A 60,948-nucleotide genomic window follows, 5' to 3' on the forward strand; every position below is an offset into this window, starting at 1 on the left:
CGAAGAGGAAACAACAAAATCACTGAACATAAACACAGGTCATGTGGAGACGACCCACCTCCCTACCACAACTCAGACTGCACTGTTAATCAGCCCCGGATTTACTATATTTCCAAACTGGGGCTATATTAGGTAGTGGCGCCCAGCCACACTTCTGTAGCCATACTACTCACAAGCGACTCAACTGCGCATGCGCAAGAGCTCACCCGCAACTGCTCATATGAATCTAATTCAAACAGTTGTCACATCTCACTCGTCGGAGACAATTTGTTGTTATGAAGCATTGCATAGTCTTCCTAAAGCCTTTGACACACTTTGCTGCTGGCAGACGCTTGTATGAGCACTGTGTTTTGTTGTTCTATACGGCGCATTTCCTTTGCAACTTAAGTTTTATTTTCGTTTTCTTTTTTCTCTCGTTCATGTTTTGTTGCTGCAGTAGTGGGATACAGTAATATCCTTTGTTACAGTATTGGTTCTTAAAAGCAAAAATCACAAAAATTTAACTGAAAACTAAAAAAGTTGCAGAAGTTACCACGATGATACATTTGCCTCAGTAGTAAGCACTCTGGATATGCTATCTACAAATAGTCTGATGCTCAATCATTACAACAGCTCCGAATTCTTACTGAGCCAATGAATGGTTAATAAAATTTTCAATGATCAAGCAACTTATAAGATCAATTAAAACTGTCCCCTAAATAGAATGGAATGAGACAAAATTAAACAGGACACAACAGAACGTCAGCGTCAAGTATTGCTGAGAAGAAAGTGTAGACATTGGAAAGGGACACTGGCACTGCTTGGTAACATTGCAAAATTAACCTAATCTCTCCACACTCACTCATATTTCTGTAGTGGATTTTGTGCCTTCTTAAACTTTATTGATTGACACGAAATGTATTCCCAGTTGTGAATGCAAACAACTATCAACTGTGTGCAGGAATGATGACAATGAAAATTTGTACCAGACTGGAACTCAAATGCGGATTTCCCACTTTATGCGAGCAGTCACCTTAATTGCTTTTGATATCCACAGATGACTCACCGTCAGACCCAGACTTCCATATGTCGTCATTCCTGCATCACAACCTGTACTTGAACCCACATTATGTAATTTCTGTACAGGGAAGGACATTTTAATTGAAAGTTGCTACCATTGATTAATTTGTTTTGTGAGAGACTGTGAAGGTTGCAGGAAGACTCTTAAAACTTTTCCCAACAAGTTTGAAAGCAAAACATATTGTATTGAAGTTTTGTAACACCTAGACAAATTAAATGCTTACACTGTGCTTTGATAAAAACTTGAATAGGTTAAACAATTTTCATTATAAATAACATTCTTCAATGGTGAAAGTCAGTCAGGAGAACAACACACTTTTCATGACATTATTTTACACCTGGGAAGGAGACGGAGATGCAGGGGTGGGGGTGGGGGTGGGGGTGGGGGTGGGAGAAGATGTCGGGAGAGGGTAAAATGAAACATGATATGTAAACGGGGTATGATACATAGAAATGTTTGGATGACTCTTTCCCTATTCCCCCCCCCCCCCCCCCCCAACTGTGTGGGGGTTTTACCATACCTTCATCATGAACGTTCATCATGAATTTTACTTTCAGTATTAATGAACTTTCTCATTGCTAGTGTCTAAGTTCTGATACAGTATTCTGACATTTTGTATGTGGGATGGCATCTGATAAGTACAAGGGTAGATGTGATATCCCCACACCCTGTATGGAGGTGAAACAGCTAAAATAATTCACTGTAAGATATTCTACGACATTTGGACAAGTTCGGTTCCTGGATTGCTAGCAGTCTGGTATCAGATATGTGAAAATTAGTTTTGCCAATATTTTGTTCGATAAAATGAAAAAGGACACTTCTGTCGCTTGGCAGATGCTGATACAAAGTCAGTATAAGTAGAGAGATCTGTATTCTACATAATCTTGTTATTTACTAGGATATATCCATAATAATCTAGATGCAGTGCAATGAGCATTTACAATTTCAGAAGAGTCACCTTTGTGGCAAAAGCGTTATGTCCTCTTTAAAGAGGGCAGCATGAGGGAGTCAACTGAACCTCCTTACACCAGATGTCACCTTTATCTCTCGATGTAATGATGATGTGCTGTATGACATCACATACGCAGAAGTGCACGGAACACTGACAATATTTCTTTTGTGCCTGCATAATTGTTTCAGATGTAAGTTATGGTGACACCGATTTATAGCATAGCCCGAGGCCCAGATTGTGCGGGAAGGTGGCAGTTGAGTTATGTTGTTAGCAAAATGTTATACAAGGCTTCAGTTAATCTGTATAAGGACACATAACTCAATTGTGACACCAACATAACCAGGCACCAACAATCTTTGGATCAGGTATCAAGAATTATAAATACAGTAAAACAATATAATATTTATTTATTTATTTATTTATTATGAAAATTAATAGACAGTTTTATTCTATATGAATTTTGTAATTGACATTTGAATTCATGTACACACCTGAGTGAAAACGAATTACAGAATGAGTGAATATTAATTTCAAAGGAAAGGGGGAAGTAAATAAAACACAGGTCAGAGCATCCCCAACTTGCGCCATTCCTCCTTCAGCTTCGGCAGCTGCAGGCCTTCCCAGTGGCACACCGGCATCTTGGCGAAGAACCTGCGGAAGAAGAGGCCGATGACTTCACTTAACATTCCATCAATGACAAACTGGTTTGTGAGAGATAGTGCACTCTGATAGGGTGCAGGTGCATATCTGCTGGGGCCTTTTTCAGGGTACCATCCAAGCGTTTACCTTGACCGTGGTGTACACGCAGACAACAAATAAAATCCCTGGATTTTTCCCAGATTTACTAGTTAAAAATACATTTTTTCCTCATGCAAAAATACACTTTTCCCCTGGTGCAAAAACACTTTTACTCGGGTAAAAGTAAATTTTTATTTTTCCCTATTACTACTTTCTCTTGGAGCTATAAAACTTATCAAGCCCTTGAATGTTGAAGGTTTTATATGCCAGTACAGAATTTTCCAGTACTTTGGGAAAAGAAATCCACCAAAAAACAACACGTTTTGGAAAGATATTTGATATGCGGCAACATTTACACTGCATATTCTTGTATTACAAAAGTATTAACACACATTCCACCAAACACAGCACGGTAGCTTCAAAGTAGAGTAATCAAGATTAAGATGCCAATCATATAGCTGATGTCACATGATATCGCCAGCCAATAACAGCAGATATTCAGAGCACAAGATAAGTTACCATATTTACTCGAATCTAAGCCGCACTTTTTTTCCGGTTTTTGTAATCCAAAAAAACGCCTGCGGCTTAGAATCGAGTGCAAAGCAAACGGAAGTTCTGAAAAATGTTGGTAGGTGCCGCCACAACTAACTTCTGCCATCGAATATATGTAGCGCTACACCGGTATGCTTTGTAGGCACAAAGATAAATATTTGCGCCAAAACCTCTGCGTCAGTAAATAAATTTAAAAAAAAAAGGTGGAAGACGAGCTTTTTTTTTTCTCCGCCCCGAGTTTCGACCACTGCATTTTCATACATTATCCAACGAAGTAAATACAAATTCCGTATTGTTCATCTTCGAATGTAGCAGAATTTCAATGTACTACGAAAATCCGACTGGCAAGACTGTTTGATATGTTTGTCAATATGGCCAACTCTACGTTCTGAATTTTTTCCTACCTGTGAGAAGAGATGGTTGCTAATGGGAACCTGATGAAATGTGAATCACATGCAGTATTCTCTTCACCATACGAATATTACGAATATACACATTTTGCCATGTATTCTTTCGTGTTTGCTGCTATCTCATTTAAATGCTGTCTGCCTAATTAACTATGAAACTAGAGTGAATCAACAGCAAACGCGGAAGAATATACATATCGTGTCATTTTTATATTCGTATTATTCTTATGCCTAATAGTGATACAGTCAGAAATGAAGCAAGGCAACTGACTAGATTTTTAAATTTAAGATGACTCTAATTTCTGTGCAGAATTTGATGTACTAAAGAAGCGGCCGCAAAGATTTTCAAACGGAGAAAAATTTTCGCCTAACTCTCGTTCAGAACATGTTCTATCATACACAGTGTATTATTTGGTTCTTGTTGATCATTATCAAAGAAAGCAGCAGCATAAGTAACAACAAATAGTAGTCTCTTGCCATTGTTTCGCTAATGAGACGATTCCTCTCTTTCTTTTAATTGTAAGCGGCGTTAGCGCGCACAAAAGCAAGCCGTGCCGCGAGCGGCGACAGGCCGTAAACACGCACTGTCAGAATGCGACAAACAATGCATGACACAGTACAGTAATGCATTTTCAGCTTAGAGTGACGTAAACACATATAACAAAGAAAATGGCACTTATCAGATCAAAGGAAAATAAGCAATCGATTCAAACCAGACAAAGCACGTGAAAAAGGAAGGGTACCCGTATAAATATGGACGGACCGCCTGACGCAAGCAATGGCTCAATGGCTACCTGGTGAAGCTTAACTGCTAAGCTTACGACTCGAACCAAACTACTGTAGCTGTATCGTCATTCGTTCGACCTAAATTGTGTCTCATATTACAATGGACCAACATTGTTTCGATTTAGAGTTGCAGCCTAAAACTTTTGTCTCCCCTTGAATTTCGAGTCTCAAATTTCACGTGCAGCTTAGATTCGGGAATTTTTTTTCCCATGGTTTCGAGTCTCATTTTTCAGGTGCAGCTTAGATTCGAGTGCGGCTTAGATTCGAGTAAATACGGTATGTAGTCAGCCAATAGCAACATCACTGATAAGTAGTGCACCGAAAATTTCGTGGGTTACCTGGCTGAATGTGTGTTCCATCAAGCACTTATTTTTCCACATAGAATCCAATTATTTGTGAAACTGCTCAAGAACTCCCTTCACATTTTTTGAAGGATAATTGAAAGAACTAATGTAAATATCCTCCCCCCAAAGAACCATGGACCTTGCCGTTGGTGGGGAGGCTTGCGCGCCTCAGCGATACAGATAGCCGTGCCGTAGGTGCAACCACAACGGAGGGGTATCTGTTGAGAGGCCAGACAAACATGTGGTTCCTGAAGAGGGGCAGCAGCCTTTTCAGTAGTTGCAGGGGCAACAGCATGGATGATTGACTGATCTGGCCTTCTAACACTAACCAAAACGGCCTTGTTGTGCTGGTACTGTGAACGGCTGAAAGCAAGGGGAAACTACAGCTGTAATTTTTCCCGAGGGTACGCAGCTTTACTGTATGGTTAAATGATGATGGCGTCCTCTTGGGTAAAATATTCTGGAGGTAAAATAGTCCCCCATTTGGATCTCCGGGTGGGGACTACTCAGGAGGACGTCGTCATCAGGAGAAAGAAAACTGGCGTTCTACAGATCAGAGCGTGGAATGTCAGATCCCTTAATTGGGCAGGTAGGTTAGAAAATTTAAAAAGGGAAATGGATAGGTTAAAGTTAGATACAGTGGGAATTAGTGAAGTTCGGTGGCAGGAGGAACAAGACTTTTGGTCAGGTGAAAATAGGGTTATAAATAAAAAATCAAATAGGGGTAATGCAGGAGTCGGTTTAATAATTAATAAAAAAAATAGGAGTGCGGGTAAGCTACTACAAACAGCATAGTGAACGCATTATTGTGGCCAAGATAGACACGAAGCCCACACCTATAACAGTAGTACAAGTTTATAGGCCAGATAGCTCTGCAGATGAAGAAGAAATTGAAGAAATGTATGATGAAAGAAAAGAAATTATTCAGATAGTGAAGGGAGATGAAAATTTAATAGTCTTGGGTGACTGGAATTCGGTAGTAGGGAAAGGGAGAGAAGGAAACGTAGTAGGTGAATGTGGATTGGGAAGAAGAACTGAAAGAGGAAGCCGCCTGATAGAATTTTGTACAGAGCACAACTTAATCATAGCTAACACTTGGTTCAAGAATCATAAAAGAAGGTTGTATACATGGAAGAAGAAGCCTGGAGATACTGACAGGTTTCAGATAGATTATATAATGGTAAGACAGAGATTTAGAAACCAGGTTTTAAATTGCACGACATTTCCAGGGACAGATGTGTACTCTGACCACAATCTATTGGTTATGAACTGTAGATTAAAACTGAAGAAACTGCAAAAAGGTGGGAATTTAAGGAGATGGGACCTGGATAAACTGAAAGTACCAGAGGTTGTACAGAGTTTCAGGGAGAGCATAAGGGAACAATTGACAGGAATGAGGCAAAGAAATACAGTAGAAGAAGAATGGGTAGCTTTGAGAGATGAAGGAGCGAAGGCAGCAGAGGATCGAGTAGGTAAAAAGATGAGGGCTAGTAGAAATCCTTGGGTAACAGAAGAAATATTGAATTTAATTGATGAAAGGAGAAAATATAAAAATGCAGTAAATGAAGCAGGCAAAAAGGAATACAAACGTCTCAAAAATGAGATCAACAAGAAGTGCAAAATGGCTAAGCAGGGATGGCTAGAGGACAAATGTAAGGATGTAGAGGCTTATCTCACTAGGGGCAAGATAGATACTGCCTACAGGAAAATTAAAGAGACCTTTGGAGAAAAGAGAACCACTTTTATGAATATCAAGAGCTCAGATGAAAACCCAGTTCTAAGCAAAGAAGGGAAAGCAGAAAGGTGGAAGGAGTATATAGAGGGTCTATACAAGGGCAATGTACTTGAGGACAATATTATGGAAATGGAAGAGGATGTAGATGAAGATGAAATGGGAGATATGATACTGCGTGAAGAGTTTGACAGAGCACTGAAACAAGGCCCCAGGAGTAGACAACATTCCATTAGAACTACTGATGGCCTTGGGAGAGCCAGTCCTGACAAAACTCTACCATCTGATGATGTATGAGACAAGCGAAATACCCTCAGACTTCAAGATGAATATAATAATTCCAATCCCAAAGAAAGCAGGTGCTGACAACTGTGAAAATTACCGTACGATCAGTTTAATAAGTCACGGATGCAAAATACTAACGTGAATTCCTTACAGATGAATGGAAAAACTGGTAGAAGCCGACATTGGGGAAGATCAGTTTGGATTCCGTAGAAATATTGGAACACGTGAGGCAATACTGACCCTACGACTTATCTTAGAAGCTAGATTCAGGAAAGGCAAACCTACGTTTCTAGCATTTGTAGACTTAGAGAAAGCTTTTGACAATGTTGACTGCAATACTCTCTTTCATATTCTGAAGGTGGCAGGGGTAAAATACAGGGAGCGAAAGGCTATTTGCAATTTGTACAGAAAGCAGATGGCAGTCACAAGAGTTGAGGGGCATGAAAGGGAAGCAGTGGTTGGGAAGGGAGTGAGACAGGGTTGTAGCCTATCCCCGATGTTATTCAATCTGTATATTGAGCAAACAGTAAAGGAACCAAAAGAAAAATTCGGAGTAGGTATTAAAATCCATGGAGAAGAAATAAAACTTTGAGGTTCGCCAATGACATTGTGATTCTGTCAGAGACAGCAAAGGACTTGGAAGAGCAGTTGAACGGAATGGACAGTGTCATGAAAGGAGGGTATAAGATGAACATTAACAAAAGCAGAATGAGGATAATGGAATGTAGTTGACTTAAGTCGGGTGATGCTGAGGGAATCAGATTAGGAAATGAGACACTTAAAGTAGTAAAGGAGTTTTGCTATTTGGGGAGCAAAATAACTGATGATGGTCGAAGTAGAGAGGATATAAAATGTAGACTGGCAATGGCAAGGAAAGCGTTTCTGAAGAAGAGAAATTTATTAATATCGAGTATAGATTCAAGTGTCAGGAGGTCGTTTCTGAAAGTATTTGTATGGAGTGTGGCCATGTATGAAAGTGAAACATTGACTATAAATAGTTTGAACTAGATGAGAATAGAAGCTTTCGAAATGTGGTGCTACAGAAGAATGCTGAAGATTAGATGGGTAGATCACATAACTAATGAGGAAGTATTAAATAGGATTGTGGAGAAGAGAAGTTTGTGGCACAACTTGACTAGAAGAAGGGCTCGGTTGGTAGGACATGTTCTGAGACATCAAGGGATCACCAATTTAGTATTGGAGGGCAGGGTGGAGGGTAAAAATCGTAGATGGAGACCAAGAGGTGAATACACTAAACAGATTCAGAAGGATGTAGGTTGAAGTAGGTACTGGGTGATGAAGAAGTTTGCACAGGATGGAGTAGCATGGAGAGATGCATCAAAACAGTCTCAGGACTGAAGACCACAACAACAACAATGTAAATATGAAAAACTAACTTTGAATCTTGGTCTTCTTTAGCCTGCATAACCCTTTAGGATATATCGAACACAAATGTACCTGTAAAATTTTAAGTAATGATATAAATCGATGGTCTTTTCAGCCTGAAATTTTTCTAAGTGTTAAGTTTTGAATTAACGCTCCGTAAGTTAGGAAATTCATTGCACATTCTCACGTGCAACATAATTCATCTTACATAAAAGGAAATTTACTCTGTAAGTAACGCTTCTCAAACCACTGCTCACAATATTTTCGTGCTACCTGTTAGCAATGTAAACAGTTGTGACTTCATAGTCATCAAAATGAGGAAGAAGCATCAAAAGCAGTTTGTTGTTTGCTGTGCTGCAGAGTCTTTGACACATTTCGCTCTCGGCAGATTCTTGGGTGTGCACTGTGTTGTGTTGTTGTAAGTGGCACATTTTCTTCGCCACTGAAGTTTTTATATTGGTGGTGTTATTTTATTTATGTCTTATTGCAGCAGAATTATTCTGCAGTAGTAGGCTAGACAAATTCTTTGTTAGAGTATCAGTGCTTACCAGTCAAAATTATAAAAATTTAACTGAAAACTAAAATATGAAAAATTCCCAGAATTCCAAAAATTTCCGCATATTTTCCTAATTTCTCACGGATGAAAAAATTCCTGGAGTTTCCCCAGATTTCCTGGTTGTCTCCGGACATATACAACCTGCCTTATTGATTTACAGACCACAAAAAACCTAAATCTGTAAAAAATTTAAATCAAGCCTTTTGTGAAATCTGGTGGTCAATTCCTGATTACACAGGGGTATCCAGATGTACAAACAACAGGTGGAAGAACTTAGCCACTTTGAAAGTATGTCTGAAAACGATTTCTAATGTGACTTAAAGTGTGTAAGGCCTTAACTTTCAATGTAAAAACCATTAAAAAATTGGGGGTTGCTCAATAGCAATGAAGAGCTGAATGTTGAGAGTTATTGGGGGAGACAGGAGAACAAGCAAGTGTTTCAATGAAAAGTGTGGACTGGAAGCTGTAACTGTGACCATAGTGGTGATTACAGGACACTCAGCCAAGTGAAGGGGTGCTGGGTGGACCAAGGAAGCTCTCTGCCGAATTACGAAAAAACGATAAAACACTGAGATGGAATATGCGATGCCAGAAAACAAGATTTGGCCTGCAATGCCTCAGTCTGGACAGAGCAGAAACAGTGTTCAATATGCAGCAGACGTGGCTTACTTCTGCTGGATGTCACGCAGCACCTCTTTCTCCGCGGGAGTCAGCCCATCGCGCAGGATCTGCAGGTTGGACTGCAGCTCTCGCACACTGTTGACACCGACGAGGTGCGTCGCCTGCCCCTCACGCGTCAAGGCGTGGTGCACCGCCAGCCGTGCGAGCTCCACTCCCCTCTCCTGTGTCAGTGAAACAGAACTGGTCAGAATGGTGTATTCGATCCTATATTTAGTGCAGGACCTGATACGTAAGTATTTCTCAAATATGCAGCTTGTCTTTTCAGTGTCAGGCATTTCTGTATGATTTTGAGTAGCTAATTGACACTTTTGGTTACAAACTTTTAAGATTTTGCTTTTCATAATCAGTACTGTTAATAACGTGTGGGGCACATATATATAATGTAAATTTCGAAATTTTTCTTAAATTCCTACTTTCATGTAAACAGGGAAAGTGATTATGAATTCAATAAAATATTAAATATGAGCAAGTATTAAAGGCTTTAAAAAGTGAACAACAACAACAACAACAACAACAACAATGTATGCGTCAAAAGTTTAGTGCAAATCTTTAAACTTGACAACAGTTCAGCAACTTGTGTATCCCTGACCTACCCCAGATATTACAGATAGAGGACCTACAGTTCAACATATGGAATCCAAATTGCATGTCATTTCTGGCACTCTGAAGGCCAATTTAAAGGCAGACTGAAAAATACGTGGTCCAACTGGGATTTGATACTGCACATTATTAGTTTCTGGACACATGCTTAATCAATAGCCCACTGGGTTCTAGTTTCAAAAAGTGTAAAATGTATTACGTTGAATTTGACAAAAGTCACAGACGAGAAAAAATATTTTTATGTTAGTAAACTGAAAATACGTAAAATATAATAATTGTAATGATGTTACACAAAAATGTTACATGAATAAAGAAGTTTTCTCTGAAATTATCTGCATGTAATTAAATGAAAAATAGTTACTGTTCGGAAATTATAAATATGTGCCTGACAGAAGCTGCAAGTTCTGATCTTGTCTTGTTGGTTGTTGTCTTTATCTGGGCTTGCCTTTTCCATTTGCCTTTTTTGTGACTTTGGACTGAAATGATGATGACTGACAGCAAATTTTGGTCTGGCACGTTAAAACGGGAAATCAAAATTATTTAGTGTCATTTTTTACACATTAGAAAATAGGTCATCAGATTTCGTTGCCTATGCTAAGTATTTCAGTGCAATAAAAATTACCTAGTGGCATTAATTATTCCCAAAGTCATAAATTTATGAATGACGTAATAACCATCTCAGTTGCAATTATTGTGTTAACCTTTTATTCATCATGAGAACAGTAAAGCTGTAACTAATTTATGCATGAAGTCATATTGGTATAAAGGTGAATTTTTTCACTCAGGTTTGGAAAGCTGCTATGCAGTTACATTTGTAGGAAATAACTTCCACAAGAGGCTATACAAGTCTTAACCTGCTTCACTTTACTGGCAAACACATTCTGCAGATTTCATTGTGATGTGCTTCTCTCATATGCCGTCATGTCAGTTTTTTAAGAGACAAAGTGTGCATTGGCGATTTTGATCCTCTATAAACTTTGCAGCTCCCCAAAGAAAAAAGTCTGGTGGAGTAAGGTCGGGTCAGCGAGGAGCCATATGTTTTTTGAGATGACATGTTCCTCAAAAAATTTTCCTAGAAGACATACAGTGTTGTTAGCTTGCAGGCAGTAGTGCCATCTTGCAGTCTATTGTCTGCCTTTAGCTGCCCAATGAAATCATGGCTCATTTAACGATAATGTTCACTGTTCACAGTTTCTTCAAAACTAAAGGCCGACTAATTTTTCATCCGGATACTGCTACCCTCACTCCAATTTTCTGGTAACGCAATGGCATTTTAAGCACAGTATGAGGCACCTCCATTGACTATGATCGTGTGTCTCATGTGTTAATATGAGCAATCAGGTGGAACTAGGTGTCGTCTGTAAAGAAGCTTATGTCAAGAATATCAATGGTTTTCCTCTCAATAAAAGATGTAAACCAATTGCAGAAATGGATTCACTTTTCACAAACTGCATCGATCAATTTGTGCAATGCTCTCACTTTATAGGAGAACAGTTTCAATATTTGGCTAACCACTTGTTGAATAGTTGCAAGACCAATATCTTTTTCTCATGCCAACTTACACAGTTTATTGGGCTCTGGTGCCCACAGTCAAAAATATCCAACCATGTCTGTTCATTAGTTTAGGTGGTCTTCCAGTTCATCTCCCAAAATTTCTCAGTAAGTCAACGAACCACATTATGATGAGATACAGCTGTTCCCAGAAATTTTTCAGCAAATGTTTCCTGCTCTGAATCTGTGTATTCATCACCCAGTTGAAACACATGTTTGACAAGAAAAATATATACCTCAGTTGAAAGCATCGTAATTTAAAAACAGACTGAACTCCCAAACAGTACACATCACATCCAGTACCTTTCACCAACTGAACCAAACAATTAAATGTTGCACAACAGTAGAACAAATTAAAAAATAATCACATATCTATGAACGAACAGTTCTGCCAACTTGGTCTGAACATACGACATAATCCACATCTGTTGGTCACAGTCCAGTGCACAACTTTACAATCACACTGTATCTAATAGTGATGGGGCCTTTTGGATTGACCCATTTCGATTTTCTTCACACTTATTGGATGTGAAGTTCAGTGCCCAGACACCAATTTCATAAAGCAGTACATAACACTGAGGAAAAAGGATTTTGTGGTGTTTTGAACAACGCCACATATAGAATACTTTGTGGTCCTCCGTAATGCTGAATGTCTTTAAACTGCAAGTTCACATGGTCGATTATTGTCACAAGCAAAACTTTTTAATTTTAATTGTATTTTATATTTATTATCAAGTCGCAAAGTTAAAAACAAATATTGAAGCAAAAATTTTTAATAAAAATATTATGCTTCATTTTTAATTACTAAGAACATGGAAATGTAGGTATTCATAATAAGAGGAGAATTAAAAGCTTGAAGAATCACCACTAGATGTCAGGCCTAGCGCAATGAGCTTCCAGCAAATTGTTGAAGTTGTAGGGATGTTATCTGAACAGACGGATCACATTTTTACAGTGGGACTGGATATGAGAAAATTATCTGCTAGGTGGATGCCGCGACTCTTAATCCATGATCAGAAACCCATCAGAATGGAAATGTCTGAACAATGTTTGACCCATCTTAAGGGCAACCAACAAGATTTTTCATGCTGGTTTTTGACCATAGATGAATCACTACTATGATTATGATGATGATGATCATGATCATGAAGTCCCGTACTCCGAGGAGCATAGGGGACGATGCAAAAGACGCGCACCGATGACTAGGCAAGGTCCTAATGGAGGTGGTTTGCCACTGCCTTCCAACAACCAAAGGAAGCAAAGGCAATACGGTCAGGTGGAAAGGTCATGATATCAGATATCTCTCTCAAGGGATTCTCTCAAAAGATTACCTTTCCACTGGTCAAACAAGTATGGGACAATACTGTGCTAACCTCCTGGATCAATTACAGCAAAAAACACATGAAGAAAGGTCAATTTAGCAATGAAGAAAATCATTTTCATCAAGGCAATGACTGCCCACACACTAATGTCATTGCCACAGCAAAAATATGTTAACTATGGCACGAAGTGTTATCACATCCACCTTATTCACCTGATTTCACTCTATCAGACTTCCATCTCTTCCCCAAGATCAAAATTTTCCTTGGTGAATGGAAATTCTCTTCAAACGAAGAACTGACAGCCAAAGTTGGTGGGTATTTTGCAGGCCTGGAGGGATTTAATTTTCAAGATGGGATCAAGACACTGGAACAAGGCCATTAAAGTACACAGAGATTACAATGTGGGGGGGGGGGGAGGGGGGGGGGAGCGGCAGGAGAGGTTCACTGAGGTAAGTTGTTTCTTTCTACTACACGCTGAGAATTTCTCAAATTACCCTGTAAATTTGTACACCTTTGGGAAGTTCAGTATTTTTAAATAAAAAAATTGTGTGTGTGTCAATAACACTTTAATAATATGATGTCTGTATTTACCAAAATCAATTAAAAACGTTTTCTATTTGATGTTTAGCATTTTTGGACCAAACTTAAATTTATTACTGATAGCCTACTCACATTTTTGTCAAATTAGTAATTAAAAATAAAAGATGATTTTTTTTCTTAAAAATTATGATTCAATATACAATTATTATTGTTTAAACCCAATAATAATGATAATAATAATAATAATAATAATAATAATAAAGAAAATTGCTTCCAAGATGAATCAAACATTCTACATTGCCATTTGAACACTAGAATACTCCTCATTCAGCCATGAGTGATTCTGTGAACAAAGAGCTTGAAATGTTTTATATTAGATGTGTTACAGCACTCATAAATTTTTAAATTTTTTTCTTTCTCCAGTCTGAGAAGTGTGTTGTACTGCCTTAGGAAACTGATGTAAGGGTGCTGACCCTGGAATCAAAAAGTCTTAAGATCTCATTGGAAGATGTCTCTGTCACATTATATATTACAAATCTATTTAACACAGACAGGCACTGCTTTCAAATCCCAGAGTGCACACACAATGAACCCTTTACTCTGCACCTCTTATGTGTACCCTTTCCCTGCAACTTTTCCGTTTGCCTTCACTCCTCTCCCTGCATCCTTCACTCTGACCTTGCTCCTCTTCCCCTGCACCTTTTACTCTGCATCCTACAGATCTTACCCTGCATCTTTTAAGCTGCACCTTTTATTCTACACATTTCTCTACTCTGCCATGCCAGTTTCTTCACACTCACCTTGCAGTAGTCGGCCGCTGCTCGGCACACGTCCTTCAGCTCCTGGGGCGCCGGGTGCCACGGCTGCGGCCCCGAACTGCTCAGGAGACCCATTGCCACACCTGCAGCGCAGATCACGCCCACGCCCTTCTCCTGTGGAAGGGACAAGCACGGGGACTGTTCAATCCGTCACTCACACACACAGCATTCTGTAAATCCTGTCACGACGGAAAGCCCTCAGGCGTGTGGAACGCGTTGAGGTAGACATTAATAGGCAGAAGCAACCGCTGCTGGCTACTTCTCTAAACATACTAACAATAAAGTATTATGACTACTGCTAATCTGATCATACAGAGGACCACAAAGAAAAAGCAAAATGTGATCAATGACCATGAGATAATTAACAAAAGAACAATGTTCTCACTAATTTAGAGCGTACAACAAGGGGAAAAAACTTAAAATAAACAATCAAAATTCATGGGAGAGAACTCCAAAGTGTTTTTAATAAAACTGGAGTCTGACAGGCAAAGGGCTATCCCCAGTTCTTTTACTTATTTTATTTTATTTTGTTTTACACGTGTAGTTCCATAGGACAAAACTGAGGAGCAAATCTCCAAGGTCATGGAATGTGTCAGTACATGAAATTACAACATAAAAGTAATAACTGATAAAATAAAATGTTACGAAAAAAAAAAAAAAAAAACAAACACACAAGCCACAAGTTTAAGTAAACACAATCAACAACATAATATCGGAATCAGCTTAATTTTTCAAGGAATTCCTCGACAAAATAGAAGGAGTGACCCATGAGGAAACCCTTCAGTTTCAATTTGAAAGCACATGGATTACTGCTAAGATCTTTGTATTCTCGTATTTGTATTTCTTACTGAAAATGGATGCAGCAGTATACTGCACACCTTTCTGCACAAGAGTCAAGGAAGTGTGATCCAAATAAAGATTGGATTTCCGCCTAGTATTAACTGAGTGAAAGGTGCTAATTTTTGGGAATAAGCTGATATTGTTAACATGAACCAACACTAAAGAATATATATATTGATAGGCCAAAGTCAGAATAACTGGACTAGTGAACAGGGTTGACAAGAGGTTCATGAACTTACACCACTTACTGCCCGAACTGCCTATTTCTGAGCCAAAAATATCCTTTGAGAATGGGAAGAGTTACCCCAAAATATAATACCATACAAGATAAGCGAATGAACATAAGCAAAGTAGACTACTCTTCGTGTTGAACCATCACTTACTTTAGATACCGTACGAATAGTAAAAATGGCAGCATTAAGTCTTTCGACACGATATGATACTTCCTGGCAAATTAAAACTGTGTGCCGGACTGAGACTCAAACTCGGGTTCCGGCCCACAGTTTTAATCTGCCAGGAAGTTTCATATCAGCACACACTCCGCTGCAGAGTGAAAATCTCATTCTTTGAACACGATGCTGAACTTGGACTTTCCACAACAGTTTACCATCAATCTGAACACCCATAAATCTGAATTGTTCAGTTTCAATAACCGTATGCCCATTCTGTGAAATTAAAAAGTCGGGTTTTGTTGAATTGTGTGTTAGAAACTGTAAAAACTGAGTCTTACTGTGATTTAGCGTTAGTTTATTTTCTACAAGCCATGAACTTTGTCATGAACTGCACTATTTGAAACCGAGCCACTGTTGTACACAACATCCTTTACTACCAAGCTAGTGTCATCAGCACACAGAAATATTTTAGAATTATCTGTAATACTAGAGGACACATCGTTCACGTAAATGACACATCATTCATATAAATAAGGAACAGGAGTGGCCCCAGCACTGATCTCCAGGGCAGCCCCATTTGGCTGTGCCCCACACTCACCCCAACATCATAGCCATTCTCAACACTGTAAATAACGACCTTTTGCTGTCTGTTGCTAAAGTCTCATCAAATGTGTGTCATGGGAAGATTGCTGGAAATGAGAAAAGGAATTAGCCCGGTCCGGCGTTCTGCATCAAGTTCACATTGGAGGTTCAAAAAAACAGTTAAGTGTCAACTACCTCGAATTTGCCAATGACTTCGTGATCCCATCAAGAAACACATGCACAGCTGTGGAACAGATCGACATGCTGGGGGGGAACAAAAAAGGAGGCACATCACAGCTGCCCTCCAAATTTATTTCAAAATGAAGTACATAACTGACGTCGGAACAGTGCTCAATCACTTAACACAGAAAAAGTGGATGGTTTCAGATATGTTGGTGGAGTAATACAGACAAATACTACTACATCAGAAGCCAATGAAGCAGGAGAGTGAAGGCTGCCACATGTTCTATAAAAGGACAAAGACAATCTCAATGCTAAACTCGGGCACTACGACAAAGTGATCAAAATTGAATGTCTATACACAAGCAAATGCCTCAGAATGGTAGGACAGACTGTAATGAGAGAAGGCAAGGAGTTTGAGCGTAAGATAACAGACAGGCAGAATAATTTGCAAGGAAAAGGGGAGGGGACAGAGATAGCAGCCGACTGATTGAATCAATAAGGAAATTGTGATTAAAGCTCTATGGACATCTGTTCAGAATGGATGCAACATGACTGACAAACAGACCTTAAGTCTCTGATGAATGGTTTGAATACGTATGGAAGGATCTCGACAGTACTGGGACTGAATCAGAAAGACGTCTCAGTACAGATCACTGATTCCTTCTAAGTTTAAGTTCATGACCAATTACCACAAAGGAACTTTACATGTAAATGCACTTCTGGAAATAGGTAAACAGAAAGAACTGACATTATCTTTTCAGAAAACCAATATACAAATTCTAGCAGTCCAGAAAAATAAGATTCTTGGTTGAGAATGAAGTTGATACACAACATTATAAAATTTATAATGGAAAACTAGTAATAACAACCTGCAGATGTTTGTAACAGCATTTTATGTGCACAAAAAAACTGTGGATAGTATAACAGATTTAAGTCACAAGCAGAAAAAATGTCAATGTTAACAATACAGTGCAAGATTAAAATCCATACCCTTACAAATTGTCATGCACCTATAAATCGAGACAACAGAATGGCTCTAAACAAAGTAAACTAATTTTGGATTTTGTAGAAAATGACATCTCCAACATACCTAAAAGCAATGTTAAAATTCTTCTCGGTGACTTCAATATGCAAGTTGAGATGTAAAAATGTTTTAACAATATTGAAGGTGAATATCCAGTACACTTGAGAACAAAAGAAATGGTGAGAAACTGATCAAAATTTGTAAAATGTCTAAGATAAAACCAATTTCCACACAATTTCCCAAATTTACAGGGAAAGCTAAATCTTGGACATACCTAACTGGAGGAGTGCAGAAAGTTGAAATAAGCAGTTCACATAATATGCAAAAAAACCTGGTGATTTCTCAAACTGGGGAACAATCAAGAATGGGGTGCCGCAAGGTTCGGTCTTGGGTCCTCTTCTGTTCTTAATATATATTAACGACTTGCCATTCTATATTCACGAAGATGCAAAGCTGGTACTTTTTGCTGATGATACAAGAATAGCTATCACACCCAACAGACACGAATTAACTGGCGAAATTGTAAACGATGTTTTTCAGAAAATCATTCAGTGGTTCTCTGCAAATGGGCTCTCATTAAACTTTGACAAAACACAGTACACACAGTTCCACACAGTAAAAGGAATGACACCATTAATAAATATAGACTTCGATCAGAAATCGGTAGCTAAGGTAGAATATTCAAAATTTCTAGGTGTATGCATTGATGAGGGGTTGAACTGTAAAAAACTCACTGAAGATCTGCTGAAATGTTTGAGTTCAGCTACTTATGCTATTAGGGTCATTGCAAATTTTGGCGATATACATCTCAGTAAATTAGCTTACCATGCCTATTTTCATTCTCTGCTTTCGTATGGCATCATATTCTGAGGTAACTCATCATCATTGAGTAAAAGAGTGTTCTTTGCACAAAAGCGTGTAATCAGAATAATTGCTGGAGCTCATCCAAGGTCATCCTGCAGACACTTATTTAAAGAGCTAGAGATCTTCACTGTAGCCTCACTATATATATATATTCACTTATGAAATTTGTTATTAACAAGCAGAACGAATTCAAAAGTAACAGCAGTGTACATGGCTACAACATTAGGGGAAACGATGACCTTCACTACTCAAGATTAAATCTAACTTTGGCTCAGAAGGGGGTAAATTATGCTGCCACAAAAGTCTTTGGTCACTTGCCTAATAGCATCAAAAGTCTGACAGATAGTCATATAGCATTTAAAAGGAAACTAAAAGAATTTCTTAATGGCAACTCCTCCTGCTCATTAGATGAATATATTAAGTGGGCAATTTCTCCAAACTCCACAAAAAAAAAGTAAGTGTCATGTAATATTTTGCAGAATGTAATATCTCGTATAGACACCTTTTATTAACCTGACATGTTGCACATCATTACAAAGTGTCGTATTCATGATCTATGGAACAAGTACTAATCTAATCTCTAATCTAATCGAAATCTAGAAAAATTTCAATTGGATCACATTAAAAACACTCAAAAGGAACATCAAGGAAATTATGAATGCTAAAGTTATTAAAAAAATTAAACATGTGGTCCAGTCCGTTGTCTCTCTAATGTTAAAAGAAGATTTCTCCCATATAAAACATAAAACAAGACCCAGAAAGTGATCAGATCCAAATCCAGTAGAGCCAATAGGGTCTTTCCCAGAGGTGACTGATCACCATAAGTTTAACAAACTGATTTGAAATATTGTTCAGTTAGGTCTTTAAGGAAATCATAAAACGGAAAGTGTGCAATGAAAAGCTTCAGGTGACACTGTTTCTTCACAATGTGGCTGTAAACAAATTACTCTGTTGGTTTCTGACCAACCATATGTTTTACAGTGACAAATCACAATTTTACAACAGTAATGTCACATCTCAAACCTGAAATCTTGTGGTGGTTTGTAAAAAGTACAAAGCAATGGTTGTAACATTATTAACATACAATTTTTTATCAAAAGAAACCAGCAGAATGTCTGTATGATTAAAAATTCACTCATTTCCTGATATTTTTGTTTTGTCATACTTGTTCACGATTTATTAGTGCAACATTCTGAATACATGCCCAAGGTTGCTTAAAATTAATATGGGGAAACTAGCTGAGTCATTAGTGTAGTTAACTTTCCAGAGTCTTCACATTTGTCAGAGTAAAGTTCTTTGAATAATCTTAACTTTTCTTTTCTGATGGACATTACTTCACATTAATCATTAATCTGTTAGCTGCTGCAGATGTACTTATTATATGCCGAGTTGAGCACTGCACAATTATTCCAACATGTCTACCTATGCGTTTCTACCTGGTTTGGGGCTACGCAAGCATCTTGCCTCTGCAATTTCTTCTCCTGTTACTCATCAAAGATATAACACCATCAAGACACAAAAATAGCTTTCCGATTTTTCGGCTCATTCGCAAATTTATGGTTAGAAATCCGCAGAGAAGTATAGGTGGCTTTTCCTTCAGTAGTTTACAATCTGGTCTTAATTACACATTTCAAAAGTTACTATCATTTTCAGATTCTTTGGCTAAGGAGGAACTATCAGACAAACCTATTGTTCAAACATGAAACTGTAGATGGCTTCAGATTATTGCTTTCAGAATCTTTGAAGTTATTACTACTTACTTTGGCACATAATAATTCATCCTCACAGATATCTCCACTATCTAAGCTTAGTGCAACCATTACATCTTGGTATTTCGTTTGTAGGATATATTATGAGAAAAACTCTTTAAGCATAGCGAGGCACGGGTGGCTCCACTTGCTACATAAATTATGTACATGACCAATTTCTTATTAAAGGTGATGTTCATAAAACTTTACTGTTCTATCAGTAATTTCATGGCTACTAACATCAAAGAAACATTTAATTTGTCCAAAAACAATTTACTTAAAAGATTATTCAGATTTTTTGATCCCTACACAACATGTGGAGTTCATATTTTCAATGAGCAAATAGATAGCTTTCAAAATGTTACGCTTCATGTGAAAGACCTCATGCTCCCTTCTCAGTAAACGTTTTACTTTTTTCATAAACATCATATTTGAAAAATTATTCTGAACTAAAATTTCATCATCTTAAATGTTTGAGTCTTAACTGCTGGTTATTTCAAAGTCCTTATTTTTCTGAATCAAAAAATGCCCACTTCAACTCAGGAAACTTGTTAGTTTGGCTACTATAAAAAATTCCATATTTTAGCCAATGTTTATGGGATTTGTGAATGCTCATTAAAGTAGAACCTGGTTTCACAACACAGTTCCTATACTTTTATTAATTTTCTCGATATCCAAACTACAGTTAAACAAAATTGCTACTTTGCTCAATATGATTTCGTAACCACTAATTTTCCTCTTTTTCTGGCATGGCCAAAAAACAATAACAGATTTCAAATTTTATTTATATGCTCTACTGTAAGCAAGTGTGATGGACAGTGATCCCGTCAAACTGTGGATATCATTCATTCTGGTAACATTACATCACCACTTGTGTCGCTAACAGTCAGTTGGAGGGCAGTTATTATTCTGTGAACATCATGTACTGTCTGTCCATACTTTATATTGCTAAATTTCAGCCCATTGGTACTGTAAACTGAACAACATTTTTGTCAGTGACTACATAAACAAACCTCACTTCTTGTTCTATTTCCATCAGAATTGGGATAGAAAAGTGGTACTAAAAATATGTTGCCACTGTCAAATCTTTTGCAGTGTAATGTGTGTGCTGAACTGTGGTGAATAATTATACTATATAAATCATCATATACCAGCTTATCTTATTATCATATAAGTCAATAAACATGGAAAGGTGTCTAGCTAAATAGTGCCGTGCTGCATTCATCATTTCAAACTTTTCATTACCCAAACAACAGTAAGATGCCAGATACTGGAAAGCAGCAGAAATATCATGGAGGCCAAATCAGAACAGTCACACCACACCCTGTGATGCCAGTCCTTGTCAATGGTAAGAGCTAAAGTGAAGCTGAACGCAGCAAAACGAGATCACTGTAGACAAAGTATGCCAACACAATTTAATGTGAAAAGCTACTGAGTTACTTGGACGAAGGTTCACTGTAGGCTATAACTTGTCTAAGTATTCAGATACCTGAGTGGTGACATGTCACTAGAGCTCAGAGGCCGGCACGGAGGCCCGAGTTAACTTGTGAACAGCGCTAAAGGGAAAATCGTGAGGCTGCACTTGAACTTGTACACAGCTTGTGGGGATCAGTGGAGTACGACAAGTTAACTCAGCAGCAGCAGCAGTCTCAAAAGGTACAGTTAAGCACATTAAACCAAAACTGACAGACGTACACACCTTGAAGAACGGAAGGTGCCGCTGCAGCGTGTCATCTATGAGCGTGTCTCTCGTGAACGACAGTATCGTGTGCACTTTCACACTTGTGCTCTTCTCGATGATCTCGCGGAGTGGCTCCAGATGGTACCCCGTGATACCGATGAACCTCGCCTTGCCCGCTGCCACAATCTCCTGCAGTGCCGGAAGTGTCTCCTGGATAAGTATGTCTGGGTTTATAGCGAAATCCACATCGTGCACCTGGAAATATCAGAGGGGAAAAATTATTCAGTTGCTCACTGGGGTCAATGGTAATGTAGCATTTTGACACCCACAGAGAAACGCAACAACGTCAATACTGAAACGTCCTGGTAGACTAAAACTGTGCGCACCAGACCGGGACTCGAACCTGGCACCTTTGCCTTTGACAGGCAAGTGCTCTACTGACTGACAGCTGAATGAGTGTGAGTCATGTCCCACCCTTGAAGCTTTATGACATATTTTTGCATCTGTTATATATTTAGTGAAGGAATTGTTTATACACACCACCAGCTGTAGCATACATTTTGTTGGAATGTGTCATAAGCTCTGATATGTGTGGACACTTCTGGCACTGGACAAAAAGTTGTTTGAACATCTTACATTCTGAGGTAATAATATTTTCTTAAATAGGAAAACATATCTATTTGTATCATAAAACACTAACACACTTTTGATAACTGGACCACACATGGACTATCACTGAAAAGGTGGCAATACACTTCCTACAAGTCCTGTCCAAGTCACTCTTATTACGTGCACATCACAACTGTTGTGAAAATTTTGGAACTGTTTTGGCAAAAAACAAATTCCACTTGCGTGTAGGCTACAAAGTTGCAGATTTATTGTGCAAATTGCGCAACTCCATTGACAGTGAGCTCAGTAACCACTGTCAGCTTAACAACAACATAGTCCAATGAAGTATTCAGAGCGGCTGATTGTGTATATAATGTGTCCTTCATTACTCCCACCGAATATCGGCTTTGTCCTCGGTTGTAAAGATTTGTGGCACTTGCCGTAATAAATGAACAGAGACGAAGAGAACTGAACACTGATAATATTTATTTAATTTATCCATTTTACTGGTTGTTGAGTTCTGTGGCTTTGGATTATATTACTTTAAATTAAATTTTTAAGGCAGCAATGTCCAATGCACACACTCAACTAATTTCAGGAGTACTTTTCAAACCTGTTAGCAAAGTGCACCTTTGGCTTTAGAGATAATTTATGATGTAAATAAACATGTCAGTCAGCAATATGGTGAATGCTATGCTGCTTCTGTGCACTGTATAAAGAAAAACACTTTCTGCCACACTTAGAAATGCACAAGATAGTAGCAACTACAAACAGAACAGAAAGCAACTTCATGTACCAAGTAATAAGTTGTAAATATATAACTCACGAAGTGTACTACACAAACGTGTTATTTTACATAGGGAGTTGAGGCATCCAAAATGCAGTTTATGTGTTAACAACACACGAATGAAGACTTAAATATGTATTATGCCAACTGAGATTGGCAGAAGCCCAAAATGCATAGTAGGATTAAATAAAAATATACAAGAAGTGGCTGGTTGCTGTATTTCTTACAGTAATAAGGCAATTTTTTGCCTTTATATTATTTCTTGGAAAGTGAGTTGTAGTGAGAGACTGAATTGTTTTTAAGTGCTTTATCTGAAAACTACCTTGAGCAGTTAAACAGAGAACCGACTCGTGGCGATAACATATTAGACCTTCTGGTGACAAACAGACCCGAACTATTTGAAACAGTTAATGCAGAACAGGGAATCAGCGAGCATAAAGCGGTTACTGCATCGATGATTTCAACCGTAAATAGAAATATTAAAGAAGGTAGGAATATTTTTCTGTTTAGCAAAAGTGACAAAAAGCAGATTTCAGAGTACCTGACAGCTCAACACAAAAGCTTTGTTTTAAGTACAGATAGTGTTGAGGATCAGTGGACAAAGTTCAAAACCATCGTACAATATGCGTTAGATGAGTATGTGCCAAGCAAGATCGTAAGAGATGGAAAAGAGCCACCGTGGTACAACAACCGAGTTAGGAAACTGCTACAGAAGCAAAGGGAACTTCACAGCAAACATAAACACAGCCAACGCCTTGCAGGCAAACAAAAATTACGCGAAGTGAAATGTAATGTGAGGAGGGCCATGCGAGAGGCATTCAATGAATTCGAAAGTAAAGTTCTATGTACTGACTTGGCAGAAAATCCTAAGAAATTTTGGCCTTATGTCAAAGCGGTAGGTGGACCAAAACAAAATGTCCAGACACTCTGTGACCAAAATGGTGCTGAAACAGAGGATGATAGACTAAAGGCAGAAATACTAAATGTCTTTTTCCAAAGCTGTTTCACAGAGGAAGACTTCACTGTAGTTCCTTCTCTAGATTGTCACAAAGATGACAAAATGGTAGATATCGAAATAGACGACAGAGGGCTAGAGAAACAATTAAAATTGCTCAAAAGAGGAAGGGCTGCTGGACTTTATGGGATACCAGTTCGATTTTACACAGAGTACGCGAAGGAACTTGTCCCCCTTCTTGCATCGGTGTTCTGTGGGTCTCTAGAAGAGCGTATCATTCCAAAGGACTGGAAAAGGGCACAGGTCATCCCCGTTTTCAAGAAGGGACATTGAACAGATGTGCAGAACTATATACCTATATCTCTAACGTCGATCATTTGTAGAATTCTGGAACACGTATTACGTTCGAGTATAATGACTTTTCTGGAAACTAGAAATCTACTCTGTAGGAATCAGCATGGGTTTCAAAAAAGACGATCGTGTGAAACCCAGCTCGCGCTATTCGACCACGAGACTCAGAGGGCCATAGACACGGGTTCCCAGGTATATGCCGTGTTTCTTGACTTCCGCAAGGCATTCGATACAGTTCCCCACAGACGTTTAATGAACAAAGTAAGAGCATATGGACTATCAGACCAATTGTGTGATTGGATTGTAGAGTTCCTAGATAACAGAACACAGCATGTCATCCTCAATGGAGAGAAGTCTTCCAAAGTAAGAGTGATTTCAGGTGTGCCGCAGGGGAGTGTCGTAGGACTGTTGCTATTCACAATATACATAAATGACCTTGTGGATGACATCGGAAGTTCACTGAGGCTTTTTGCAGATGATGCTGTGGTGTATCGAGAGGTTGTAACAATGGAAAATTGTACTGAAATGCAGGAGGATCCACCATGAATTGACGCATGGTGCAGTTTTGGCATACCACTGAAAATCGGTGACAAAAAGAACACACGGTAGCACTTTTAAAAAAAAAAAAAAAAAAACGCTTCATCACTATTTCTAGCTGTAATATTGGAGGAAACCAGTCACACGTCACCTGTATGATGTCCACGTAGTCCAGCTGCAGCAGCTCGAGGCTCTTCGCAAAGCTCTCCCTTGTCCTCTTTGCAGAGAAGTCGAACATAGTGCGCGGTTCCCACTGCGCATAGCGCGAGACCTTGGTGGCGACATAGTACGCCTGCCGCGGGATGCCCTTCAGGGCCTGCAGAACAGGTAACGGTGGAAAAATGTCAGGATTACTGTAAACACTGGCCGACAATTCTTTTACCCAAAGCTGGATATTTGTTGCAATGTTCAAATAACTGAAGGGAATGTGGCAGGATGACATGTTTGGCATGTGAACTACTCATTTTCTAGGTACAAATCCTTCAAGACTGGTGTTTGAGGAAATTTAACAAAAACTAATTTCCACATTGCACTCTCACTCTTCCACTACAGAGTTTATATAACTTCCACAAGCAAAAACACATTTCCTGCCTGTAGAGGTAAACAATGTTAAACTTGAGTTGCTTGGTGAAGCTGGTTAAACTTTGCAGTAGACAAGTGAGACTGCAATATGCACTTCCTTTGTTGTCAAATTTCCTCTCACAGCATTCTCATTTCAACTTTCAAAGCATAGCGGTTGTCGAAGACATCTGCCGTCTGCATTCCCCTAAGTAGCTTGAACATTGTTTATGCCAGGAGAATCTAGAGTTTCACATTTTCTGTGATGATTGTACATGACGAATTGAGATGGTGCACATGACACAGATTAATGGTCCAGAAATATAGGGCGTAACAAAGAAAAAGGTATGGCTAAACTTGTAGGAAACATCCCCACGCATAGAAAAATGAAATGTGTTATGTTGACATGGATCGGAAAATGCTCTGTCCAGAAATATAGAGTATAACAAAAAAGGTAGCGCTAAACTTGTATGAAATATTCCTCACACATGGAAGAATAAAATATGTGATGTTGACATGGGTCGGGGAAATGCTTTATCTCCATGTTAAAACTCATTTTCTATTTATCTTTATAATCACCTTCAACATGGGAAACACAAAGAAACAAAATGTACCGGCATTCAATGAACATTTTCTTACACGAGATGTTCGAAATACTGTCTTAGGGAGTATGGGACACTTAAGTCTACTACTCACGACTGGGGAAGGTACAGAAGGACGACAACACTTCAACTGCCAGAGGACATTACTCTTTTGATGACAATCCTATTGCAAGCATAAGACAATTAGTTGCAACAAGTAATGTTAACCACACGAGTGCTACACGAGAACTTGCTATATCTGTGTCATGTACACTGATGGCAGGTACTATCAATAGCCAATTTTCGTGCACGAGTACACTTCCATGAGTTGTTCATTTGACAATGTGTCAACCCTCACTTCAGTACAAATATGCTGTTCACGGATGAGGCTTTGTTTCGACATGATCAGATTGCAAATTTTCACAATCAGCACGTATGGGCTGTCGAGAATCATCATGAAATTGTGCAATTGTGTCATTAACAAAGATTTTCTGTCAATGTTTCGGCTGGCACTGTTGATGACAGTTTGTTAGGGCCTCATGTTCTTCTGCTCCAAAGAAACTGTCTTAGAGTTATCTATAACCTGTCTGAAAGAAGCTGCATAAATACTCCCAGATCTTGGTAACATTTCAAAGCGCTGCAAAGATTGACAACTTGCTTTAAACGTTCAGAAATATCAGATTGTACACTTCACAAAAAAAAATTGTCTCCTGTGACTATATATTATCGGTGAGTCATGGTCAGAACAGTGTACCAACTGACTTCGATGTTGATGTCAGCGAGCCTCATCATTAGTTTCAAAGGGGAGATCTTGTCCCACGGCCAGTGCAATTTCCGGATCTTGCACCTCTGGACGTTTTTAGAGGAAACTGAATAAAAACAGATGAAGACCTACTTGCTAGGATCCACGCTGCCAGTCTCTTGGTACAACAGACACCAGGTATCCTTGAGAGAGTGCGGCAGAACTTCGTGTGTCGTTGCCATGCATGCGTTGAGGCAGGCAGTCATTTCTTCGCACAGTTACTATGAGTTACATTGTTCTTGTGTGGTGTACACTGTGTATGAGCATAAGACAATAAATATGCATTTCCGGCCACTGGTTCCTTATCTCAATACAATCGTGTGAGGACCCACTATAACCTGTTTCAATTTGACTCAAAATGTTTTAGACACCCTGTATCATTACTGAAAGTGTAGTTACTGGGCATTTTACCATTTTGTAATTCCTGTATGATGCTCATCGTCATACATGCATAGTCAGTGTTGGTTGAACAGTTAACACGTATAGTTACTACGTATCAGACTGCACTTGGTAATTTGTATGTGAACTCCAAAATGTCAGTTCCACCTATGTATTATTCAGCCATCATTTAGCACTGAAAGAATTGGGTTACTATGTTATCAGTGTTACTACTTGTAAATTTTTGTTAGATCACCACATACTATTTGAGCTGCTGATCCGTGCTGGCAAAGTTACTTCTTGAAAGCTAATCACTGTGACATGTTTAATATCAATAAATGTGAAGAAAATTAAATGTAAACTTTACAGCATGGTGTACAATTATTTAATATGATTAATGAGATTAGTGACAGAAGAAAATCTATGAGACTTAAAAAGGTGACCAAAACAGGTCACATTCAGTTTAGTTTCACTGGGGCTCATCATTATCCTGCTGGTTGTCAGTCTTTTAGCGAAACATCAACTCCATATTGGCCAAGCAGCAGAGGAATCGTTTGTCTGCTGCTTTGCGTGTGAAATGCTTTTGTTGTTGAAACGATGGAGTGGTCTGAGAAGAATGTAATGCTAGTGAGAGAAGAATATGCTTGTAGGATGTGGGGTGCAAGAGCTCCACTGCACAAACATCGGTGCAAAAATATGATTGGCAGAAAATTGCTGAAGCACTCAAAACTCTTACTGGGGTCATGAGAGAGACAATAAGATCATTAGATGCTACCACCAAGTGGAAACAGAGTGTGTAAGCACTTTGTATTTCATTTTATTAAGAAGGAAAAAGCACAAAAAATTTCCCTGAACTCAAACGAGTATGAATATGTACCTACTACACTAACTAAAATTAAAAATTGGCCAGTTGCGAATAGAAATCGTGTACTGAGGGTCTTGTTCAAACTTAATTAATTACATACACAGACAGACACTTCACCTATTCCAGGAATCAATAATCTTAACTATTTTTGCCTGTTATCAACATTGATTTTGTTTGTTTGTTTTGTTTTGTTTTGGGGTGCAAAAAACAACATCCAATTCAAAACTATAGAACACAAAGACAGAGAGGAGTTAAAAAACGACTATATGTCAGTCCCATTTGACATAACAGAAGACAGCTAAAATCAGGCATGTGGAAAAAGTGCTAAAAATGACACCATACAGAAACAGAGGTCCAAAACTAAAAATTAAATGGCCTTCACCATATTGCTTTGGCGGATAAAAAGTAAAATGCAGTCGACAGCCTGTGCGTCATTTGCTAAAACGGCCGATAACTCAGACGGCAAACCCAAGCGGGAACGTAAACAGTTAAAAAAATGGGCATTCCATCAGGAAGTGGCGGACAGTTAAAACTTGGGCACAATGTGTGCAAAGTGGTGGGGCAGCGCCACTTAACAAATTACTATGGCTAACAAGGCAGTGCCCAATATGCAGCCTAGCTGAAATTACCTCCTCCCAGCGGCAGGGCTGAGAGGGGTCGGAGGAGGTCGTCCGAGCCACTGGGAGAGGCTTAATAAGCCAGACCTTATTCCTGTGAAGGGAAGACCATTGGCGAAGCCAAAGGGACACCCCCTCCTGACAAACGTCAACACAGAGATCATTGGAGGGAATACAGGTACTCGCAGGCTAAGGTACGAGGACTGCAGCCTCGGCAGCAGTGTCGGCGGCCTCATTTCCTAGCAAACCGACATGACGAGTAATTTGGCTTCACCAAGAGTGAGCAAGTGACAGTTTTCCTAGACCAGCTGCACTAAGGGATGGGCAGTGCACATAGACTTTGAAGGCAGCTGAGTAAGTCTGAGCAGAGAACACAACTGAAAAGGCTGTGTTGCCAGATGTACCTTGAACCCTGATACACGGCGAAGAGCTCAGGTGTAAATGCTGTAGCAGCGTGCTGGAAGACAATATCTAAAGATACGGGTGCCAATGACGAAGGCACACCTGACCCCACAGTCAGTCAGAGCCTTCAGTGTATACAAAGGTACTATCGTGAAGTTCCATGTGAAGGTCATGAAACTGAAGGCAATAGACCGAGGCTGGAGTAGTGTACGCGAATGAAGGCCAAGGTTAACACGGGCTGCTTCACGAAGCCAAGGTGGTGGAGGGTTCACACCCACCAGGAAAGTTGCGGGTAGTGCAAAGCAAGTGCCGTAGCAAGTGCCAACAGCGGACTCTAGGAAGTAACAGAGAAGAGGGACACGCCCCATACGGGTGATCAAAGGAATCATCAAGGAAGGAGGCATAGGATGGGTCGCCCTGTATGGCAGAGAAACGATATGCATACCTGCTGAGGAGGAAGTCACGGCGGTAGGACAGTGGTAGTTCAGCAGCTTCAGCATACAGACTCGCAACTGGGCTAGTGTAAAAGGTGCCCATGGCCAAACAGATGACATGATGGTGGATAGCGTTGAGACGGCGTAAGAAGGATGGACGTGCAGACTCATACACAAACCACACATAGTCGGGTTTCAAACGGACAAGGGACTGGTACAAATGGAGGAGGGTGGTTCAATCAGCACCCAAGATGTACCATTGTGGACATGTACGACATTGAGGAATCAGGCACAGAGGATTGCCAAGTAAGACACGTGGGAGGATCAAGAGAGCTTCCTATCGAGCACGAGCCCCAGGAATTTTGCAGTTTCAACAAATGGAAGGGCAACAGGCCCAAAAGGTAGAGATGGTGGGAGAAACCATCTGCGCCGCCAGAAATTCATACAGTTGGTTTTGTCATTGGAAAAGTGAAAGCCATTGTCAATGCTCCAGGAGTAAAGATGATCACGACACTGCTGAATACACCACTTAGTGAGACAGGTCTGTGGAGGACAGCAATAGATGGCAAAATATTCAACAAAAAGGAGCTGGAGATGCCCAGTGGGAGACAGATCGTTATAGGGTTAGTGGCGATAGCAAAGAGGACTACGATGCTCAGGACAGAACCCTGAGGCACACTGTTTTCCTGGATAAAGGTGTCCGACAAGGCAGAACCCAAACGCACCTTCAAAACTCGGTCTTTTAAAAAAGCCTGAAGGAAACAGAGCAGACGGCCACGGAAGCCCCACATGTAAAGAGTATGGAAGACACCAGCAGGTGTCTTAGGCCTTCTCCAAATTGAAAAACACGACCACAGTCTCGGATTTCTGCAGAAAACCATTCATGGCATGGGTGGACAATGTAACAAGAGGGTCAACTGCAAAACACCACACTTGAAATCCACACGGTGCATTCGTCAGTAAATTGCAAGACTCTAGCCAACATACTAGCTGGGCATGAATCACATGTTCCACCACCTTGCAAATGCAGCTGGTAAGAGAGATGGGGCGGTAGCAAGAAGGAAGTTTACCGGGCTTAGGTACGGGGACGACGGTGGCTTCACGCCAGTGGCCGGGAAATGTGCCCTTTGCCCAGATGCAGTTGTACGTGTTAAGCAGAAAGTGCTTGCCCGGAAGAGAGAGGTGCTGCAACATCTGAATGTGGATGGCATCTGGCCCTGGGACAGAGGATGCAGATGAACTGAGAGCACGATCTAGCTCCTTCATAGTAAAGGCAGCATTGTAGCACTCACAATTCAGAAAACAGAAGGGTATCGCCCGAGCCTCCTCCACTCGTTTCTGATGGAGGAAGGCAGGGTGATAGTGGGAAGAGCTCGAAAATTCTGCAAAATGGTGGCTCTAGGTGTTGGAGGTAACAATAGGGTCCACAATGGCATTGTCTGTTACTGTCAGGCCCGAAATTGGGGAATGGATCTGGGTCCCAGAGAGCTGTCGGAGGTTGGCCCATATGACAGAGGAATGGGTGGAACTGTTAAAAGAACTAGTGAATGAAAGCCAGCTAATTCTTTTGCTATCCTGAAGAACACGACAACACTTTGCACGCATCTGTATATAATGAATGCAGTTTGCCATCATAGGATGGGTGGTTAAAAATGTGGAGAGCATGCCTCCGTGCACGAATTGCGTCGAGGCATGCATCAGCCCACCGAAGGGCTGGGACATGACGTGATAAAAAGGAAGTGCGAGGAATGGAGCAGTAACGATAACGTTTGTGAGATATTCCACCTGGTCATCATAACGGGGGAAATCTTTTTCTTTGAAGGTCGCCAGGGAGGAGGAAAGCTGCCAGTCAGCCTTTGTAAGCTGCCATTTGGATGTGCACACGGATCGCATAGGAGTCGGCAAACGGATAGCACACGAGAAATCGTTGCTCGAGTAGGTGTCAGAAAGAACGGACCACTGAAGACGACGGGCAAGCTGGGTAGTGCAGAAGGATAAGTCCAGACGGGAATAGGTGTGCGAGGAGTCGGAAAGGAAAGTGTGTACTCCATTGTTAAGGCAGAAGAGGTTAAGTTGGTTAAGATGGTAGCCAAGAGGGCACCTCTCTGACAGGTCTTGGGAGACCCCAAAGGGGATTATGTGCATTAAAGTCACCGAGTGCCAACAATGGGGGAGGTAGCTGCCCCGTAACCTGAAAGAAGTCTGCCTTGGTGACATCAAATAACGGAGGGACATAAATGGTACAGAGAAAAAAAGTCAGGTGGGGAAGGAAAAGACGTACTGCAACACTTGGAAGATGAGTAGTCAGGGAGATGGACTGACAGAAGACGGATTGACTACAAATGTCATCCCGTACGAGCAGCTTGACGCCCCCACGAGATGGAATGCCGACTCAGGGGGATGGTCAAAATTAATCAGTAAGAAATGTGAAAGCTCAAAGCAATCATTTCCCGAAGGCAGTGTACGAGGGGATGGTACAATACTAAAAGCAGCCGTAAATTCTCTTTGTGGGACCAAAAGCCGTGAACGTTCCATTGGTGGAGAGTCATGATGAGGAAGAGATGTAGGGCAACTGCCGAGTGACAGCCGGTAAAGAGTTGCTACTACAGGGCACAGAAGCAGGAGGATCCTGAGCCACAGGTGCACAGAAACATCAGCTTGCTTGTACGGTCGTTCTGTGGAGTCCGACGCTGAAAAACGGTTGGCGGTGCGCACTGGGGACAGGAAGGCCGGCCGGGCTCAGGTATAACGTGGCAACACCGTCAAACAGGATCTTCGAGTCGGCAAAGGAGAAAACCGTTTGCCTTTGGTGGACTTCTTCGAGTCTTTCCAGTTACAGGAATACTCGGGTGTCGTTTGGCTGGAGGGACGAAGGAAATCTTCATTGGAATACTCCTTCTGTCCTTTCTCGCCTACCGATTGTGTAGCTGGTAGCTTCGCCCCTCGAGGCGAGAGTTTGACAGCTCGTTGCACAGCTGGACAGGGGAATGGCGATGCTACCTCGACACTGGGCGATTTCACAACCTCAGAGCTGAATTTGAGGTCACATGTCTGCGTAGCCACGGCCTTCGTGGAGCGGGGAGCAGCAAGAACAGAACTATAGGTGCCAGACGGGAAACGCAGGGTTTGAGATTAGCCAGTAACTTGCGAGCAACTGGGTAAGGCACTTTTTCCTTCACCCCAATCTCCTGGACAGCCTGCTCACCAAGATACACGGGACAATACCGAGAGGAGGCAACATGGCCGCCATTGCAGTTGATACAGTGGGGAGAAGGACGCGGACACTCGACCTCGTTCGCATCCCTACCACAGGTTACACATTTGGCTGAGTGTTGACAAGACGTTCTAGTGTCATTGAAACAATGACACTGGTAGCAGCGCATTGGGTTCAGAATGTAAGGCCAGACTGTGATAATTTCACACCATGTTTTGATCTTGGATGGAAGGACCACTCTGTCAAATGTGAGAAGAAGAGTGTGGGTGGGCACTGAGGAGGAATCTACCTTTTTCATTACACGATGAATGGCAATGACACCCTGATCAGAGAGGTAAGATTGAATTTTGGCCTCAGTTAGACCATCGAGCAGCCGGTGAAAATTACACCACGGGAAGAATTCAAAGTTCTACGGACCTCCACACGAACAGGGTAGCTGTGGAGAAATGAGGCAGCAAGCAGTTGTGCTTGAGAATCAGAAGTAGCCTCCAAAAGCAAAGTGCCATTCTGTAAACGAAAGAAGGATTTCACAGGGCCGGCAATTGCATCAACACGTTTCTGAATAATAAATGGATTTACCGTGGCGAAGGACTGACTGTCTTCAGTACGTGAGACCACGAGGAACTGTGGTGCAGAACGAAAGGTCTTCGAATCATTAACCTCGTTACATTGATGTTTCGTAGACATCGATTGGGAAGACGATTGACTCATTGCGAGGAAATCAACCACGATTGCCAGCATCTCCGATGGCGCACTCCTTCCAAATGTGGGGCCCCTTCACAAGGGGCACACCCACCTTAGGTTGATTGTTCACACTTCAGGTCACACCACCTGAACATCTGACAGAGGGACCAATCGGCAATTCGGCAAGGTTGCAGCTCAGGCAATCACCCCTCTGTGGGTCTGGCCTGTACCAGGGGGTACGTGCGAACACTACCTGTCAACCTGAGGCTGGGAATTACGCATTACCCAGTCACCTTTTACGCATCAGACACTTGGGCCAACCTTCAGGAGTGCACAAGAAGGAAGAAGAGAAAGAGGAACCTCAAACAGCAAAGTGGAGGAACAAGGGGAGAAGGGAAACAAAGAAAGGAACAAGAGGGAAAAACAAGGGTGAGACTGTTCTTATGGCAGCGAAAGACAATGCAGAACATTCCCAATAACATCCCGGATATGTTCCCCAAGGGAGGGGAAAAAGAATAGCAAGAGGATAGATATGCTGCACGGAGGGGAAAAAATGCTGCAAAGGCTGGGGCCCCGTGGTAGCCAATCACGAACCTGCCAAAAAGTGGTGAGCCCCCTGGGGGGGGGGGATCAACATTGATACTGGTAACATATCAATCCCAGTGATTCCAAGACTTTTGAGAATGTTTTAATTTAATGTCTGAAGTCAGGTACAAATGACAAAAGAAATGTATTTCTTGTGTGATATAATTACAAATTAATAATTTGCTGATGTTTATCCTTGACTTGTACTATGAAACCTTTCTTCTTGCCAAATTTGATGAGTCTATCACAATGCGAAGTACCCTATAGAATTTGAAAAGTGAGTTTGAGAGTATCAAAATATGTGACATAAATGGCCTAGTCTTTTGACTGCGTTGACTTAAGCTTCACTTTTTTACAGCCCAAAGGGACTGTAGACCTTAATATGTGACATAAATTTCAGCTTGATACATCTACCTGCTTCTGAGAAAAAGTGTTTCAAACAGTTGGACAGACAGACATACAGACTAACAATAAAGTGATCCTATATGGGTTCTGTTGTTACCAACTGAGGTACGAAACCCCAAATATATGCAAAGGACCTGATCATTTTCTTTGTTTACATTGATAATAGATGTAATTACATGTCTCATGTTACTTCCGGTGTTTTTGATGCATTAACCATTGAATATATATCTTTTCCGGCAATCAGGCTATTTGCCCTTTGACAAAGTACACGGCAGATTTTACAGGTAGTCTATGCAACAAAGTACGTATATTTCACAGTCTATGCAACAGAAAGTACATAAATTTCACATTTCAATCATTTCTGATTGACATTATCTTCTTTATATAAGCACTTTAGTAAAATCCATGAAGTGCTTCGGGTGTATCACTGCAAACTTCAGAACTATTTGAGAAGAGACAGCTACTTAAATTTGTAACAACTACTAACATGGACATCTCCAGTTGCTAATAACCAAGGAGAAAATGATAACCTTCTTTCAGGTTATGTCAATCAGTGGTAGTTAGGGTTCTCGGTACAAATTTCCTTTAACTGTAATGAGACGCCAGCGAAAGACACTGACTGACATATGTGCAAGATTTGGAATAATGCTACACTCATTCTGTCATCTTTCCTCCAGTATAAATGCTTGTTCACAGATACAAACAAATGATCACTAGTGAATACACTTTTCTAATGTTGGTACACTCCCATTTGCTTTGTTGTGAACAAGGCTTAAGCAACTCGTAGTGGTGACACTAATGATTACAAGTTTCAAAACAAGTTTAGGCAAAGAATAAGAAAAGAAGATAAAACTTTTTTTCAGAAGATACCATTTCCAAAAAGCAAACATAATTCACAAACACGTAAAGGTGAAAACAGCGGCTTCCATCCTCAGTGAGACAATTACGGCTACTGCAACTCGATCTCACCTTGCCGAGAACTTCTTCGGACTTGCCGTACAGGGGTGCCGTGTCAATGTAGTTGATGCCCTGCCGGACCGCCTCCCGCACTGCTGCAATTCCCTCTTCTTCGGGGTAGTCTCTGCAACAGCATGTGTGTTGTCACTACAGGGTAGCTGTTTTGTCTCAGTGCATTGATACTGTGACATATTCTGTTATTACACAGGGTGTTTTAGGAATGATAGCAAATATTTTAGGAGACGGTAGTATGGAATAATTCCAGTAAAACATTCTCCAAAATGTATGTCTCATTTTGATTGGTAAAATCAAACAATGAAAACTCCAGGTTAGAATATTAACAATATAAGGAAAGATAGGTTGCTACTCATAATAAAGATGGCATTTTGAGTTGCAGACAGACACAATGAAATGAAACGACAGACACAATGAAAAGACAATTACACATTAGACTTGGACAATGCCTTCTTTAGAAATGGAAACACACACATTCCTTCACACAAGCAAGCACACCTCACACACACGACCACCGTCTCCGGGAGCTCACACCAGAATGTCAAATGAGTGTGTGTGTGTGTGTGTGTGTGTGTGTGTGTGTGTTTTTTTTTTCCTTTTCTACAGAAAGCTTTGGCCAAAAGCTAATGATGAGTAACTCTCTCTTCATTGTGCTGTCTGCAACTCAATGTGTCATCTTAATGGTGAGTAGCAATCTATCTTTCCTTATATTGTCAGTTTTCTGTAGTTGCAGAGATACAGCTGGTTCAGATGTAACTGGTTTATTGGGACAACTGCTTATTGAAACACACAACACAGATTCATATAAGAGTAGACGATACACACTTCTAGTTAAGTAAACGATATACTAATTTTTATTATGCTGATATACAGTCAGTGCTTCATTTCTTTGTGTTACACACACTAATAATTATGTAACATCACTAGAAATAATTTAATGAACTGCTGAAAATAAAGTTCACCATCTCATTTCTTATGCAGACCTACAATTCTGTGCAAACAAACTTTGTGTACCCGTATATCTGATCAATCAATTCGACATTTTCAAATCCAGGAAGACAGCGATTCATTCATGTAATGCAGCTTCTGTAGAAAATATGCACAGTTTTCGAGCACAAGCCTCGAAATGATAGTGTAAAATGTCATAGTCAATCATTAAAAACGTAAACATTTCGAGCATTAACCATCTGTAACACGGTTTCAAAGATATTTCTTGGAATGACTTGATAAAACTTTAGCATTGAAACATCAGTACCAACCAATATTGTTAAATGCTAGAGCTGAAACTTATATTTTTCAATGACGATTACTGAAACCAAAAATTTTACAAAACTCTGTATTGAATTTATTTTAAATTTTTTATTTATTTATTTTTGCTTATCAAAAAGTAATCATTTCAAATGTTTTTTTTTTTCCCCCAGCAGAAAATAGTGTCATATGCAAGGCTTTATGAATTAATAAGTCAAGACAATTTAAAATTATAATGATGAAAACTTTTATTTGTAATTGTTACTTGTTTATATTAGCACCAGTGCAATCCTAGATCATTCAGCTGTAGATTTGCTTGTCAGAAAGTCAGTTTATGCGCCAGATTTTGAAGGTATGTGTACTACTTTTCAACCAGTTTGTTTTTGTGGAACTTTCATGGGGTAATTGATAGTTAGGCAGTGTGTCAACTTGACCAGCTAAGTATTTATGAAGTTTCTGTATATTCCTCCAGTCATCACATTATGCACCACTAAATTCACATTTACTTAATAGTACTGTTGCAGCAGTTCATTTAGCTGTAGATGGGGTGCCATGTTCCCATTTACAGAAAAACTGTGTCATTTTACGTGTTGGTAATCCAGTTGCTATGGTTTCATTTATTTACTTTCATTTTTGTTTGAAATTCGAAGCTATGAAATTGTGCTTCAGTTGACATTTATTGAACTATAGGGGGGGGGGGGGGGGAGGGGGGGAGGGGGGGGGGGGGGGGAAACACGCAAATTAGGTACAAACTACAGCAAGCACACACCTATTCAACATGTAAATGTCACTACAGATACTCGGATTTAGGTTACGACATGTTCGATATGCCTGCCATCACTGGCAGTGATGTGACTGACGCAGATGAGTTACAAAATTCTGCATGAGCTGCTTAAGTGTAGAAACATTGATTCTGTCAATGATCTTCTGAATGGCTGCTTTCAGCACAGCAATGGTTTTGGGGTTATTGCTATATACCCCCACGAAAAGGAGCCCCATGTTTTCAGATCCGGTGAATATGGCAGCCAATTGAGGCCCATGCCAGTGGCCTCTGTGTACCCCAGAGCCAGAATGTGGTCCCCAAAGTGCTCCACCAGGACGTCAGACACTCTCCTGCTTTGATGGGGTCGAGCTCCCACTTGCACGAATGACATCTTGTCGAAATCTGGGTCACTTTGCATAATGGGGATGAAATTATCCTCCAAAAACTTGACGTAGCATTCGATAGCCATCATGCTGTCAAAGAATATCGCACTGATTATTCTGTGACTGGACATTGCACACCACACAGTCACCCGTTGAGGGTGCAGAAACATCTCGATCATGCAATGAGTATTTTCAGTCCCTCAAATGTACCAATTTTGTTTAGTGACAATCCCATCAAAATGAAAGTGAGCTTCGTCACTAAACCAAACCATGCTAATTCCCATCATGCCCTGCGGCCAACTATGCAGTTTGAACTTCCTAACGCAAACTATTCAGAAGTTATGACAATTTTATCTCGTGTAATTCCTAAATGCCATACCGAATGTCCAGTTGATATTGGTTACACCAGTTGATATTGGTTACAGAAGTACAGCTGTTAGAGTGTAACCTAAACAGATACTCACAGAAAGCTTTAAGTAAAGGCTAATTAAGAGCACAGTTTATTTGCATAAATTCCACGTCCAACTTACGCACACTTTTGAATTCTCTTGTGAAGGCAACCTGCAGCTCTTCTGAGATTGTCTTGAAGTTCTTTTATGAACACTATCATCTGAATGGCCAGTTAGTTTTTGTGTTACTTCATCAGCTGTCCCCACAGGCAAAAATATAAAGGGATAAAGGTCCTGAAACCTTGAAGGCCAAGAAACTTGACCCTATCTGCTGATCCGTCTTCTACATCTATATATGCATCTAAACTGCAAATCACTGTCAAGTGCACAGCAGAGGGTACGTCCCATCATACCAGTTTATGAGGGTTTCTTCCCATTCCATTCACATATGGAGTGTGAGAAGAATGATTGTTTGAATGACTCTTTGTGTGCTGTAATGATTGTAATCTTATCCTTATGATCCCAAGTGAGTAATATGAAGGGGTTTTTAGTATATTTCTGGAGTCATTATTTAAAAATATTTCTTGAAACTTCGTCAGTAGAATTTCTCAGGATAGTTTGTCTATCTTCAAGGGTCTGCCAGTCCAGTATCTTCAGTACCTCTCGTGACTTCCCCATGGATAAAACAAACCTGTGATCATTTGTGCTACCATTCTCTGTATATGTTCAATATCCCTTGTTAGTCCTACACACTTGAGTGCTGTTCTAGAGTCAGTTGCGCAGGTCATTTGTAAGCAATCTCCTTTTTGCTCTGATTCCTCTTCCCCAGTATTCTACCAATAATCCAAATTCTCCACCTGCTTTACCCACGACTGAGCTTACGTGGTAATTCCATTTCATATCCCTACGTAGCGTTACACCTATGTATTAGCACGAGTTGGCCAATTCCAGCAATGACTCATTGATATTATAGTCATAGGATACAGTGTTTTTTTTCATTTTGTGAAGTGCTTCTGCAGAATGTTAAGTTTAGATGAAGTGTCACCTGGCAACTAGGATGTGCAGGGGCCCTGTCACGCTGGAAGAACATAACCATCCTTGTAGCCGAAGTACCCTCTTCCAATAAAGCTGGAAGCTAATTTTCAAGAAAGTCTAGATAATGTGACCTTATAAGATGATGTGGTAATATAACGGGCCCAATCAACTGACTGTCCAACACAAAACACAATGCATTTACAGAGAAATTCGATTGACAATGTGTCTCCATAAAGGCAGGTGGGTTTCGTCAGACCACTGATGTGAGTTAAGAGCGTTACTGATACCGTGAAAGCGGCTTCATCGCTGGACAGTATTACATGGTACTTTGCAGTCAGTTAGCGATGAAAATTCAATCATCTACTTTCAACTCTTAAAAAAAAATAAAGAATTCATTGTAAATAAAAAGAGGCCATGCATACCTTATACCTGTCATACATATATGTTGAACACTAGTATCCATAGAAATTTTGCATGTGCTTGTTAAAGGTTTATGTTTTGCCAACTGAATAATGCCTTGTACTTCATTCACATTGTGTTCATTTGTACATTTATATGAGGTATGACTGCTAGGCATGGCAACAACCTCACCAAGTTTATTGAAAACACAAGTTAGCACTGTTGAATCTGCTGTTCTGTGTTTAGGAAATTATGTACCATATTCTCTACACGAGGCAATTGTTATAGGCTCTCTAGTGTTTCGTATCTATATAAACGATTTAGGAGACAATCTGAGCAGCTGCCTTAGTTTGTTTGCAGATGATGCTGTCGTTTATTGCCTAATTAAAGTCATCAGAAGATCAAAACCAACTACAAAATGATTTAGAGGAGATATCTGTATGGTGTAAAAATCGGCAATTGGCTGTAAATAATGAATAGTGTGAGGTCATCCACAAGTGCTAAAAGGAATCGGTTACACTTTGGTTAAATGATAAATTAATCAAATCTAAAGACCGTAAATTCAACTAAATACATAGGAATTACACTTACAAACAACTTAAAGTGGGAAGAAGACACAGATACCGTTGTGGGGAAAGCAAAATGGAAGACTGTGTTTTACTGGCAGAACATTTAGAAGATGCAAAAGAGCTACTAAAGAGGCTGCCTACACTACACTTGCCTGTCCTCTTTTTGGAGTATATCACACAGTGTGGGACCCTTACCAGATAGGATTAAAGGAGACACATTTTGTATTATAGAGAAATGGGGGAGGTGGGAGAGCGACATGGACGTGATTCAGGATTTAATGTGGACATCATTAAAACATAGGCATTTCTCGTTGCGACAGGATCTTCTCACGAAATGTCAATGTTACACGAAATATTTATTCTAATTAGTCTATACTATCACCTCCTGAAGTATCTACTATTCCTCCAGAAAAACACTGTTTGGCTAGAGCTTAATATGCCTCACACTTATTCAATTTATTTTATACACATATTCGGACAATCCTTTTATGTGCATCTGTTGTTCAGATGTGAAATGGGTCAAAAATGTATACAAACATAAATTGCATAGAATATTAACAATGGCTGTACGATGGGAAAATAAACTGAATCTCCATAAACCATCGCAAATAAAATAAAAACATGGAACTGTAACAAAAACAAAAGCAAACTGCAGAAGCATAGCAAAAGAATCAGTGCATATGGTACGACAATAAACAACACTCAATCAAAATACATGTACAAAAACAGCCTATATGTCTCTCTCTTGACCCTCAAGTGGGCGCACCTACATATAAAGTGCACCAGCCACAAATAACATTATCTTGCACCATTCCATTGTTGTTTTATGTTTGCACACCTGCTCCTACTCCTTAATTACTGCTTCACCTAACACAGTGATAAGTTCTGGTGTCATACGTCCAGGTAAGCAACAGTAATATAAAGGTAAACATCAAGCAATGTGAGAAAAAATTCATGACCCATACAATAAAATAACCCCAATTCCAAGATAGCAGCAAAATCTCACAATGAGGCCAGTGTCTACAAGCTAATTTGCGATCAAATACGCAGTTGGCGGGGATCTGACACAACTGCCTTATTTATGGCAGTTCCTGAGATTAACCTTCATATACAAACAGAAAAATAAAGTAGGGGACTTTAAATTATGTACATTTAGGTAGTTCACTTTTATTGGGTGTATTTCTCTATGGATGTTATAGTTGGACTCTGGATAAGTTGGAAAGTAATCAACTTGAAGCTGCTAAAATGACAATGATAAGCTGGACAGAAAGAAAAACCAAGTTGGAAATCTAAAAGAAGTAAACGAATTGAAGAGATTTTTAAAGGAAATGGAAAAAGCGGGAAATAACATTTATTGGCCATCTTATCAGACAGGCCACCTTCGTCACTGATATTCTTGAATGGAATGAGCAGGGAATTAAGAGAAGGAAGGATGAAGTGTTTGGAATACATCAAGAGGTGGGGGGACAGGATGCGATAACTACTTGGAACTGAAACAAACAGCAAATGACAGAAGAGTTGTTGCACTTATGAGGAATTAGCCTTTTGAATACCTATATATAGATATGTAACAATGAAAACAATCAATTATTGACAAAATTATCTAATTGGGTCATTATCTATGATCTCTGTCAAGTTTCTGCACAAACTCACTAGATGGCAGGGCTGTGCTAAGCAACACACTGTTTGGGTTCTTGGCATATTAGTTATGGTGTCAGGATGGATGCTGACTGTGAGCAAAGAATGAACATTAACTTCTGTGTTAAGCTCGGGAAAACCCCTAGTAAAACGTGGACAAAGATTAGCAAGCATATGCAGGCAATGCACTTAAAAAAAGTCATGTTTTCAAGTGACACAAAAGGCTTTGTGAAGGTAGAGATACAGCGCAAGACGATCCCAGAGCTGGTTGTCCATCTACGGCAGATACCAATGTAAATGTGGAGTGTATAAGGCAGTTATTGCAAGAAGACTGTTACGTAACTGTGCGTACAATATCAAAAGAACTTAATTTGAATCGTGATGTGTTTCACAATATTTTACACAAAGATTTAGGGTAATGGAAACTTAATGCAAAACTCATCTCTCACACACTAACAGATGGACAGAAGGAGGAAAGAGGAAGGAGGAAATAATTTCCACTGAACTACTGTATAGAACCAGATGTGATCCAACGTTTCTGTCAAGCATCATTGCTGGGAATCAAAGTTGGTGCTACCAATATGACCCTCATACAAAGCGTCAAAGCGCTGAATGGCAGCGTCCCAGATCACCACCGTCAAAAAAAGTCAAACCACAACCTTCGAGAACAAAGACAATGTTGATTGCATTTTTTGATAGTAAAGGATTAATTCACCATGAGACTGTTCCTCCACATCAAAAAGTGAAGTTAACTCTCCCCTTGCAATTTTTTCTCATTGCCATGAGTGAAAAGGCAACTGAAAGAAAAGCTCCATCAAGACTTCACAGACATCGGACTATGCAAATGAGCTTACAAGCATCACAGTTGAAAATTGCCCTGCTAGCCTCCAAAACTTCCAGAAACATTGACAACTGTTTACATATAGCCAAGGGGACTACTTTGATAGGTGCTAGGATCATTACTTGGTAAGGATGATTTTCCATTTTTTACAAAGAACCTATCCTGGAACTTTTCTGACAAAGGGAGTATTACACACCCGTCATTATTTATCGGTAATACATTATATACACAAACCGTCCTTGAGAATCAGCCTGTCTATTAGTGAAAACCTTGTCAAAATCCCTATAGTAGTTCCCGAGATTAAGATTCACATGTAGATTTTAAATTACATACATATCAATAATGCACTGCTACCATGCAATCCTCTGATGTTGTTTGGCAGTGAATTAAAAAATTTTAATGCTAGACACTAAACACGCTTCTGTGCCAAAGTCTGATTTTTGAAATTGCTATCAAAGTCAGTCTTCCCTCTTGTACCGTGATAGTGGTTCTCTCCATTGCTTTTATGATGCACAGGATTGGAACCACAAAGCTCACAATGGAATCAATACATTGGTAAGTGCAATGGGTAAATCTAGTTTCTCAAAATGCTTATGACAGGAGGTTCCCAGCAAAAGTCTATCTGTACTTTGGACAATTTTTTTCTGGGAAAAGTAAACATTCTATGATACCTATGGATCACACCAAACAGATTCAACACATAACAGAGTAGCAGTAGTATGGTATTCTGCTTTACGGCAGGTCTTGTCATGGGTTAAGCCTCTTCCACTTTTGTCTGACCATAGCCAGTCTTTTCATTTCTGAATATTTCCCTCCATTGATATTGTCCAGCATTTGTTATCTTCTTTTTCCTCTTCCCCTTTTCCCCCTCCACCATTCCTTCTACTCCTTCCTGCAATAAACAGCCCTCCTCAAACAATGTCCAATCCAGTTCTGTTTTCTCTTTCTGATGACTTTCAGCACGTTTCTTTCTTCTCCAACTCTTCTTTAATACTTCTTCATTCCTTACTCGGTCTTCCCATTCCACTTTTTCCATTCTTCTCCATATCCACATCTCTAGTGCCTCCAACCTTATTTCATCTTCCTTCCTCAATGTCCAGGTCTTTGCACCACACAGTGCAACACTCCAGATGTAACATTTGGCCAGTTTTTTCCTCAGATCTTTGTTTAGTGGTCTGCTAAGTAATTTCTGTATCCTCTTGAATCCTTCTTTTGCCATTGCAATTCATTTCCTAATTCCTCTTGAGCAATACATTTCATCCATTATTAGACTTCCCAAGTAATTGAATTTATTCACTTGCTCTATTTCCTCTCCACCTATTTTCATACGGAATTTTCTCCCCTTTCCTCCAATTACCACGCTTTTCGTTTTCTTCTTGTTAATCTTCATTCCATAGCCTTCTAATTTTGTGTTTAGATCATCTAACATTTGTTCCATGTCTGTTGCACTCTCTGCCATCACAACCATGTCGTCTGCAAATCTTATACACTCCACTCTCCAACCCCCTATACAGACTCCTCTCCTTCCATCAAAACTTTCACTAATAATTTCCTCAGCAGTGTTGGTGATAAACAACAACCTTGTCTTACATCTCTTGCCAGTTCAATTTCTTCACTCATCGCACCTCCTATTTCTTACTCTTGCTCTTTGGTTCATATATAAATTTCTAATTAGCCTTCTAACCCTCCAGTCAACTCCATGTTTCCTTGGGATTTCCATCAGTTTGTTCCATCTGACACAGTCAAAAGCCTTCTCAAGATCAATGAACACAACATACACCTTCCATTTCTTCTCTATGTACCTCTCCCCTATCACTCTCAGTAGCCCAATGGTATCTCTAGTTCCCACTCCTCTCCTGAAACCAAATTGTTCATCTCCTATTACGCAATTCAACTTTCCGTATAGGCTTCTGTTGAGCGTCCTCAGCAAGACTTTGGCTGCAAGCGATATCAGGCTCACTGTTTATTTATTTATTTTATTTATTTATGCATTTATTTTACCTGGCAAGATTAGGGCCTTCAGGCCCTCTCTTACACCTAACCAGACATACTCAGATTCAACAAATTTCAGTTTCTACAGAACATTAAGGACATATAACATGTTATACAGTATTAATGTTAACGAAAAAAAAATTCTACGTTCCTCACACTTTTTGCTGTTCTTTTTCTTTTCTACAGGTATTAAGATACTTTCTGCAAAGTCCTTTGGCAATTTTCCTGTCATGCATATTTGATTACACAATTCAATAAACTTGCTTTTCCCTCCTTTCTCCAATGACTTTAACAGTTCCACAGGAATCTCATCAATTCCCACTGCCTTTCCATTTTTCATCTCCTTCATAGATTCTTCAATCTCACTAGTTAGGATTGCATTTTGCTTTGTCATCATCTGCAACTTTATCTTCTTCTTCTTCTTCTATCCCAAGGTCTTCTTCGCTTGGCCGGCTGGCTGTCTGCAGCATATAGCCATTCTATTTATTCTTCCCATCTTCTCATTATTTCTTGGGATTCATTCACCACTTTACTGTCTGCTGCCTCTACTTCCATTAGTCAATTGTTGTTTCTCTTTTCCCTGAATGTCAACTCCATTGCTTCTTTGTGGAAGTACCCAAAGCAAGTGGACTCTGTGATACTGATGTATCCAACAAGCAAGATTGTTCTAATGATAAAGCAGCTGAGGGCAACTTTTTTATGATTTGGAGGACATAATGTTCCCAGTGGCAGGACATACTTTCTCCTGATACAGCCCAACAAATTTCATAAGTAGATGCAACTTAATTTTTTCCCCTTTCCTCCAATGTATTTCATAACGAATGGAAGTAAGTTACAAATACAGGTCTTAAAACATTATTAACAAGATTTCTAAAGCACAAATGAAATGAAGTCATTTATAATATAAAACTGGTCTAAATGATGCAAATTTTAATGTGAATTAAGTTGGATCACAAAGGCGAGAAACTAGTCTGGCAGCTATGCAGGAACCAGAGTGTCAAAATGAAAGACAGTGAGGGGAAAGTTGCAAAAGTACATAAGGTTGTTTGGCAGCGATGCAGCCTCTCACCGTAAATATTCAACATATACAGGGTGTTCAAAGAGGAATAGTTAATATTCAGGGACATGACAGGAATGATCATTCAAAACAAAAAAGTCAAACATAGGCTCTAAAATGCATACCTTAAGAACTATGACTAATTCTTGAACTTCGATTCTGTGAAACAAATCTCTTCTGTGGCAAGCTCTTTGCTTTCCATATTTTGAGAAGTGGTAGTTAGGACCAAAACAAGAGAAAATTATCTAGTAGAAAAGGGCTCTTAAGAGCTATGAAAACTTTCTAATCTCCACTACTTTGAAACACAACTATTCTAATGAACAAGTTCTCATAACTTTTAAGGTATGCATTTTAGAGTACATGTTTAATGGACTTTTTTTGTTACTTTAGTCCACACTACCACTTCTCAAAATATGGAAAGCAAAGAGTTTGCAGTAGAAGAGATTTGTTTCACAGTATCGAAGGTCAAGAATTGCTCATAGCTCTTAAGGTATACGTTTGAGAGATCAAGTTTACTTGACTTTTTTGTATAGAATTATCATTCCTGTCATGTACTTAAATATTGACAATTCCTCTTGAAATGCCCTGCATATTGAGGATCCAATAAATGGGTGTACAGATATATGTCTCGAAAGAATAACTATATGTTGAGAAAATACAAAAATCCATAGATCTGTAGATGATGTAGCTGTGACAGTCTCCAAAGTGCCATAGAAGAACTGGACAAGGTATTTTCAGAAAGATATAATATGAAAATAAATACAAAGAAAACAAATTTTTGTATTTAGCAAAGTTGCAATAGCAGCAAACCTACAACTGGATGGAGAGCAACAGTGCAGAAATTCACATCACAAAACAGCATTCAACGCCAAGAAGCTAATAACATCAAAAATATTAGTTTAAACTCCAGCAATCAGTACATAAAATCTTATTTTAGGAGTGTTGCCCTATACAGGGTGTAACTAAAAGGTATGGCCAAGCTTTCAGGAAACATTTGTCTCGTGTAAAGGAAGAGAATTCATTACATGGACATGGGTCGGGAAATGCTTTACTCCCTTGTAAGATCTCATTTTCTACTTCTCTTCACAACCAGATTAATCACGGGAAACTGGCAGGAAAAGAATTATCGGTACAGTACGTAACACTTTCTTAAACGAAATGTTCAAAATTCCCACCGTCAGCAATGATGCACGCATCACCTGCCATCACATTCAACTGACGCTGTAACTGAGGAGAATTGGGAAGTGTTTCACACCTTTCTACAATACAGGCATGAATACTGTGAATCTTGTATTGGGATTTTGTTTACAAGAGCTTTCAAATGACCCACAAATAAAACTCTAGTGGTTTGATGTTTGGTGACCCACATTCAGTGTACTTGCTTCGTTTCTGGTACTCGTAATTGCATCCTCTTCTACTGCATGTAGGACAGCCTCTCCCAACTTGGGTGTGTGGTGCCACCATGCAGTACCAGTGTTGACCCTGCTTCTGGTGAATGTACGTCTCTGAGGTCCGCTGGTTCTCCGTAGCAAAGAGGGAGTGTGAAGGTGTCTGGTGGTGAGGAAAACATTGTGCATACAACTAACGAGCAGTCTTCCGATTGCAGTGAGCTTCGCCATACGGGAACACCGTGTCGGCATATTCCACAAACCTGTAGTTCAATATGGTTGACAGCAACACACTAAAAACGAATCGTGCCTACAGATCGCATTCTGTACTGTAGTAAATGACTACTACCAGCACGAACAAAGACCACAACCACAAAAGCAGGTACAAACTTCTCGAGGCAGATCACAAACTAAACTGAGAGGCACGTAAACAAACCTGTAGTGGACACAAAACATCAAGTAACTGATGAATGATGTACACAACACCAAGATTAGAGTGCTGCAAATGCAGCAGATTTGAACTTGTATTACAGTATTTTGCATGTAGCAAGAAAACAGTACGTTTCCACATGTGAGATCCTATGCGAAACTCATTCTCCCTGGTCCCTAGTACAAATTCTGAACGTCTGCTAGGGAATTTAGTTACATCCTGTTGTCATTGTTGTTGTGGTGGTTGTGGTCATGGTCGTCTTCAGTCCAGAGACTGGTTTGATGCAGCTCTCCATGCTACTCTATCCTGCGCAAGCCCCTTCATCTCCGAATGACTACTGCAACTTACATCCTTCTGAATCTGCTTAGCGTATTCATCTCTTGGTCTCCCTCCACAATATTTACCCTCCACGCTTCTTTCCAATACTAAACTGGTGATCCCTTGACATTTCAGAATGTGCCCTACTAACCGATCTCATCTTCTAGTCAAATTGTGCTACAAATTCCTCTTCTCTCCAATTCTATTCAATACCTCCCCATTAGTTACGTGATCTACCCATATAATCTTCAGCATTCTTCTGTAGCACCACATTTCAAAAGCTTCTATTCTCTTGTCCAAACTATTTATTGTCCATGTTTCACTTCCATACATGGCTACACTCCATACAAATACTTTCAGAAACCGCTTACTGACACTTAAATCTATACTACATGTTAACAAATTTCTCTTCTTTAGAAATGTTTTCCTTGCCATAGCCAGTCTACATTTTACATCGTCTCTACTTTTGTCATTATCAGTTATTTTGCTCATCAAATAGCAAAACTCCTTTACTACTTTAAGTGTCTCGTTTCCTAATCTAATTCCCTCAGCATCACTTGATTGAATTCGACTACATTCCATTATCCTCATTTTGATTTTGTTGATGTTCATTTTATATCCTCCTTTCAAGACACTGTCCATTCTGTTCAACTGCCCTTCCAGGTCCTTTGCTGTCTCTGACAGAATTGCAATGTCATCGGCAAACCTCGAAAGTTGTATTTCTTCTTCATGGATTTTAATTTCTACTTCAAATTTTTCTTTTGTTTCCTTTACTGGTTGTTCAATGTACATACAGAATACCTCTCTTTCATGCCCCTTGACTCTTATAACTGCCAACTGTTTTCTGTACAATTTGTACATAGCCTTTTGCTCTCTGTATTTTATCCCTGCTACCTTCAGAATTTCAAAGAGAATATTCCAGTCAACATTGTCAAAAGCTTTCTTCAGGTCTACAAATGCTAAAAATGTAGGTTTGTCTTTCCTTAAGAAATGTTCTAAGATAAGTCGTAGGGTCAGTATTGCCTTGCATATTCCTACATTTCTCTGGAATCCAAACTGATCTTCCTGAAGGTTGACATCCAGCTTTTCAGTTCTTCTGTAAAGAATTTGTGTTAGTATTTTGCAACCATGACTTATTAAACTGATAGTTCAGTAATTTTCCCAGTTGTTGGCAACTGCATTACTTGGAATTGGAATTATTACATTTTTCTGTAAGTCTAAGGGTATCTTGCTTGTCTTGTACATTATGCACACCAGACTGAAAATTTTTGTCACGACTGGCTCTCCCAAGACTGTTGGTAGTTCTGATGGAATATTGTCTACCCCCAGGGATTTTGTTTCGACTTAAGATCTTTCAGAGATCTGTCAAATTCTTCTCACAGTATCATATATTCCATCTCATCTTCATCTACATCCACTTCCATTTCTGTAACATTGACTTCAAGTCTACACATCCTGTATAGACTTAAAAGCTGCTGTTTTTCTCATAACATACATGTGTACAGTCATGCAGAAGCAATTACCATAGTTATCAGTTTGAGAAGATAACTACTAGCCATATGTTGTTGTTAGTTTACTTTACGAAAGTAGCCAGCAGTAGCTGCTTCCCCCTGTCAATGTATATCTTGACTCATTCCACATCACTGAAGGTTATGCTTTATGATGGCACTTATAGAATACAAAATTTGAATGACTGAATGACAATTTCGCTACCTGAAGAACAGAATTGTATAATTTTTATAGACTACAAACTAAAGCGTTATTGTATCAAGGTAATATATGTAAAATAATGTAAAACTTTTGTATTAGAAACACAAAAAGGTTTCATACTAAATTATGCCACATTTCCTACACAACAAATCACATTTCACAAGCACTCCTCACCCATAACAACCCAGCGGGCCAGCACCCAGACCCAGGTGGGACACTTTGAGACCCGTCGTGCCGAGGTCATTATAGCGCATCGCCTTCACGGCGGCCTCGTCGTGGAAACCAGGAACGTACGTCGGCGGCAGCATTTTTTGCGGTGTCTCGTATTCCTGTTTCTCTGCAAAAGACAGGAGAGACTTGTTGGTGTATCCGGCCTGTGGTTACAAAGTATCGGTGGTAGCACTGCTCCTTTATATGCTCGACAGCATAAGATAAACATCAACAATTTATATTTTAATTTATTTGCTTCAGCAATATTTCAATACATTTGCATAAATGTGTTTCCTTCTCTGTTTTGTGTGAAATTAATCCATCTCTCTCCAGTATTGCATTCATGCAACATGAAGTTTTCAGTAATTTTTTTCAGAAAGTGTTAGACTATGTGCGAAACATAAAAAACACAGACAGAAAACTCTTAAATGCCTTTTAACACATGCATGATGAGCATTGTGTAAGTTCATTTTAACTGCATTTTATGAAGTTGAACTTTGTAATGTGCGTATGAAACACTGGGAAGAAATGGGTTAATGGGAGACCGGCAACGTGGTATAACCTTTCTCAATCGACAAGAGTTTTTTCAGGGCCGGTCACCGCAATGTCTTTTCTCACAAGCCATCTTGCACAAGCCATGCATCATGGCAATCAGGTGGATGCAGTATTTCCTGACTTCCAAAGAGCAATTATGTCGGTACCACTCCTTAAGTTTATTAACAAAATTATGATTAACTACATCTACATCTTTACTCTGCAAATCACCATGAAGTGTATGGCAGATGGTAGTCCCACTGTACCAGTTCTTAGTTTTTTTCCCCCATTCTATTCAAGTACGTGGTGCCATAACAATGATTATTTGAATGCCTCTGTGGGTACAGTAATTATTAATCTCATCCCCACTATCCCTATGGAAATGCCGTGTAGCTAAGGCCCCCCCGTCGGGTAGACCGTTCGCCTGGTTCAAGTCTTTCGAGTTGACGCCACTGTGGCGACTTGCTTGTCGATGGGGATGAAATGATGATGATGAGGACAACACAACACCCAGTACCTAAGCGGAGAAAATCTCCGACCCATGGAGGGAATCGAACCCGGGGCGTTAGGTATGACATTCTGTCATGCTGACCACTCAGCTACCAGGAGCAGACACCATCCCTATGGGAGTGATATGTAGAGAGTTGTAATACATTCAGAGTCATCATTTAAATCTGGTTCTTGAAACCTTGTTAGTAGACTTTCTAGAATAAGTTTACATCAATTTTAAAAAGTCTTCCAGTTCAATTGCTTCCGTATCTCTGACACTCACCCATGAATCAAACAAACCTGTGACTATTCGTGCTGCCCTTCTTTGTATATGTTCAATATCCCCTGTCAGTCCTATTTGGCATGGGTCTCACACAGTTGAGTCATGTTCTAGAACCAGTCACACAAGTGATTTCTAAGCAATCTCCTTTGTATACTGAACATTTTCCCAGTACTCTACCAATAAACCAAAGTCTATCACCTGTGTTACTCATAACTGAGCCTATGTGATCATTCCATCTCACATCCCTGCAACTGTTACAACCAGGAATTTGTATGAGTTGGCCAATTCCAGCAGTGACTCACTGATATTATAGTTGTAGGATACTAATTTTTTTTGTTTTGTAAAGTGCAAAATTTTACATTTCTGAACATTTAAAGAAAGTTGCCAGTCTCTGCACCACGTTGAAATCTTATCAAGATCTGACTGAATATTTATGCAGCTTCTTTCAGGCAGTGCTTCATTACAGATTATTATTATTATGCTGAAGATTAGATGGGTAGATCACATAACTAATGAGGAAGAATTGAATAGGATTGGGGAGAAGAGAAGTTTGTGGCACAACTTGACCAGAAGAAGGGATCGGTTGGTAGGACATGTTCTGAGGCATCAAGGGATCACCAATTTAGTATTGGAGGGCAGCGTGGAGGGTAAAAATCGTAGAGGGAGACCAAGAGATGAATACACTAAGCAGATTCAGAAGGATGTAGGTTGCAGTAGGTACTGGGAGATGAAAAAGCTTGCACAGGATAGAGTAGCATGGAGAGCTGCATCAAACCAGTCTCAGGACTGAAGACCACAACAACAACAACAATTATTATTCGCATTATCTGCAGAAAGTCTATGGTTACTATTAATATCATCTGCAAGGTCATTAATATACAACATGAACATTATTATTATTATTATTCGCATTATCTGCAGAAAGTCTATGGTTACTATTAATATCATCTGCAAGGTCATTAATATACAACATGAACATTATTATTATTATTATTCGCATTATCTGCAGAAAGTCTATGGTTACTATTAATATCATCTGCAAGGTCAGTAATATACAACATGAACAACAATAGCCCCAATACACGTCCCTGGGGCGCACTCCAATTTACTTGTATTCCCTGGGTCGCACTCCAAGTTACTTGTACATCTGATGATGACTCTGAATCCGAGATAATATGCGGTGTCTTCCCTACAGTACTTGAGAACTCTTCTCCTCAACATGTTATGTATTTGTATACTCTGTTTCTTTGTGTTTTATTAATTCTTCAATTCATTTGTTTATACATGTTCTTTCCAGCATTACATAAAACTATGAACTGAATTGTTCAATGACCAAGTAACTTTGGCGCAATGGTCAAGCAGAACCCAACACAAGTACAGCTGAACAAACAGAATAAGTTCTGCACCAATTCCTAGTATTTCAACATCTGCACATTAAGAACTACTCATCTGATGTTCACTGTAGACAGCACCACGTGTCTTCCTGCTACCCCAATATATACAGTGCCTCATGCCTGAGTGGTGTTCTCTCTAGACCAGCATGTTGTTGTTGTTGTGTGTTGTTGTTGTTGTGGTCTACAGTCCTGAGACTGGTTTGATGCAGCTCTCCATGCTACTCTATCCTGTGCAAGATTCTTCATCTCCCAGTAACTACTGCAACCTACATCCTTTTGAATCTGCTTGGTGTATTCATCTCTTGGTCTCCCTCTACGATTTTTACCCTCCACGCTGCCCTCCAATACTAAATTGGTGATCCCTTGATGTCTCAGAACGTGTCCTACCAACCGATCCCTTCTTCTAGTCAAGTTGGGCCACAAACTTCACTTCTCCCCAATCCTATTCAGCACCTCCTCATTAGTTATGTGATCTACCCATCTAATCTTCAGCATTCTCCTGTAGCACCACATTTCGAAAGCTTCTATTCTCTTCTTATCTAAACTATTTATCGTCCATGTTTCACTTCCATACATGTCTACACTCCATACAAATACTTTCAGAAACAACTTCCTGACACTTAAATCTATACTCGATGTTAACAAATTTCTCTTCTTCAGAAACGCTTTCCTTGCCATTGCCAGTCTACATTTTATATCCTCTCTACTTCGACCATCATCAGTTATTTTGCTCCCCAAATAGCAAAACTCCTTTACTACTTTAAGTGTCTCATTTCCTAATCTAATTCCCTCAGCATCACCCGAGTTAAATCCACTACATTCCATTATCCTCGTTTCGCTTTTGTTGATGTTCATCTTACACCCTCCTTCATGACACAGTCCATTCCGTTCAACTGCTCTTCCAAGTCCTTTGCTGCTCTGACAGAATTACAATGTCATCGGCGAACCTCAAAGTTTTTATTTCTTCTCCATGGATTTTAATACCTACTTCGAATTTTTCTTTTGTTCCCTTCACTGCATGCTCAATATACAGATTGAATAGCATCGGAGAGAGGCTACAACCCTGTCTCACTCCCTTCCCAACCACTTCCTCCCTTTCGTGCCCCTTGACTCTTATAACAGCCATCTGGTTTCTGTACAAATTGTAAATAGCCTTTTGCTCCCTGTATTTTACCCCTGCCACCTTCAAAATTTGAAAGAGAGTATTCCAGTCAACATTGTCAAAAGCTTTCTCTAAGTCTACAAATGCTAGAAACACAGATTTGCCTTTCCTTAATCTAGCTTCTAAGATAAGCCGTAGGGTCAGTATGGCCTCACGTGTTCCAATATTTCTACGGAATCCAAACTGATCTTCCCCGAGGTCGGCTTCTACTAGTTTTTCCATTCGTCTGTAAAGAATTCACGTTAGTATTTTGCAGCTGTGACTTATTAAAGTGATAGTTCGTTAATTTTCACATCTGTCAACACCTTCTTTGGGATTGGAATTATTATATTCTTCTTGAAGTCTGAGGGTATTTCACCTGTCTCATATATCTTGCTCACCAGATGGTAGAGTTTTGTCAGGACTGGCTCTCCCAAGGCTGTCAGTAGTTCTAACGGAATGTTGTCTACTCCCGGGGCCTTGTTTCGACTCCGGTCTTTCAGTGCTCTGGCAAACTCTTCACGCAGTATCATATCTACCATTTCATCTTCATCTACATCCTCTTCCATTTCCATAATATTGTCCTCAAGACATCGCCCTTGTATAGACCCTCTATATACTCCTTCCACCTTTCTGCTTTCCCTTCTTTGCTTAGAACTGGGTTTCCGTCTGAGCTCTTGATATTCATACAAGTGGTTCTCTTTTCTCCAAAAGTCTCTTTAATATTCCTGTAGGCAGTATCTATCTTACCCCTATTGAGATAAGCCTCTACATCCTTACATTTGTCCTCTAGCCATCCCTGCTTAGCCATTTTTCTCTTCCTGTCGATATCATTTTTGAGACGTTTGTATTCCTTTTTGCCTTAATGATTAATGTGAAGTAATGTCCATCAGAAAAGAAAAGTTAAGATTATTCAAAGAACTTTACTCTGACAAATCTGAAGACTCTGGAAAGTTAACTACGCTAATGACTCAGCTAGTTTCCCCATATTAATTTTAAGCAACCTCGGGCATGTATTCAGTATGTTGCACTAATAAATCGTGAACAAATGTGACAAAACAAAAATATCAGGAAATGAGTGAATTTTTAATCATACAGACATTGTGCTAGTTTATTTTGATAAAAAATTGTATATTAATAACATTACAACCATTGCTTTGTACTTTTTACAAACCACCAAAAGATTTCAGATTTGAGATGTGACATTACTGTTGTAAAATTGTGATTTGTCACTGTAAGACATATGGTTGGTCAGAAAGCAACAGAGTAATTTGTTTACAGCCACATTGTGAAGAAACAGTGTCACCTGAAGCTTTTCATTGTGCATTTTCCTTTTTATGATTTTCTTAAAGACCTAACTTGACAATATTTCAATTCAGTTTGTTACATTTACGGTGATCGGTCACCTCTGGGGAAAGACCCTATTGGCTCTACTGGAGTTGTATCTGATCACTTTTTGGGTTTTCTTTTATATTTTATATAGGATAAATCTTCTTTTAACATTAGAGAGACAACGAACTGGATCACATTCCTCAGTTTTTTTATCACTTTAGCATTCATAATTTCCTTGATGTTCCTTTTGAGTGTTTTTTATGTGATCCAATTGAAATTCTTCTAGATTTCGATTAGATTAGATTAGTACTTGTTCCATAGATCATGAATACGACACTTTGTAAGGATGTGGAACATGTCAGGTTAATAAAAGGTGTCTATACAAGATATTACATTATGCAAAATGTTACAAAAAATTACGGCTGTAGTTTCCCCTTGCTTTCAACCGTTCGCAGTACCAGCACAGCAAGGCTGTTTTTGTTAGTGTTACAAGGCCAGATCAGTCATTCATCCAGACTGTTGCCCCTGCAACTACTGAAAAGGCTGCTGCCCCTCTTCAGGAACCACACGTTTGTAGACCAACATGCTACACGGAAATGCCGCCCTAACAGCTATGTCTTATTCCAAATGCAACACCACCTAGATGTCAGCTGCCATGCGGCTCATATCGTTTTACAAACAAACGTAACATGCAAATAATGAACATTATAATTTTTGCTTTAGTTAACTTAATATTGAACCACAACTTACCTTAAAATAATGTAACAGAAAAGAAAAGCCATGTTTATAGTATTTGGAGATTTACAGAAAGCTTTTGACAATATTGACAGCAGCCTTTGAAATACTGAAAGTGGTAGGGACAAAATACATGGAGCAAAAGGTTATATCCAAGTTGTACAGAAACCAGACTGCAGTTATAAGAGTCGAAGGGCATGGAAGGGGCAAAGGAAAACAAGGACAATTTTGGAAAGGGAATTGAAGTTCAAGGAGAATAATTAAAAACATTGAGGTTTGTCGATGATATTGTAATTCTCATTAATTAAAACTTCCGAGCTGAATTGCCATGGTCCATATATAAAACTTCTTCTCCTTCCTGACGTTTCGTTGCCGGCTGCGGGCAACATCTTCTGAGGTGAGTCGCTGACTCACCTCAGATGATGTTGCCCGCGGCCAGCAATGAAATGTCAGGAAGGAGAAGAAGTTTTATATATGGACCACGTCAATTCAGCCCGGAAGTTTTAATTGATGAAGACGCTGGCCGTGAAAGCTTACATGCTATGATATTGTGATTCTGTCATAGACAGCTACCGGTAATGACTTGGAAAAGACGTTGGAAAGAATAGACAGTGTCTCGGAAAGAGGTTATCAGATGGACATCAAAAAGAGTAATACAGAGTGGCGCACATAAAACAGGCCCAAACCGTAGTGCGAACGTGTGTGGGTAGCATTACTAGCTTGTCAGTTTCTTTGCCACCTTCCAGCAGCAGTAGTGTGTGATTAGTTCATACGGAAAGTAGTCGTTATAAACTGTGTACTTCATTGTCATGCCTTACTCCATTGAAGAACGTGTGTTCAATGTTGAAGAATATGTGCAGTCTGAATCCATTAAAGTTGTTCATGACAGCTTTCGCGAAAAGTTTCCTGAAAGTAACATTCCTGCAAAATCAACAATTCAGGATCTAGCGAGAAAGTGACATTCGACAGGCAGTGTTGTCAATTCAAAGAGAAATAAGGCACTGACTGTACGTACACCTGAAGTTGTGGCAAACGTGACGGCACACACTGAAAGAATCCCTACAAGTTAACACGACAATTATCACAGCAATGTGGAATATCTCGCAGGTTATGTCAACGCATCCTTCGTGGCTTAAAAATGAAAGTGGACACGGGTAAGCGTACACATTACTGTAATTGGTTGCTGCGGGACATTTTGATCTGTTCTTCCTTTTTTTCGACGGATGAAGCTCGGTTTCATCTGTCGGGTTACATTAATTCACAAAACACAAGACATTGGGCTACCGAGAATCGCCATGGCATACTGCAAAAGCTGTTATACGATTTAAAAATTGGTGTACGGTGTGCTGTATCTGGTAACAGAATTATCAGGCCATTGTTCTTCAATGAAACTGTCAACACACGTTTACTTGCAACTCTACAATGAATTTTCGGCTGTGTTAACTCCAAACGAAAAATGTCGTGCATATTTCCAGCAAGATGTGGCAACTTCTCATATGTCGGATTCGTCCTTCGCTCATATACATACTGATTTTACAGAAGAGAGGACCATTAATAATGGCTTGCGGCCACCCCGCCCTCCCGACTTGTCACCATGTGACTTTTACCTCTGGGGATTTACAAAGGCTAGAGTCTATCGCAACAATCCTAGAACACTTGACACATTAAAAAACAACATATGTGAAGAAATTTAGAACATTCCTCTAGGAGTACTGAAAAGTGTTTTCCTTAACATGCTTCGAGGTGCACAACTTTGCAAGCACAATCCAGTTCAATGTAAATACATAAAAGTGCAACCAGTCACTTTTTTGAAATAGTTTTCGAACCTTTTCAGGTTCATCTTCAGATGGTGTACAAGGAGTTAGATAGCTATTTCACAGTGTGATGCTGGGTGCTGGCTCTGTGACAAAAAGGTGCTTCAGTCTCACATGGCGCACCTCAATAATGCCACACAACACAGTTACATCATGGATAAAAACAGATGGGTAAAATCGGGCCCTTCATTTGACCTGTGTTGAGCTAAAGGCAAGAGTGTTCACTTATTTTGTGTATTTTCACACCCTGACCGTTATGGGAAAAAAACCTAATAAAGTTCTGGTACAACAAAATGTACCCTCTGCCATGCACTTCAGGTTGGTTTGTCGAGTACAGATATAGATGTCATATTCTATTTTTCATATTTCATATTTATTTATTTATTTGCCTGTAGACAACTGTTGTGTTGTATATGCATCGTCAGATGGTTATACAAATGATTATACATAAGGTCAGTGTTACATAGTTATACAGATTGTGGTACAAATGATTACACAAAAGTTAACATATGTTGTATGATTATAAAAAAGGTCAGTATGGTTGTATGACATAAATTACAGTTTCTTTGATCACAATCACATTTATAATAATAGAGAATCATACTTTTTCATTATGTACGAATTCACTTATGCTATAGAATGCTCTCTCCTTCAACCATGTCTCTACCACCATTTTAAATCTATTCTCATGCAACTCCCTCGTTCCATGTGATGTATTGTTGTAAAATGTTTTGCCAGCATGTAAAAAATTATTTTGGATTTTATCCAAATGTGTCCAAGAAATGTCTAATAAGTTCCTATTTTAGGTTTCATATAAGTGCACATCTGACCTGCTTTCATACATGTGGGCATTCTCTTTGACATGCATAAGTGCTTTAAGTATAGTCTGAGAACTGTAAAAATTTTGTGCTCAATGAAGTACTGTCTGCAAGAAGTTAAATTGCTCACACCAAAAGTACATCTAATGGCTTTCTTCTGCCAGAGAAAAACATCTTTTGCCCCAGCACAGTTCCCCAAAGAAGTATTCCATAATGCAGCTGAGTATGAAAAAAGGCATGGTATGCCATAAGTATGCACTCCTTACTGACACAATCCTTCAGTTTCCTAAGGAGATATAGAACTCTTGCCAACTTACTGCACAGATTTTCTGTGTGGGTATTCCAGCTCAATTTGGTATCAAGATAAATGCCTAGCAATTTTACTGAATGTCTGAGTTCATTAAGTCCATCACTAATATCTCTAAGGGAAAAGAGGATGTGTTCAGTTTTATTTAATGACAACCTATTTTCATGGAACCAGTTAGCTGCTTTTTCCATCATGGATTTGTTCATTTGTTTGACAACATTCACATCATTATGTGACGTGATAATGTCAATGTAGATGGACAAAATAATTTTAATGTGGACTTTGTCTCCTTATCCAGGGTTCGGAACAGAGTTGTGTACTCTGATCAGAATGCTTCAACAAGCTCCTTTCTAACATACAGCAAGAACTTGGGAATCCCTACCAAGCCAAAAGAAAATTTAAACACTTAAGTCAATAGCCATACTTTTGACAAAGTGTCTGGATATACAGAATCAGGGACTGAAAAGTCCTGTTAGCTACATGGCAGGTAGTAATGTTTATTACTGTATAAACCTGTCTGACCAGCAATCCTTGAGAAATACCATTGTAATCAAGAAAATATTGAGCAACTAATACTATATGAACAGTAAAACTGAGAAGACAGCTTCTTTACTAATTTACTCAATTAAATTTACATGCAAAGTTGTGAACAGCATTGAGCAATACAATGATGTATTAACAATAATCTAATATATAGAACAAGCTCTACAATAAGATAGTCGCACGCTAATGTAAACCTTGACTCATTTTTTCCTTGATGGGATCTGTGTACATCACGAATGAATGGATAATAAAAACTCACCTTAGAATTTTCATTCAATATTCGGGCCACTCTCTGCGACTGAACTGCGTTAGCTACTGAACTGTGCGGTTCGGTACCACAGCTCTTAAATCCAGTGCCTGGACAGTCAAACTGCAGATAGCAGTTCATACTGAGCGTTATCTGTGAAGAATGATGTAAGAGGGCACCGGACGTACCAATTAACAGAAACGCCACGCCAATGCTAACAGTAACTATCACTTATCTTACACACCACTTCAGTAATATCCTGCAATACTATTTACGTACTCCCTAGCCCACTCAATCAAAAGATGCGATAATATGGTGCAACATTGCCTCTGGTTCGTAATGTTGGGAGGTCAAGACGCCGCTGCTGTGACATTTGTTCTACTTTGCCGCTAGCAGAAAAGAAAGGAATGTGAATGAAAACTTGGAACGAGCGTCAATGACTTACTCACGAAAGTTTCTCAAGTGAATTGACATTGCCCGGAAAAAAAGATCATCATCTCTTTCTTCGCGTTGAAGGTCCAACACCTACTACATTACTGAAAATGCTTGTCCCCATGATCACAAAACAAAAATCGACAATGAGAGACGCATTTTCACCAAGTCAGTGCTTAACTATTGCGCTACGACTCCTTGCTATTGGCATTTGTTTCGAAAAGTTGAAATTTACTAGTGCAGTTGCACTTCAAATTAGGCCTATGTGAGACATAGTTACTGAAATGTGTCATTCAATCACACTTGTTCTAAAGGGTTATATTTGGTTAATATGAATATCTATACATACATCTTCCATCGTGGCTATAGAATATCGTTCCCTATATTTTGTGAGCATCAACTTACACGTTTTCGTACTCATCTGCTCTAACATCCCAAATGCTGGTAATGATGTATGCGTTTCGATGTACTCTCACAACTAACTCTTTAACTCATTCATAATAATAACAAACAACGCCAACAACAGCGATCATAAATATAAGTAAAAATTCCCAGAGACAAAAGCACGCGAATGCCTGGCAAGCACATTGTCAATAATCAATACTGCCCATTGACGTCACAATATAACCAGGAAGCGCAATATACAAGTATTTCAAATCTTTTTGATGTGCTCAATATTATTGTACAATATTATTGTGCAACCTGGCATTTAACACCCTCACGTTCAGTATTACTCCACACCTGGTAATACTGCGCAACACATTGGCCTTTCATGTGCTGCTAATTATCGGCTCCTAGACTGTCAGTAATATTACTGGCCGTCGATGGATACGATTCAAGCTTGCACAAAATGTTTACCTGTCTTATAAAATTAGATTTTTTATTGTGCAAATCTGACTGGACTGTACAGTCAGGCTAAAAAATCTTTGTGAGCTCATTGTATTGGCCAATTCCAAACTGTTCATTTTGCGCGATTTATCGTGTTGTGTAAACCGAAGTGTGGAAATGGCTTCAAAGTCAGCCGATCGTATGTTCGTCTTAGAATTATTGTAAAGGATGGTCCACAAGATGCCTTTTTTGTGTTAAGTTTGCACATGCGCATAGATTTTCAACAGCGGAACGATGCGTACGAATTTGTGCATGTTTAAT

The 60,948-nt window shown here is 39.5% G+C and overlaps 1 protein-coding gene across 1 annotated transcript; it reads right to left on the reverse strand.

Annotated features, from left to right (window-relative positions):
* Positions 1–2,416: 2,416 nt before the first annotated feature.
* LOC124553679 (L-galactose dehydrogenase-like) lies at positions 2,417–59,573 on the reverse strand. Its single transcript, XM_047127564.1, has 8 exons — positions 59,380–59,573; positions 49,695–49,857; positions 35,358–35,469; positions 25,015–25,179; positions 21,643–21,879; positions 14,293–14,424; positions 9,468–9,640; positions 2,417–2,663 (listed from the first exon to the last, which is right to left on the reverse strand). The coding sequence occupies exons 2-8, from the start codon at positions 49,826–49,828 to the stop codon at positions 2,576–2,578; spliced, it is 1,041 nt and encodes a 346-aa protein (XP_046983520.1). The 5' UTR covers positions 49,829–49,857; positions 59,380–59,573; the 3' UTR covers positions 2,417–2,575.
* Positions 59,574–60,948: the final 1,375 nt, after the last annotated feature.

This window comes from Schistocerca americana, chromosome 11 (genome assembly GCF_021461395.2).
Source record: "Schistocerca americana isolate TAMUIC-IGC-003095 chromosome 11, iqSchAmer2.1, whole genome shotgun sequence".
Taxonomy (NCBI): Eukaryota; Metazoa; Arthropoda; class Insecta; order Orthoptera; family Acrididae; genus Schistocerca; species Schistocerca americana.

Bases quoted from the DNA above. Each gene is read 5' to 3' on its own strand.
- LOC124553679 (XM_047127564.1), bottom strand. From the start codon at position 49,828: ATGCTGCCGCCGACGTACGTTCCTGGTTTCCACGACGAGGCCGCCGTG. The intron at 21,880-25,014 runs GTGACGTGTGAC...TGATATTTCCAG, and splicing joins ACTACGTGGACATCATACAG to GTGCACGATGTGGATTTCGC. The intron at 2,664-9,467 runs GTAAGCCACGTC...CTTCTTCCGCAG, and splicing joins CTGCGTGACATCCAGCAGAA to GTTCTTCGCCAAGATGCCGG.